The sequence below is a fragment of the Trachypithecus francoisi genome, unplaced genomic scaffold, assembly GCF_009764315.1.
Source record: "Trachypithecus francoisi isolate TF-2019V2 unplaced genomic scaffold, Tfra_2.0 Contig00264, whole genome shotgun sequence".
In the NCBI taxonomy this organism is placed as follows: Eukaryota; Metazoa; Chordata; class Mammalia; order Primates; family Cercopithecidae; genus Trachypithecus; species Trachypithecus francoisi.
In genome coordinates, this window is record NW_022680533.1 from 1 (window position 1) to 72,089 (window position 72,089).

Genomic DNA, 72,089 nt, shown 5'->3' on the forward strand with positions numbered 1-72,089 from the left:
GGCACAGTTTGGGTACAGACATCTCTTGAGCTCTTGCCCACTGACTTGTCATTCACAGGCATTCAAACTGTGATGTTTGAAACTGTCCACCTCCGCGGATCCAGGGACAGTCCCTCCAGTCCAAAGGCTCACTGCAACTGGCCCTCAGCCCCCTTCAAACTGGACTTCTGGTTGCTTCTTTCCTTCTGCCCCTGAATTCGGAAGAGCTTCTTCCTGAGGTCCTTCTGCCGCTTCAGCTTCTCCTCCTCCTCCTTCTGCTTGGCTCTGAAGTGCTCCTTATTGTGCAGGTGCCGCTGCTCCTTGGCCTTCTTCATCTTCTGACTGTGCACCGTACTCAGAGCATCCAGCAGCGCGAGGATCTGACAACGACAAAAGCCAGTGAGTATCAGAATGCTCTCAGTCACCTGACACACTCGCATCCTAAGCACTAAGACTAGAGGCAACCCACGATCCAAATGAATATTAACTGCATGAAAATGCATCCTGCGCTAGGAAGTCATTGTTGGCATGGAGACACAGGTGTGATCACATTTTACCTTTACCACCTGTGTTCATCATTCTGTGGACACTGTGTGCAGCTAACCAAGACAGAGGAGTTTCCCAGCCATGTGCCTGTTATCCCCATCAAAAGCACAGGGCAGAGCAGGACCAGGCAAAGGAAGGGAAACGAACTCTGGCTCTTCCTCTGACTTTAGTTCCAGTGCCCTGAATAACTGAGACTGCAGTAGAAACAGGAAGTGTGCTGCCGAGAGCATTCTTTCCTATCTAAATGCAGTGTGCAGTACGGCATGCGCGACAGTACCTTTCTTTCATGAGGCTCGCGTATGACGGCCGGTCTCCGCCTGTCCTTTGGCACCTTGCCTGCCTTTGCTTGGGTCTTGGGCTTGTTCTTAAATGGCAGGGCCTTCTGCAAGGCTTTTGGAATGTGCAGTGAATTAAAGTGTTTCTTTTGCCTCAGGATTGGCTGAAAAGAAAAATAAAGACTGTGACATATTCAAATTATGATCAATGTGCATTTAAAACTTCTGCATACAATCTTCTCACTGGGTTAACTTTTCCACAAGATCAGTAACACCAGAGTCCACTGGCCCTGAGAAATCAGGACTCAATCATCCGCCAAATATGAACTGCCTCAGTGGACACCCACAATTCTCAGTATACAGAGTAACAGAGAGCTTACACTTACAACTCTCCCCTCAAAGCCCTCTGTGCCCATTTCTATGGTATGGAACTATGGGATCTCAACAGAACAGATGAATAGATCCCAGTTTCTTTTAATGGAAATTTCAGGCCTTATTTTTGGGGCACTGAGGTGCTTATTTCCCAGCCTAACAAAAATAATCTAGCTTTTCATCTTGACTATCAACCACTCTGGATTTACCTTTTTTTTTGAGATGGAGTCTCGCCCTGTTGCTCAGGCTAGAGTGCAGTGGCAAGATGCCAGCTCACGCAACCTCCACCTCCTGGGTTCAAGCAATTCTCCTGTCTCAGCCTCCCAAGTATCTGGGACTACAGGCGCACACCACCACACCCAGCTAATTTTTGTATTTTCAGTAGAGATGGGGTTTCACCATGTTGGTCATGCTGGTCTTGAACTCCTGACCTCAGGTGATCCACCTGCCTTGGCCTCCCAAAGTGCTAGGATTATAGGCATGAGCCACCATGCCCGGCCCACTCTGGATTTAAGGATAGTTCTTCCTTCAATCAGCAGCCAGAGTCCTGATTCCTGATTCTAATTAAGAAGTTTAACTTTATACTATTTCTGATGGAAGGCTGGCTGAAAGAAGGGAGACTCAAAAAACAATGAAGGCAAAATACTCTGTACTGAATTTTCAAGGTAATCTTAAATTCTATGTTTAATTGAGATGACCCAAATTCTTTTTCTTTTCTTTTTTTTTTTTTTTTGAAACAGTGTCTTGCTCTGTTGCCCAGGATAGAGTGCAGGGGCACGATCTCAGCTCACTGCAACCTCCACCTCCCGGGTTCACACCATTCTCCTGCCTCAGCCTCCCAAGAAGCTGGGACTACAGGTGCCCACCACCATGCCTGGCTAATTTTTGTATTTTTAGTGGAGATGGAGATGACCCAGATTCTTAACTGCCTCATAAATACTGTTAATAAATTGAAAGTTTTGCCCTAGGCTTTTATTAAAGTCATCTATATAGAACAAGTTTCTGCTATCTTGAAATGTATTATTAAAGACATCATCCCCAATAATATTCCATATTCTCTGTTTAGGAACCCCAATTGTTTTTGAATTCAAGAATTCAGAGAAATCTGCTTCTTACAAAAGAGTAGAATGGATAATGGGCACCACATCCTGAAGTGTATTTTAATAAAAATTCATGTAAGACGGTTCAAAATTTCATTAACTACTCTATATAAAAAGAAATGCCTGGGAGACTTCTGTTTCTAGCAGCGTGGCAGACTGATGCCTTGAACAACCCTCTTATTACAAAACTGAATACTCCACATGAAAACACATCTTTTCAAATGCATTGTTAAGCTGTGAAGAGAATAACGAAAGTTCTAAGAAACCAAAATCTAAATGAAAACACAAGTCCAGGCAGGCACTGAAAACCTTAAAAAAACAAACAAACAAACCCTGAAGAGGCCAATTGTCGGCAAGCATATGGAATAGAAGGAACTCTTTAAGCTGTGCTGTTGGTGGAGGCCAAGCCGCTGTGCTCCCAGAACACGACACAGAAGCCTCCACACTGAAGCAGAGCACAGGTGCCCTGGAGTCTCCACCCCACTCAGGGATCCTCCAGCAGCAGTATGTGTGCCCCTGCATACCTGCAAGTCCCATATCCAGACGTTAGTGTTAAGGGCTGTGGGATAACGGCCAAAAACAGGAAATCATTTTACCCATCAATGGATAAATGGTGACACAGTCATATAATGGAACTCAACCATGACAATAAATCAATGTCTGCCATAGACAAGAACATGGATGTGTCCTGTAATACTGATCCAAAGAAGCCAGGCTAAATAGAATGTGCTGTATTTTATAAAAGTCAAAACCAGGCAGAACAAATCTACGTCAGGAACTGGGAAAGTAGCTATTTTGTGGGTTGGGGTGGCAGTGCCTGGGAAAGGCCACAGGGCGAGGCTACTGCTTGGTCCAGGGTGTGGCAGCCTGGTGTGCTACAGTTCATCTAGCTGCACACTTATGATTTGGGCACTCTTCTGTATGTACATTAACATTTCAATAAAAAGCTTATTAAAACATTAAAACTTTCAGAAAAATCCACATTGCTTCAACAGAAATGAGCACATTGATGCTTTAAAAATACATGTATATGGTGGGGGAAAAAGTGGTTCAAAAGAGTACCCAGTGAAAAGTTTAAGAGGGAGGGACACTAGCAAGGGGCCAATCAATAGTCCCTTGCGTTCGTCCTCTGACAAAGACAGCCAAAGCAGCAAACAACTATATTTTGATGAAAGTCACTAAAGGAGAGCCCCAGGGTGCATCAAGGAGTAGCAGAAATCCAGTGGAGTAGCAGAAATCCAGTAGAGCACAGAAAACCAGGACGGTCACATAAAGGAGAAAAGGAAACATCTGCCCCCCACCACCCATCCCCCAGAGGGATCAGCCTGAAGCAGAGGGGATGTCTCCCTGCAGGGATAATGAAGCAAGAGGGGCCCAGCAGCCCCAGCACTCCCCTCAGAGAAGGAACTGACGTTGCGCCCCACCCCCATGGACCAGCTGCTGCTGCAACGTGACCTCCTGGACCCAGAACCACTTCAGGAGCATGTCCCGCCCAGGGTGAGCAGCCACCACACCCTTCTTCCATCCTCAGGTTTTGTTGCGCTATATCACCCCCGCCTAGTGGCCCATCACCTCCGAGCTGCTGTTACACTGTCTTAGGCCATTTAATGTGGCTGTAACAGAATACCTGAGACTCGGTAACTTATTTTATAAAAAAGGTTTATTTGGCTCACCCTGCTTGTGTCTGAAAAGTCTGAGATAGGGCAGCACATCTGGTGAGGGTCTTGTGCTGCTTCATCTCATGGGGAAAGTGGAAGGGGAAACAGGTATATGCAAAGGGTTCACATGGCAAGAGAGGAAACACGAGAGTCTAGGAAGCTGAACTCACTCTGATAATCCACTGCTGGTAACTAATCCAGTCCCATGAAAAGGCATTGATCTATTCATAAAGGATCTGCCCCTGTGACCCAAATACCTCCCACTAGGCCCCACCTCCCACACCACCACATTTGGAATCAAATTTCAACATGAATGCTGGTGGGAACAAACGAAGTCCACATCACAGTATACACCCTACCCTGTGGGCCCAGGCTGCTGTGCCCCTCCCCTCCCAGCTGCAATTGCGCCCTGCCCCTTGGGGCCTGAGCTGACTTGGTGCCCTGCTTTCCAGGGAATCAGTGCCTTGGCTACCCAGAGCAGACAACCTCTCATTGCATGAGAGCTGAAGCACTGCCCCACTTCACAGGGAATCAGAGTCTTGGCTGAGCTGAGTAGCCACACCTGACAGGGATGAGACAACATGGCACCCCCACATCCCAGGAAAATAGCATTGGCTGAACTGGGGTACCTTGCCTTTCAGGACAAACAACTGTAGAACCCTGCTTTCTAGAAACTGGACTATCCCTGGAGAATCTGAGTTGCTCAGGCACCTGCCTCTCCAGGGAGAGAAGTAGTTGTTGCGCTGGTCCCTGCCCCCGAGGGCCCAAGCCACAGCAGTGCTCCACCATTCTGGGGTCCTTGCTGGTGCTGTACCTGGCCTCATGGAGACTGGGATGCTGCTATGTTCCACCACTCCAGGGTCCAGAGTCACTACCATGTAACTCCCATGTCCAGAGTCACTCCCATCCCATGGAATTTTACTTCTTAAACTCTTGGCAAAAACAGAGCGAGAGGAAATAATTCCAGACACATTTTACCAGGCCAGTATTACCTTAATACCTAAGCCAAACCAAAACACACACACACACAAACACACAAAAACTACAAGTCAACTTCTCCAATAAATTAAACACTGATGCAAAAATCCTAAAAAAATTTTAGCAAATAGAATTCAACAACACATCAAAAAGATTATACATAATGATTAAGTGGGATCTTTCCCTGGTGTGCAAGCCTGGTTTAACATATGCAAATCAATGTGATATATCACATTAACAAAATAAAATGTAAAACCACATGGTCACCTCAATTGATGCAGAAAAAGCATTTAACAAAGTTTAGCAACCTTTCTTCATAAAACCTCTTAATAGTTTATGTATAGAAGGAAAGTTTCTCAACATAATAAAGACCATTTATGAAAAACCCACAGCCTACATCATAGTTAGTGAGGAACAACTGAAAGCTTTTCCACTAAGATTGAGTACAAGATAGGGATGCCCAGCCTCATCACTTTTATTCAACAGAGTACTTGCAAGAGCAATTAGATGAGAAAAAAAGGCAACTAAATTAAAGAAGTAAAACTATCTCTATTTGCAGATGACAAGATCCTATATGTAAAAACTCCAAAGACTCCACAAAAAACTGTGAGAACTACTAAATCAATTCAGTTAAGCTGCAAGGTATAAACTCAACATATAAAAATCAGTCACATTTCTATATACAAATAACCTAGCCGACAAAGACATCAAGAAAATAATCTCACTTACAATAGCATCAAAGAAAAATGAAAACTTAGGAATAAATTTAACCAAGAAGGTGAGAGATGTGTACACTTGAAAACCATAAAACACTGATGAGAGAAATTTAGACATGAACAAATGGAAGAATTAATATTGTGTTTATGGATCAGAAGAATTAATATTGTTAAAATGTTCACACTACCCAAAGCAAATATACAGATTTTTTTTTTGTTTTTTTTTTTTTTGTTTTTGTTTTTTTTTTTTTTTTTTTTTTGAGGCAGAGTCTCGCTCTGTCGCCCGGACTGGAGTGCAGTGGCCAGATCTCAGCTCACTGCAAGCTCCGCCTCCCGGTTTACGCCATTCTCCTGCCTCAGCCTCCCGAGTAGCTGGGACTACAGGCGCCGGCCACCTCGCCCGGCTAGTTTTTGTATTTTTAGTAGAGACGGGGTTTCACCGTGTTAGTCGGGATGGTCTCGATCTCCTGACCTCGTGATCCGCCCGTCTCGGCCTCCCAAAGTGCTGGGATTACAGGCTTGAGCCACCGCGCCCGGCCAAATATACAGATTTAACACAATCCTCATCAAAGTTCTGATGTTTATGGATCAGAAGAATTAATATTGTTAAAATGTTCACACTACCCAAAGCAAATATACAGATTTAACACAATCCTCATCAAAGTTCTGATGGCATTCTTTACAGAACAGAAAAAAACAATCCAGGCGCAGTGACTCACGCCTATAATCCTAGCACTTTGGGAGACCGCAGTGGCTGATCACAAGGTCAGGAGTTGGAGACCAGCCTGGCCAACATAATGAAACCCTGTCTCTACTAAAACTACAAAAACTGGTCAGGCATAGTGGCATGTGCCTGTAATCCCAGCTACTTGGGAGACTGAGGCGGGAGAATTGCTTGAATCCAGAGGCAGAGGTTGCAGTGAGCCAAGATTATGCCACTGCACTCCAGCTTGGGTGACAGAGTGAAACTCTGTCTCAAAAAAAAAAAAAAAAAAAGAAAGAAAAGAAAAAACAATCCTGAAACTCATATGGAGCCACAAAAAACCCCAAATGGCCAACAGATTACTGTGAAAGAAGAAGTTGGAGGCATCACACCTCTTGATTTAAAATTGTATTACAAAACTATAGTAATCAAAACAGTATGGTACTGGCATATAAACAAACAAACAAAAAAATAGACCAATGGAACAGAATAGAGACCTTTGAAATAAAGGTCATATACTGTCAACTAATTTTTGACAAGGGCAAATAAGACAACACAATGGAAAAAAAGATATTCTCTTCAATAATAGTGCTGGGAAAACTGGATTTTCACATGCAAAAGAATAAAATTGGACCCTGATCATACACCACACACAAAAATTAATTCAAAACAGATACAAGACCTAAAGAAGACCTGAAACCATAAAACTCCTAGAAGGGAACATAGGGGGAAAGCCTCTTGATATTGGCCTTAGCAATAATTTTTGTATATCGCACCACAAGCCAGGCTACAAATGTAAACAAGGAGGACTGCATCAAACTAAAAAGCTTCTGCACAGCAAAAGAAACAACCAATGAAATGAAAAGGGAACCTACAGACTGGAAGAAATATTTGCAAACCGCATATCTGGTAAAGTGTTAATATCCAAAAATCAGTAAAGAACTCATAACATAATAGCAAAAAAAACTCAGTTGAAAAATGGGCCAAATAGGAAATGACCAATAGGAAATGGGGAGACGTACATTAAAATAATACAAAGTAGCAGACATGTAGGATGAACAAGTTAGAGATCTAGTGTACATCATGAGGGCTATAGTTAATAAAAATGTATTGTCTTTGGGATTTTTGTTAAATCAGTAGATTTTAGCTGTTCTTGTCACACACAAAAAAACTATGTGAGATGGTAGATATATTAATTTGCTTCACTATAGTAACCAGTTTAATATCTATATGTGTCCTTTAAGATCATGTGTTCAACCTCAAATATATAAAATAAAACTTATTTTAAAAAAGATAAGTTTGTCTTCAATCCAGAAAGAACCACTATTACCATTTTTTGGTGTTCCATTCCAAAATATTCCATGAATATACAGTTGTTCAATCAAATTTAACGTTAGACTTTACACTTGAACATTCAAAGCACGTACGAAATTATAGAAAAGTATCTGTGTTACTCCCTGTCTGGAGAGCACAGGCTTCATCTCCCCTAACACACACGCAACGAGTACCTTATACAGAGAGTCCTTGTTTGCCTTTAGTCTGACTCCATGGGCGAGCCTGAGTTGGCCTGTGGTCCGCATTCCTGACCAGGTGTCTTTCTCACCCACTGGTTTCAACAAAGATGTTACTGGGTTATAGAAGGCTGGGATGGAAACAGGATACCAAGTTCGCATGAAGACAATATCTGAAAAGAGAGGTAATTTACTTTAACATTTTCAAAAGAAGATTCATATCCATATTGCGAAGAAACAAAGAAAAAAACCTTCACTCCAAACTTCTCTGCCTGGCTGCAAAGTATTTGAAGGGAAAGCTTGCTAAGGAAACTATTCTCATAGATCACAGAACTGTTACTGGGTGTGGCCAGGGGACTGCAGACACAAGGTGAATGGGCACACCGCGTAAGACTGGGAGATCTAAGGCTGGAGCCGCTCAACTCTCTAAAGACCTGACTCTAGCCTCTAGAGACCTGACTCCAGCCTCTCATCACACCGGCTAGAGGTCAAGCATGAATGGTAACACTCTGCCCTGAACACTACTCAAGACACTCACCGCTCATCAGCAATTTATCCTCAAAGCTGGCCCGGAAAGCGCCTTCTGGAGCTCGGAGCGCTTTCTTGATCTGCCCCCTTATCCCACTGACAGTTCGAATCACAGCACCTTCAAATTTGGCCACTTCCAAGGCAGAATTAAACATTCCCTATAGGTATAGTAAGATAAACACACACACACACAAAATCATATACTTTATGCTTTACTTCTTACTTCAAAGATACATATTTGGTTAAAGGACAAAAACAACTCACTGAAGGGTGATACAATAATCAAAATGTATTTGCCCCTGAAAGTGGAATACCTCAAAAATACAACCCTTTCATTTCCCCCAAAATAATCATGTGGGTTCATGGGCATGCTCATCACTGCTGTCTGTGTGGAAGAGAAGATCGAAGAGGGATTTACTGGACTGAACTGGCCTAGGCAGCCTTTGCTGGTGTCTCTCAGACTGGACTGCAGCTCAGATCCTTTTACTCAGGTGCATGCACTTAGAACATGAAAACAGTAAGATACACGCCGGTGGTATTATTACCTTATATTGCAAGAACAATTTTATGATCTTCCTAACTCTGTGTTTCTAATGGAAACATCCACACTAATGAAACTGTCAATAAATGCTGCTCAAACCACCCTCCCCAAACACTGAAAAACAGTACATCCATTTCTCTGTACCCTTGCCAAGTTGTCTGCAAATGCTTTGTCGATTTTTCTGCTGAATGGTTAGACAAACTTGTGATTTTTTTTTTCCTTTGTTAACACAAATTTAAAAAGTCGGAAACAAAAGCCAGTGGATAAAATGACATATTTTCATTATGAGTTCTGTGGCAGTCTCACATGGAAGTCATGAGTAACAGCTTCAACTCCTAAATAGCTGTTTTACTACTGCTTTCTTTGGCATAGTTAAGTAACAGAATATAAAGGAGCAAACAAAATATGAAGTTTATAAAAGATTTCAAATACTTTTCTAAAAACATGAGGCCCATATTTTAGAGGTATTTCATTCCTTTTCTCAAACAATATGGATATTTATACATATGAGAATATATAGATATACAGACCTTAATAAATGAAGTGTTCTTGAAAATTTTATATGGAAAACCAGTTAGCTTTAATTTCTTCACAATTTTTATGGATTTATCCAGATCAAGGACAACTCCTGTGGCAGCTATCCGAAAATCAGGCTAACAGGAACCCCAAAATTTGAAATAGGAATAATGTCAGCAAGAGAAAAACTTCAATTCTATGTGACACAATACATTACCAAAGTGAATTTTACTTACAATTAGCTAAGAAAAACAGGAGAGACTATCTGAACTTGCAACCCAGTGGTCTGACAAAAGCAATCCAAAACTAAAGTTAGTAAGCCAAAATAACAAGGGTGACATGAGGCCGGGCACAGTGGCTCATACCTGTAATCCCAGCACTTTGGGATGCTGACGTGGGCGGATCACCTGAGGCCAGAAGTTCGAGACCAGTCTGGCCAACATGGCGAAATCCCGTCTCTACTAAAAACACAAAAATTAGCTTGGCATGGTGGTGCACACCTGTAATCCCAGCTACTTGGGAGGCTGAGGCAGGAGAACCGCTTAAACCCAGGAGGCAGAGGTTGCAGTTAGCCAAGATCGTGCCAGTGCACTCCAGTCTGGATGACAGACTGAGACTCTGTCTCAAAAAACAAAACAAAACAAAACAAACCAAACAAACAAACAAACAAAAAACCAAGGGCTACTTGAGTACTTTCCCGAGAGTGATTTCAGAGGAATGTTATTTCACTATAATGATTTATTTGGAATGAAATGGAAAAGAAAATACAGTTGCAATGTTTAGGAAATTAAAATTTGGACCTCCAGGGCAGATTCCATCTGCTCATTATTCTGCTTTCTTCTCTGTTAAATGGGACCGATAAACCCTGCCCTGCCTGACTGGTCAAATGAAAATGGTGTGAACAGACTGCTACCCCAGCACGCTGCAGGGAGTCTCGTGTCTGGCTGGTCTCTGATGGCTCCTCACAACCTCATATAGTGCTTGGCACATGGTGAGCACTGCTTAAGTACTTGCTTAGATAAATAAATCCAAAAGATGCACAAAAATAGGAAATGTACCATTATAATTCTTCCACCTCCCCTCCTTTAATCCCACACCCTACTGAAAAGGATGTAGGAAGAGTAAAAGCAAAGGGAAATTTACTTTATATTAATAAAAATGAGTACTTTTCAACTTAAAAGTCTCATGCATATAACCCACATTCAGGATATATTTCTCAAACCAATCTGTAAAAGAAGTCATCCAAGATAGTTACCATTACGCCACTGACAGACTGTATTGCCAAGAAACCAGTTCCCTGTGGAGTGATAGGGCCTTAAAGGAAAAGCAAAAAAAGAAATATAACAAACCACAAATTTTAGATTCTAGTTTAACATACTGGATATGGACATTTGGATTTGGATATAGATTTACATATATACTCCAAACCACCTCCCCGCTCCCAGAAAAGAGAAAAATCTTAGGAGTGAAATTTTATGAAAGGAAAAGCAAAAAGCTATAATAATGCAGCTTGTAAGGCTTAATCTCGGCAATAGGCAAGTTATTGTCATCATATTTTACCCCAAAAGGCTGCTCCGCAATGCATGTGCTGTGGGGTATACTTTAGAAGCCTTTGTCTTCCATTGTGGTCTTCGATATAATACAGTGGGATGGTCTGAAACCTCCTCCACCCTACAGAAAATATGATTGGATCTCGGGACTTGAGGATTTTCTTATACCAGCGATGTTTCTTCAGACGCATCTGAGGGGACACGAGGGTAAGATGATTGATGGAGGGGAAATCCACAGAGCCTCAGGCACCAAATACCCAGCAAAGGGACTCACCTGCACGTATCCAACATTTCCCTCACTGTTGCTCAAGCCACCCAGGATAATGGGGTAATGGGGGTCAGTTCTGCACAAATTCACAGGGAACATTTTCAGTCCCCACGCGGACGTACATCCCAGGTCGAAAACCCTCATACTGAACGCTGGCTTCATCATCTTGATCTTCAAATTCTGCGCGATTCAGCTACACATGACAGGAAAAAAAAACCCATATGCCGTTATCTGTAATAAACATAAGATTAACATGAACAAAGGAGCAATTTCTAAGTAAAGGAACTGTGGACAGAATTATGTAGTCTTTATCCTATTAAAAATACTACACATTTGGCAGGGCACGGTGGCCCACGCCTGTAATCCCAGCACTTTGGGAGGCTGAGGCAGGCAGATCATATGAGGTTAGGAGTTTGAGACCAACCTGGCCAACATGGTGAAACCCCGTCTCTAATAAAAATACAAAAATTAGCTGGGCATGGTGGTGTGTGCCTGTAGTCCCAGCTACTCAGGAGGCAGAGGTGAGAGAACTGCTTGAACCCGGGAGACGGAGGTTGCAGTAAGTTGCGATTGTGCCACTGCACTCCAGCCTGGGCAATAGAGCGAGATTCTGTCTCAAAAAACAAAAAGCAAGAAACAAAAAAAAAAAACCTACACATTTTACCTCTACAGTCTGCTCAGAATATGTCCCAACTGTTTTCTTCTCTGTTGATCCAAGGGACAGCAAATGTAGATAACTCTGTGGAGCCCTGCGTGCCTGAACACTGGAAATGTCTCCAGTCCACACCTTCTTTTCTTCCTCTCCAAACAATTCTTTCACACTTTTCCCATCTTCAAACACCCAACACCACCCTCACCTCCACTCAGCTGATGGCTGTTTCCTGATTCACTCCAAAACCAAAAGAACCTCCATGGTCAACCCTCTACCAGGGTTTCCTCCCATATCCAGCCTTATCAGAGCTCTGACCTGGCCCATAGGGGAGCTATGTGTGGCTGTTTAAATTAAAATTAATTACAATTAGGTAATATTCAAAATGCAGTTCCTCAATCATACTAGTCACACTGGAAGTGGTCCATATCAACCTGCGGCCAGGGTTACAATATTGGGAAGAACAGACATGCATCTCCATGATCACAGAAAGTTCTACGGGCAGCTCAGGAACAGATGATTTGTCCAGGCCTCTACTCAAGGCCACACATCACTGCCTCATTAGACACCATCCACTCTTCCTGGACTTTATTCCAATAGCTCTTCCCTCTGTTCCCTCTCTTATCTCAAAACCTTTTGATTCCACTTTTTCCACCACCAACTGCTCCATTTTTCTGCCTCTCTCTGCAGCAAAACCCCTCAAAAGTTTTCTGCAGTCGCAGCCTCCAATTCCTCTGTTCCCATTCTCCTACATCCATGAAAATTGGTGCTTGCTAAGATCACTGAAGGCCTCCATGCCCCTGCTCCAGTGGTCAACTCTGCCTTCACCGCAGTTAACATGGCAGCAGGAACTGAACAGCACGTCGTCTCCATGTACAGCTGGCCTCCCGCATGCGTGCATGCTCACACTGCTTCTCCCTCCTGGGCACTGCTCAGGCCTCATGACCACAGTCGTCCTCTCTCGCCCACACCAGTGCTGCTCCTCCAACTCACTCTACACTCACTCCCCGGCCACCTCACAGCTTTAAGTAGCATCTATATATTGAGGGCTGTATATCTAAGTCCCTGACCAGACCTCTCTCCAGACCTGACACTCCGCTAGTCTGCATGACACCCAGCCGAACCAAACATCATCTTCCCAAAGCTGCATCTGCAGAGGGTTTCCTGTCTAACTTACAACAACCCATCCTTCCAGGAACTTCCAGTCACCATCCTTATTTTCTCTCACACACCCCACATTCAGTCCACCAGGAAATCCTACTGACCCAGCTTCCAAATAAAGTCTATCCGGGTTTGACTCTGTCTCATTTCCACTGCCAGCTCTCTGGTTTGTGCCACCCGACTGATCTTTTGGCAGAGTGATCTGATTACCTGAATGTCTCTCCTCTGCTCAAAACCCTCCAAGGACTCCCATTTCAGAGTGAAACATTCAGTCTTTTCCAATGGCCCACAAGGCTCTAGGTAACTTTAAATTGTAAATGGTGTGAAGCAAAAACTTCAGAGTTAACCTAGTCATGCCTGTCAAAGGTCAACACAGACTTGCAACCACTAAGCTAATGTCTAATCAGGAGATAGTTCTTTGACTAAATGAAGACCTAGATCTGTTCCAGCTTACACAGGCACTCCTGGCCTCACTAACAAGGCGCAACTCAGATGCTCACCATCAACTGTACACATGTTTCTGTGTCTGTCTCCTTCAGAGTGAGATCACCGCCTCCAGCAACCTGCTCAGCACCCCCAGGCAGGAGGGCCACACCATCTCCCTTTATCTCTGCATCGGACCTTACACTCCACATGTCCTTCTGAACTCTGACCAGGATGAGTTTTCAGAGCACTCCTCCTGGGAGCTCTGGTGTGTCCATAAGCCGCACGGGCCACTGATCACCTGCCATTCAAATCAAGGAGCAGCGATCAGAATAGGCAGCCAATGCTTGCACCGAAATGAACACACAGTCTCAGATCACTACATTGTAAAAGTCTCAAAAGTAGAGACCATGCCTCAGTCATTTCTGTTTCCTAATTCTTGTTATAAAATAGGTATGGATCTTTTTCTGGTGACCTTCTGACTGCAGAAACAATGAGCTCACTGCATTAATAAACACACTCACATACATCTCTACCCAGGAGTCCAAATGAAAGGCACAGAAGCAGGATAGGAAGCAGAGACCCAAACAAAATCAGGGATTCCTGTGCTATGATAGTCTTGACAAGGGGCTGAGAGGAACTGAGGCTTCTCACCTGTGTTTGTTTCTGCATTTCTCCTTTAAGATCATCAAAATATGTGCTTTCTCCTTCATCATATTCTGCATCAAACATCTCCTTCAATTTTCTCTTCTTATCCAAATGCTTTTTCTTGGCACTTTCTTCTTCATCGGGGTCAATTTCTTCCTTAATTTCTTTCTCTACATCTTCAATCTTAAATTTCCAGAAGAAAAAATTTTGTGTACAGTTATGAAGGTCTTTTCTTTAAACATTAGACTTTTTAAAGTTGTATTTAAACAAAAATCTTAGCAAAAATCTGTTATCATTATCAATAAAACAAAACATAACATGACCTTTCTCTCTGAATAACATGGTACTGCTATAGGAAATGGTTACATCTGCATTACAATTAGCTGCCATTCCTTAAGCTGGCTGGGAACACAAACTAGAATAAAAATAACAGATGTGTCCCTCACTGAGATGCTCCCAGACCCTGTTCTAAAGAAATATTAGGGAGAACAGGGACTTCATTCTTTTAAATGACACTTAAATTTAAGAGGAGGAGAATGATGGCAATGGTCGAATGTAAGTCCAAGAAACTAAGACTTCTGTGAGTGAAAAATCACAGTGGACTTGGCAAATGACTATGGCAAAAAGCGGTAGTAACTGTCATCCAAAACTTAACAAGTAAACAAGAAAGCTTCTCTTTGGTCTCCACATCCCCACCCTTTACGAAGGAATCTATCCATCCAGTCTGCAGTCTTCACACATCACAAGTAAGATTTGCATTTCTCAATGTGGGCCTCTCTCAGAACACAATGACCAAGAACAGCCAGCCACAGCAAAGTCATACCTGAGTATCAGGACCTGATTTTCCCTTGTGCACATCCCCTGTTTCCAAGTCTTCAAAGTCACCGTAGAGCTCCTCTGGGAAAAGAACACCCAAGGGCTACTCCGTGAGCCAGGCATGCAGGTGCTGCTGGCCCCACCCACCACAGGCCCACAGCGCACTCCACGTTCCAAGCCTCATTCTCACTGTTCCCGTCACCACACACACAGGCAAAACTGCACTAGGGAATGTTTCGTAAAACAATTAGTATTTCATCATCTGTTTAGGTAAACTAAATGGACTCAATCCACATTCATGTCAACTTCATGTCAAAATCAGTTTCAATTTTTCCAGTATAGATAATGGATACTCTTTTTTTTTTTTTTGAAACAGAGTCTCTCTCTGTCACTCAGGCTGGAGTGCACAGGAACGATCTTGGCTCACTGCAACCTCCGCATCCCAGGTTCAAGCAATTCTCCTCCCTCAGCCTCCCGAGTAGCTGGGATTATAGGTGCCCACCACCAGGCCTGGCTAATTTTTATATTTTTAGTAGAGATGGGATTTCACCATATTGGCCAGGCTGGTCTCGAACTCCTGACCTCGTGATCCTCCTGTTGCAGTCTCCCAAAGCTCTGGGATTACAGGCATGAGCCAAAACATCCAGCCAATGGATACTCTTTATGAGAGACATAGAGGTCTATCTATGTCCCCCAAACGAACACTTCAAAGAGTGAATAGAAAAGCCCCACGCTGATAGCAGCACATGTGAAAAGGAGTCTCAATGTAAGTTCAACACAACACAATCATGTAACACACCTAGGGGAAATCTTAGATTATATAAAACACAGCATTTAGATTAAGAGTAGAGCCCCAAACCACACCAAACCCATGGGAAGAGCTTATTCACTCATTCATTCTTTCATTTGTTTTTTGAGCTCTGGGCTCAATTATAGTTCTCACTCTTAAAAGAAATAGACAAGTAAGGCTGCGTGCAGTGGCTCATGACTGTAAACCCAGCACTTTGGGGGCCTGAGAGGCAGAGGTTGCAGTGAGCCATAATTGCGTCACTGAATTCTGGCCTGGGTGACGGAGTGAGACCCTGTGTCAAAAAAAAAAAAAAAAAAGGGGAAAGAAAAAACAATGAAAGACATAGACAAGTTAAAACTCATTTGGGAGAGCAACTTTTTTTTTAGTTGTAATATTCTGTATTCTCTTCAAGATACAAGTTTTTAAAATTTTAAATCACACAAATAACTGCTGATACCAAATTCCAGTTATCTAAAAATCAATCAACCAACCACCAAAAAAATGCATCAGGGAAGTGTGTTTTGCCCACAGGCAGGCAGTTAATAACCTTTCCAGACGTTAGACCAATTGTTTCCAGTAGAACTTTTGTGCTGGTGGAAATGCTATATATCTGCTTTGCCCAACTCGATAGCAAATTACAATATTTCAAGTGGCTATTAAGCATTTGAAATGTGGCTAGCAAGACTGAAGATTAAATTTTAAATTAAAATTTAAAATTTTATCTTATTTTAAATAGGTTTAAATTTACTTACAGGTGGCTAATGCCCACCATATTAGATGGCACAGTTCTAGGTCGTTGTAAGAATTTTGGGTTTACTTGAGTGAGATGAGAAGTTGAGGAGGATTTTGAGCAAGGCAGTGGAATGATCTGACTTACTCTTCTTATTTTAAGAGATGGTAGAGTTTTTGCTCTGTTGACCAGGTTGGAGGGCAGTGGCTATCATAGTGCATTACAGCCTTGACCTCCTGGGCTCAAGCAACCCTCCTGCCTCAGCCTGGGAGAGCAACATTTAGAAGGCTATTAGAACATTTTCACATAAGGACCAAAGAACCAGGTAGAAGTTATAATAGATAGGAAGCTCCTATTTGTAATAAAAGCAAAAAAGGATAAAACAGGAATAAACCTAACAAGAAATGCACTGGAAATTTATATTAAAAAAAGAAGAAAAGCTTTAATATGCTACCAAAGGACAAAAGAAATGGCATCACCACCAGCACTCGTAAGTGTTCTCCACACCAGGCACTGCGTTAAGTACTTTCCTTGCCTTAACCACATTCTTCAACCCAAGGAAGTAAGTGTTGTAAATATCATCTACTGAATGATGATATGTCCTCATTTGAAAAGAAAGACTCGACATCACAAATATGCCAATTCTTTCTTTATTTAGCACAGTTACAACCCAAAACTACCACTAAGGATTTCTGGTCTAGAGAAGATAACACATTATTCCCTCCTAAAAAGTGTAACCTAAACTCTAGAAATAATAGACAGGAGATGATCAATGGAGAATTCTGAAAGGTGGAAAGATAAAGGCTGCTGAGAGACTCTAGGACTAGGGAATGTATAGTGGCCAGGGGTTTCCTTGGACCTCATCCAACAGGAAGGTGACCCAGGCCCAGTGTCTCCCAACTCCCAACCTAGAATAGAAGGCAACCCAGGCAGGCTCAATCCCCCTAGATCAAAGGAGATCTTCCCCACAACAAGAAAACCAGCTCCATACACCAAGAAAACCACCATTCCCCACCCACCTAGCTGCAGCAGGTGGCCCAGCCTGAGGCAGCTCCCCTGTTCCCTCAGGTGGGCATCAGCAGGGACTGGTGGGAGAACCCCAGTGATACCAGATACACCAAACAGACCAAAATAACACCATGAAGGCTCTGAAATTAAATTGTCAATGGAATTACAGCCCACAAAGTAGACCAGGACTTACAGACTAAACCGAAACAGGAGGACTGCCTGCAAAAATAAAAAAATCACATAGGCAGATGTTGGAACCATCATCGCTTATAACGGTCAGTATCCATCACACACTGGGGCCTATCATGGGGAGGGGGGAGGGGGGAGGGATTGCATTGGGGAGTTATACATGATATAAATGATGACTTGATGGGTGCTGACGAGTTGATGGGTGCAGCACACCAACATGGCACAAGTATACATATGTAACAAACCTGCATGTTATGCACACGTACCCTAGAACTTAAAGTATAAAAAAAAAAAAAAAGCTTCAACAAGCAACTACAAATCCTATGGCAACAAACAAAGAACTGAAAACGTCAGCAAAGAAACTGAAGAAGAATCAAATGGAAATTACAGAAATATAAAATACAGTAATAGAATAAAAAAAAAATCTATCTGGATGGGCTCTATTGAGTAAAAGTGGAGACGACAGAGGAGAGAATCGGAGAAGCTGAAACCTGATCAACAGAATTCACCCAGTCTGAACAACAGAGAGAAAATAACCTGAAAACAAATGAACAGAGCTGCACGGACCTGTGGGACAATAACAAAAGACCCCGCATTTATGTTATCTGAGTCCCACAGGAGACCAGAGCTGCGAAAGCATGCAAATAACTGATTCCTGATGCTTCCACATTTGGTGAAAGATATAAACTTACAGATTCAAGAAGATGAGTAAACCTCAAAGTATACCAAAAGAAAGCAACACTGATTAAACTTTCAAAACTAAAAACAAAGATCAAAAAAGGCAGAATGCCAGCAGGGACACGCCAACTCAAATGCCAGTGTATTTCTCCTCTAAAATCATGGAGGCCAGAAGGAAGTGGCACAACATTTTCAAGTGCTTAAAAACAAAAAAAAACAAAAAAAAACAAACAAAAAAACCTGTTGGCTACAAATTCTATATCCCCTGAAACTATCCTTCAGAAATGAAGAGAGAAATAAAGACATTCTCAGAGGAAGAGAATATAGGAATTTGTCCCTGGTAAATTTAGAAATGCTAAAAAGTGGCTAGAGAAACATGTTCTGTCTTTTCCACTACACAAAAAATTAAAACAAAAAAATCAAAATAAAAAAAATGACTACAGAAAGTTCTTATGCAGAAGGGATGAATATGGGACTATGGGAGGAGGGACAAAGGAAAGACCAGAAATGTGGAAACCACACACTAGACAATCCACAGTTCTTAAAATCACATTTGACGACTCAAACAAAAACTATACCACCACCTAATGTTCAAGCCAGTGATTTATAAAAGTGGAAAAGGTAAAGAGACATAAATGCAAGGCAGGTTTCCACACTTTGAAGTGGTAAATACTGGTACCAGTGGACTACTATATTACAATATGCATATTGTAACATCCAGAGCAAACACTTTAAGACTATACAAAGAGATACACACAACAACATTATACAGAAATAGATGAAGATGGAGCTAAAGAAAAAGGAAACAAAAAAGTAAACAATAAAAACATCAGACATAAGCAATTATGTAACAATAAGCACCTTAAATGTAAATGGTCTAAATAAACCAAAAGACAGATTGATGGAGAGCCTATAATAAACACATGGCCCAACTAGATATTGTTCGTAAGAAACTTCAAACTCACTTAAGGACCTAAGTAGGCTGAAAGTAAAAGAATGGAGAAAGATATCTTATATAATCATTAATTTTTAAGGAAGCAGGAATGAATATATTAATATCTCATGAAGTAGACTTCAAGCAAAATAAGTTACCAGAGCTGGAGAGGGTCTTCGCTGAATTTTAAGATCTAAAATTTCCTATGCTGCCTTGGCATCTTTGAGCCTTACAGGGCCCCAAAGGCCTAGCCATGGGTTTTCCTGTTTCTGACAGACAGCTCCTACCCTGCCACCCAGCAGGAAAGGCTCCCCACCTGGCTAGTTCTTTTATCAGCCAGAGCTGCTGCACCTCAGCCTAAGAAGTTTCACTTCACCTGTCTGCCAGCCCATGAATTTATTCAAACAAGCCAATTGCATTCCCCCTCAGGAACCATTAGTCATTGTGCGCTCTTGTTACTACTACCAAGCCTGCCTGCCTCCTCAGCCCCCAGCCCTCACTCCGCTACAGAGTACGGTGCCCATCTGACCCTGGTTGGCATTCAGTGTTCTCCTCCGAGCTGTGGGTATATGTGACTAAAACACTGCTGTCAATCTCATCCATCTACACCAGGTGTCATGTTCAGCCATCTTCTAAACTTTAGGGCAGGGACCCCTCCTTCACCAATGGCGTGAAAAGGAAGTGACCATAACAACTGTTTAATGACAAAAGGATTAACCCACCAAGAAGACATCTACTTCAACATCCTCCTCTCAGCAACTGTTAAAACGAGGCAGAGGTTGGACGCAGTGGCTCATGCCTGTAATCCCAGCACTCTGGGAGGCCAAGACAAAGGATTGCTTGTGGCCAGGAGTTTGAGCCTGGGAAACATAGCAAGGCCCCGTCTCTCCAAAAAATTTTAAATTTAGCCAGGTATGGCGGCACACACCTACAGTACCAGCTACTCAGGAGGTTAAGCCAGGGGAGCTGCTTGAGCCTAGGAGGTCAAGGCTGCAGTGAGTCATGTTCGTGCCACTGCACTCTAGCATAAGTGACAGAGTGAAACTAGGCAGCAAAGGAGCAAGGATTTACAAAAGATCTGAACAGTCAACCAGCAAAATCTGACATCTGTACAACAGCCCACTCCCCAATAGCAAAATACACACATTTTTAAAGCCAATAGAAATCTACAAAGATGAAGTATATTTGGGGCAATAAAAGAAATCACAGCAAATCTAAAAGAATTCAAATCATAAGAATATGTTCTCAGAACATAATGTAATCAAGCTAGAAATCTGTAACAGAAAGACAGGAAACTCTCTAAATACTTGATAATTAAAACAACATATTTATAAATAATGCATGGGCCAAAAAGAAGTCCCAAAGGAAATATGAATGAAAATACAACACATGAACATTTGTGGGGTACAGCACAGCAGTACTGAGAAGGAAATTTAAGCACTAAATGCTCACAATAGAAATGAGAAAAGATAAACCAATAACCTAAGAAACTTCAAGATGAACAAAATAAACCCCAAACAGAAGAATAGAAATAATAAGGGCAGAAATCGGCCGGGCGCAGTGGCTCATGCCTGTAATCCCAGCACTTTGGGAGGCCAAGGCGGGTGGATCACCTGAGGTAGGGAGTTTGAGACCAGCCTGACCAACATGGAGAAACCCGTCTCTACAAAAAATAACAAAAAATTAGCTGTGCGTGGTGGTGCATGTTTGTAATCCCAGCTACTCGGGAAGCTGAGGCAGGAGAATCACTTGAACCAAGAGGTGGAGGTTGCGGGGAGCCAAGATCGTGCCACTGCACTCCAGACTGGGCAACAAGAGTGAAACTAAGTCTCAAAAAAATAAAAAAATAAAAAAATAAAAAATAAAGGGCAGAAATCAATAAAACTGAAAACAGAAAAACAGAGAAAATCAATGAAACAAAAAGCTGGTTATTTGAATAGAATCAACAAAACTAATAAATTTTACGACAAAGATAAAAACAGAGAAGACACAACCCAACAACATCACGAATAAAACAGGGGTTATCAAAAAGGCTCCCACAGCCATTAAAGAGTGTTAAGCAAATACTCTAAACATCACCCTCAGACTACTCAAGCTGGTCTCTTCAAGAAGGCACTCAGTGCAACTTCCACTTCCCTAACAGGACTTGAAATACCTTGAAAATCATAAACTACCAAAATTCAGGCAAGATGAAATAGGTAATCTGAATCGTCTTATAACCATTAAAGACATAAAATTTGTAATTAAGAACTTCTGGAACAAGAAATCTCCAGGCACAGATGGTTTCACTGGAGAATTACACCAAATATTTAAAGAATTCATCCCAATTCTATGCAAACTCTTCCAGAAAACAGAATAGGGAACACTTTGCAACTCTTTTTATGAGGCTAGTATTATCCCAATGCCAAAATCAGATGAAGACAGAACACCACAAAAAGAAAACAAAACAAAACAAAAAAACCCACAGACCAATATCTCTCATGAATGAAAAAGTCCTCAACAAAATACTATCAAATGGAATCCAACAACACATAAAAAGATTTCTATAAAAATTTTCACATGGAGATCTTTTCATAGTTCATAAGTGTCATGACTGGGTATTCATGCATGTATGTGGGATATGCCACCCTTGACCCTTGTTACAACATTAGCACATTAACCATCTGACATGAAAAGAAAAAACAAAAAACACACACACATTTCCATATGTTGTATTTTTATTTTTATTCATGACCAAGTGAGAGTTATTCCAGGAATGCAAATCTGGTTCATCATTCAAAAAATGAATTGGGCCAGGTGCAGTGACTCCTGTCCCTAAACCTAACACTGGGAAGCCAAAGTGGGAGGATAGCTTGAAGCCAGGAGTTGAAGACCAGCCTGCGCAATACAGTAAGACCTGGCTCTACAAAACAAACAAACAACAACAACAAAAAATTAGCCAAGTATGATGGCACACATTTGTAGTCCCAACTACTCAGGAGGCTGAGGCAGGAGGATCACTGGAGCACAGGAGGTCAAGGCTGCAGTGAGCCATGATCGCACCACTGCACTCCAGCCCAGGTGACAGAGGAAGACTGTGTCTCAAAAAATAAAAGGATCAGTGTAATCTATATCAAAAGAGTAAAGAATGAAACCCATATCCAGATGATCATATCAAGTGACACCAAAAGGCATTAGACAAAATTCAACATCTAATCATGACAATAAATAAATAACAGCGAAAAGATTGGGAACAACATAGGAAGTCCACTCCCAGCACTCTTACTCCACATTGTACTAAAAGTCCAGTCACTGAATTAAGGCAGAAAAATTTAAAACAGAAAGAAGGCCGGGAGAGGTCGCTCAAACCTGTAATCTCAGCACTCTGGGAGGCTGAGGCAGGCAGATCACTGCAGCTCAGGAATTTGAGACCAGCCTGGGCAACATAGCAAGACCCCATCTCTATCCCCAAACAATTTAATTAAAAAAAAAAAAAAAAAGAAATACAGATTGAAAAGAAATAACACTGTCTCTATGTTTTCTACACAACTGTCTTTGTAGACAATAGCAGGCAATCTACAAAGACAAAACAAAACAAAATCCTCCTACAACTAACAAATGAGTTTAGCAGGATAAAAGATAAACAAATGAAAATCAATCAAAATGAAATACTTAGGTCTAAACTTATCAAAACATATTCCCAGCCAGGATGCTGAAAATCGTAATACTGATGAAAGAAATAAAAAACTAAAATGAATAAATATACTGTGTTCATATATTTTAATACTCAAAATAGAAAAAGATTCTCCCCCCAAACTGATCTATAGGTTTAATGCAATCCCTATCAAAATCCCAGCTAAGTTGTTGTAGACATAAACAAGTTTATTCTAAAATTTATATGGAAAGTCACAAGCCTTGGGATAGCTTAACCAATCTTGAAAAATAAGAATAAAGTAAGACGAGTCACTCTACTCAACATTAACACTGACTATAAAGCTACAGGAACCTACACAGCAAGGGTGGTACTGGCCAAGGGATTGACACATGAAGTCAATGGAACACAAGAGAACCCAGAAACAGATCCACATAAAGCTCCTCAACTATATTTTTACAAAAGTCAAAAACAATTCAATGGAACAAATGGTGCTAGAAAAATTATACACCCACATGCAAAAATATAAACCTTGACCTAAGCCTCATATCTCATAAAATCAAAATAGATCATGGGTGTAAAGACAAAATGAAAAATACTACAAAACTTTTAGGGTCAGGCACAGTGGCTCACACCTGTAATCCCAGCACCTTGGGAGGCAGAAGTGGGCAGATCACGAGGTCAAGAGATAGAGACCATCCTGGCTAACACGGTGAAACCCCATCTCCACTAAAAATACAAAAAATTAGCCAGATGTGGTGGCATGCGCCTGTAGTCCCAGCTACTCAGGAGGCTGAGGCAGGAGAATCCCTTGAACCCAGGAGGCAGAGGTTGCAGTGGGCTGAGATGACGCCACTGTACTCCAGCCTGGGCAACAGAGCAAGACTCCATCTCAAAAAAAAAAACTTTTAGAAAACAACATAGGAGAAAAGCTTCAGGATCAAAGAATAGGAAATAGTTCCTCCACTTGAAACAAATTTGATATTCCCTATAACAAACAAACAAACAAAAACTGGTAAATTGGATTTCATCAAAAATAAAAACTTTTGCTCTGTGAAAGGCCCTGTTAAGAAAGTGAAAACTACAGACTAGGAAAAAATATCTGCAAATCACACATCTGACCATGGAGTTAAATATGTAATGAACTCACAGTACCCAACCCAACTCAATTTTTAAAAGTGCAAAAAAAAAAAAAACCAAAGGCATCCCCAGATATTTTATATCTGTATATAAGATATAAAAATGCAAATAAACACATGAAAAAATGCTCACCATTATTAGTCATCAGGGAAGTAAAATATCACATACCTATTAGAATAGCTAGAATAAACAACAGTGAGAACACCACACACTGGCAAGGATGTAAAGAAATTGGATCACTCACATAATTGCTGGTAGAAACATCAAATGGCCCAACTACTCTGGCAGTCGCCTATGAAACTGTGCCATTATCATATGACCCAGCAATTGCAGTATTGGGCATTTATTTCCCAGAAAAGTGGGAAGTGCATATTTACACAAAAACTTGTATACAAGTGTTCATAGTAGCTCAATTCTAATAGTCAAAAATTGAAAATAGGCCAGGAGTTCAAGACCAGCCTGAGCAACACAGTAAGATCCTATCTCTACAAAAAATATGAATATTAGCCAGGTGCAGTAGTCCATGCCTGTGGTCCCAGATCCTTGGCAGGCTGATGTGGGAAGATTACTTAAGCCTAGGAGGTCGAGGCTGCAGGGAGCCAAGATCGCACCATTGCACCCCAGACTGGGCATCAGAGCAAGACTCTTTCTTTAAAAAACACAGAACAAAACAAACTGAAAACAACCCAGCTTGATCTCAGATGAATGGTTAAACAAAACAGTACATCTATACAATGCAGCACTATTCAGCAATAAAAAGGAATGAACTATGGTACATACACTAACATGAATGGATCTCCAGGAAATTATGCTGAGTGAAAAAAAGCCCCTCCCAAAAGGTTATAGACTGTATAATTCTGTTTATTTAACATTCTTGAGGATGACAAAATTGTAGAAACAGAAGACACATTATGGTTCATAAGGGAAGGAACTGGGGGCTGGGGAACAGCAAGGGCGTGGGTGTGTTTATAAAACAGCAATACAAGCAATCCTTGTGATGGAACTGCTCTGTATCTTAACTGTTGGTAGACACACAAACCTACACATGTGATAAAAGAGCACAGAAGTATATACGCACACATGTAAAACACACACACACACACACACAGGTAAAACTGGAAAAATCTACATAGGATCAGCAGATTGTATCAATGTTGGCATCCAGGCTGTGACCTTGTATTACAGTACACATAGTATACACAGTGCATATATATAGATAGTGCTATAGTACAAGATACAGGAGATCTCTCTGTATTCGTTCTTTCAAGTGCGTGTCAATCTACAATTACCTCAAACTTAAAAGTTTAATTAGGAAAAAACGTACCACAAACTTTTCTTTTGGAAATAGAAAAGGTGTTTCTTTTTTTTTTTTCTGAGATGGAGTCTCGCACTGTCGCCCAGGCTGGAGTGCAGTGGCGTGATCTCAGCTCACTGCAACCTCTGCCTCCTGGGTTCAAGCAATTCTCCTGCCTCAGCCTCCTGAGTAGCTAGGATTACGGGCATGTGCCACCATGCTCAGCTAATTTTTGTATTTTTAGTAGAGACGGGGTTTCACCAGGCCAGGCTGATCTCAAACTCCTGACCTCGTGATCTGCCCGCCTCGGCCTCCCAAAGTACTAGGATTATAGGCGTGAGTCACTGCGACCAGCCAGAAAAGGTGATTCTTAAATTCACGTGGAAAACAAGCAAAATCAGGACAAAGCAAGGATGTTTACTTTGACTTCTAATCCACACTGTCCTGGAAGTTTAGGCCAGGGCAGTAAGACAAGAAAAATTAAGTCATCCAGAAAGGAAAGAAAGAAAGTAAAACCACTGGGATCTATCTCAGCCTTTCTGTAGATAGAGAGAATCCTGCTTGGCTCCCAGAACCATCCCGCACAGAAACTGGGGGAACCATATGAGATTGGACCAGGGTGAAAGGTCAAAGCAGAACTTGGAAGCCCACGCAGAACAGGAGAAAAAGCAGCATAAAAGAAAAGAATCCTTGGGGTAGTAAGAAGTATTTACTTAGAAAACCATGAATATTGTTTAGTCAAAGTTTACCCCTCCCCTCCAAACACACACTTGAGGTCAGGAGTTTGAGACTAGCCTGGCCAACGTGGTGAAACCGCATCTCTACTAAAAATAAAAAAACTAGCCGGGCGTGGTAGTGGCTGCCTGTAATCTCAACTACTCGCAAGGCTGGGGTACGACAATTGCTTGAACCTGGAAGGCAGAGGCTGCGGTGAGCTGAGATCATGCCACTGCACTCCAGCCTGGGTGACAGAACGAGACTCTGTCTCAAAAAAAAAAAAGAACAAACAAGTAATTTAGCAAGATTGCAGGATACAAGATCAATATAAAAAAATCAACTGCATTTCTTATATATTAGCTATACATAAATACAAGTTGATATGAAAATAAATTGCTGAGAGTGATATAAGACCTGTATCCTGAAAACCTTGCTGAGAGAAAGTAAAGAACAAGATAAATGGAGAGTTACTATGTTCATAGATCAGAAAACTCAATGTGGTTAAGATGTCAATTTTCCCAAATTGTTTACAAGTTCCATGAACTCCCAATCAAAATTGCAGTGGGCTTTTTTATAGCAATTGACATGTTCATCTTAAAATGTATATGAAAATGCAAAGAACCTAGATTAACCAAAACAACTTTGAAAAGGAGACTAAAGTTTGAAAAACTACCTAAAGTTAAAAACTACCCAATTCCAAGACTAATTGTAAAGCTGTAAGTAACACAGACAGTGTTGGTATTGGTACAAAAATAAACAAATACATCAATGGAACAAAACAGAGAGCCCAGAAATATGCACTCATAATATGGCCAACCAATACAGCGCAATTCAACAGGGAAAAAAATAGTTTTCCAGCAGATGGTGCTGGGAAAAGTGGGTATCAATAAGTCAAAAGGAACCTAAACCCATACCCAACACCCTATAAAAAATTAACTCAAAAAGAATTATAGACCTAAATGTAAACCTGAAACTGTAAGACTTATAGAATATATGAGACAATTTGTGACGTTGGGTGAGGCAACGATTTCTTACATACACTATCAAAAGCACAGTCCATAAGAGAAAATTTTGGGCAGGGCATAGTGGCTCATGCCTGTAATCCCAGCACTTTGGGAGGCTGAGGCGGGTGGATCACCTGAGGTCAGGAGTTCAAGACCAACCTGACCAACATGGCGAAACCCCATCTCTACTAAAAATACAAAAATTAGGCAGGCATGGTGGCAGGTGCCTGTAATCCCAGCTACTTGGGAGGCTGAGGCAGGAGGATGGCTTGAACCCAGCGGGCAGAGGTTGCAGTGAGCCGAGATCGCATCACACTCTGGGAGACAGAGCAAGACTCCATTCCCCCTGAAAAAAAATTTTTTTAATAAATTGACCTACACCAAAATTAAATACTTTGCTCTGTGAAAAACACTATTAAAAATAGAAAAGACAAGGCACACACTAGGCAAAAATAATTGCATATCACATGTCATACAGAATTTGTATCAAAAATACATAAAATGTCTTAGAATGTAACCAAATTAGAATAATGTGCAAAAAATTTGGACAGATATTTCATCAAAGAAGACACAGATGGAAATAAGCACATGAAAAAATGCCCGAAACCATTAGTCACTAAAACTTCAAGATATCACTCTACGCCTAAAAGAACGCCTACAATTTAAAAAGACTGATACTACCAGGTACTGGAAAAGATGTAGAGTGAAGCAACCGGAAGTCACATAAAATTATGGTGGCAATGGAAAATGGTGTAAACACTTTGGAAAACAGTTGGGTAATTTCTTAAAAAATTAAATGTGTACCTATCATATGACCCATTTAGTCCATTCTGAACTACTTATTTACCCAAAAGAAATAAAAGTGGTGGTTCATATAAAGACTTCTACAAAAATGTTCATAGCAACCTTACTCATAATAGCCAAAACCTGGAAATAATTGTTTATCAACAGGTTAACAGATAAATAAATTGCTACACATCATACAATGGACTACCCACTAGCCAACAAAAACAAATGAAGATGCAACAGCATGGATGAATCTTGAAATAATCATGCTGAGTAAAAGAAGTTAGACAGAACTAAGAGCACATATTGTAGGATCCCATTTCGATTAAATTCTAAAGGGCACAACCTACTGAATAGTGACACAAGGCAGCTGAATGTACCTCGCGATGGAAGAGGACAGGATGGAGGGTTACACAGTGGCGTAAGAAAACTGTGAGGGTGATAAATGTGTTCATTATTTTGATTGTGGCGACGGTATATTCACATATTAAAGCTTATCAAATTGTACACTTTAAACACTGTAGTTTACCATCAATTATACCTCACTAAAGTGATTAAAAAAGAAACCCACCACACTTTCTTTTGAAAACAAAAGACGGTTCTTAAGTTCCTATGGAAAAAACAATAAGCAAGTGAGAATAGTCAGGAGAACACTTAAAAAAGCCCCCAGCAGAACATAAAGAGAAAGAAACTGTTGAGACACAGTTTTAATAACTGGGGTCTTAATAACGTGATAAAGCTACATAGGATTCTAATTTATAGAAATAATAAATGAACCAACAGAGATCAATGATATAAACTAGAAAGTCCAGAAAAAAAATTGTATGTATGTAAAGAATACATTAAAATACTACAGACTAGGCACAGTGGCTCATGCCTATAATCCCAGCACTTTAGAAGGCTAAGACGGGAGGATTGCTTAAGCCCATGAATTCAAGACCAGCCTAGGCAACATGGCAAGACCCCCATCTGTACAAAAATATTTTAAAAAATTAGCCAGGCATGGTGGTATACATTTGTGGTCCAAGCTACTCGGGAGGCTGAGGCAGGAGGATCTCTTAAGCCTAGGAGTTTGAGACCAGCCTGGGCAACAGAAAATGACTGTTGGTACAAAAAAATTTAAAATTAGCTGGGTATAGTGATGCAAGCCTGTGGTCCTAGCTACTCAGGAGACTTGGGTCTGCGAGGCTGAGGCTGCAGTGGGCCATGACCACACCAAAGCACTCCAGCCTGGGTAACAAAGCGAAAAAAGTGTGAGCCAATAATTTTTTCAAAGTTGTTCAGTGTGGAGTTCTTTACAAAATGAGCAAAGTACAAAACTACTTAGATATTGAAAAAATTATGACTTCAATAATGGTATGATATTTAAATAATAAAAATGAAATCTTTGAAAAAATTTAATGACAAAATTTATATAAAGTACATCACTTAAGCAACCCTCCTGTCAAAAATTATATAAAGTACAACTAAAAAGGTTTCTACACATGATTTTTAACTGACTAGAAGTAAATACTTCAAGAAGTTAACAAAGTTTTCCTTATAGGTTGGTAGAATTCCGGTATGTTCTGTATTTTTCATTCTAAATTTTCCACAATGCATACTATCTTTATTATCAAAAGAAAATTATAAATGCTATTTGTGTATATTTTTCACATCACACGAAATCTGTTTTTAACAAACACATGATAAAATTTATGGAAAGTTTCTCACTTTTAAGGTCCATATGTAGTAAATCAGTTGGCCAACTGAGAAAATAAGATCATCATAAAAGGAAAAACCAGAATATTACCTGGCTCATTACTCCTGTCCGAATTCCCCAAAGCATTTCACAAGTGACTATTATTTTCAATTTCACTATTGTCTAAGATACAGAAGAAAATAAAGTTTGAGAAGCCAGTGTTCCTGAAGAACCCAGCTCTTTACTTACCATCTTCTGCTAAGACCTTGGCTGCATCTTTATCGTCTTCCCACTTTCCAGCCACGAAACAATCTCTGAGACTGTTCATAGCCTTATGCAGAAAGGTGAGTACTTAGGTGAGATGTTCCAATCACTCAGCAAAACAACTCTAAGAAATGGCAGTAGGCAACAACTTGCCTTTAAATATTTCCCACCTTCATGGATATTCTCATTCCAAATGAGTCTAGGAAATAACTTTACCTTTGATGGAGACAGTGTAACTGCAGAGATAAAACACATTAAGCAGCAGATAGGGAAAGTATTAAATACTACTAGTCTACTAACCTCATAAGTAAACAAACAGATAATTACTAATTCAACTAATTTTCAATTTTATTAAGGTTTCTAAGGCAATGCAATGAAACAGTAGTTTACAAAGTTGGTCTTGATACTTGTTAATCTAAACCCATCCGTTTGAAAACTTAATTTCTATAAAATGGGAGAAGATATTTGAGAATTACGTATGTGATAAGGGACTTATATCCAGGATATATAAACAACACATACAACTAAATAATCCAATTTTTGAAATGGGCAAACAATATGAAGAATATATACAAATAGTCAATAAGCACATGAAAAGATGTTCAACATCATTATCTATCAGGGAAATGCAAGTCAATACTGCAATGAGATATAACTTCATCCCCTCTAGGATGGCTATAATCAAAAAGACAGATAATAACAAGTGCTGGTGAAGAAGTGGTGAAACTGGAACCCACATACAGTGCCAGTGAGTAAGTAAAATGGCACAGTCACTTTTGAAAAGAGAAATGAGAGAGTATAAAGCAAATGAATAATTATGCGATTCTCTAATTTCATCATCTTCTGATTCAACCAAGGAATAATTCTCTAGTGGAAGAATGAATAAGATGTAGTCCTGAATGTGAACTGGAAATATCTGTATGGACTCTCCTAGTTCGGGTCACTGAGAAGGCCTAGAAGTAATGACCAACTCATGGCAGTAAGCATTCCTATACCTAGGCTGTCATGTTGAAATACCATTTTGTACTAAAATAAATCAGGACTTCTTATGGGTGATTCCAAGTGCTCTCTCATATCACAGAGCAAGAATTGATCCAGAACGACTACGATTGTAACACAAGGTCTCAGGAGCTGGTGTGCACAGACTCTCACAGGCCACAGGTGGGATAAAGAGGAGCTTCAATAACGGATAACAGGTGCAGGAGCACAAGGCACATTAACTACATTTATATCCATGACATCACAGTGATACTTACAAACAAGTATCCTTTGGAGAATCACTCCAAAAACTGATTAAAAAATCAAGCACGGGCCGGGCGCAGTGGCTCACTCTTGTAATCCCAGCACTTTGGGAGACCGAGGCAGGTGGATCACAAAGTCAGGAGTTTGAGACCAGCCTGACCAACATGGTGAAACGCCATCTCTACTAAATACACACAAAAAATTAGCTGGGCATGGTGGCGGGAGCCTGTAGTGCCAGCTACTTGGGAGGCTGAGGCAGAAGAATGGCATGAACCTAGGAGGCAGAGCTTGCAGTGAGCCAAGATCGTGTCACTGCACTCCAGCCTGGGTGACAGAGCGAAACTCCGTCTCAAAAGAAAAAAGAATCAAGCATTTACCCTACATACATGGAAGTGAATAGTAGAAGAGGAAAAGTTTCTCTTTAAAGTATTACAGCTAATATATAAAGAGAAATGATTGAATAGAACACCACCACTCTACGTTCTTAAGAAATTGATGGTTCTAGGCATTGAGCACCAACAACTGATAACATCTAACATCATTAAAAGGACACAACCAGTCTGTATGCGCCTCCTAATGAGAAAACACCACCACTTAGGAAGCAGTTTTGCTGAAAAATAAAAATCAAATTTAAATCCTGTCCAACTGCTAGATGTTTTGTCTACAGGGTAACTACAAATACATGGCTATTTAAATTAATCTTAACAAAGATTAAATAAAATTTAAAATTTAGTTCTCCAGTCTCATTAGCCACATTTAAAGAGCTTAGTAGCCACAACCCACAGCTCAGATACACATTCTGCTCATCACAGAAGTTCTATTAGTATTGCTCAGTACCCATTCACAGGAAATACAGGAGGGCCTGTGAAACTGCAGAGGGATGCAAAGCAATCCACAAAGTCCAGAATACAAGAAACTCTACAGACCAAAGACTTGGTTTATTAAATAAAACGTAACCAAAAAAAGAAATGGGAAGGTAAGATTGTTCACTAAAAATGTTAAAAGATAGACTGAAAAACAGTAAGGAAAATCAGGTAAAAGTAAACAGTGATGCTTACAGAAGCATGGAGGAAGAAACCAGGAAGAAAAGGAAAGCATCACCTTAAGAGGCTGGACAATACCTCCTTCTACAGGGAGGAAGGGGACTGTGGCTGGTGTCACAATTGAGCAGCAATGCTTGATTTCCCAGCCTGAGTGTTGAGTACAGGGATATTCACCTTCTGGCAACCCATTAAGCTAAACAATTGTTTTTACGTGGTTTTCTATATCTGTATTAAATTTCACCATAAAAAATGGTTAAATAAAATCTCATAAAGCGCACTAAGTGTTATCTGGCGAATTACAATAGGCAGTATGATAGCAGGGCCTCTGTGAGAAGTGACATCTAAGCCAAACTGAATTGACAAAAAAGAAGGCAGCCTTTGGAAGATCAGAATATTCTAGAAGGGAATACAGAGAAAGGGGCTGGCATGATGGTTCACTCCTGTAATCCCAGCACTCTGGGAGGTTCCAAGGCAGGAAGATCACGCGAACCCAGAGTTCGAAAGTAGCTCAACATGGTGAAACATTATCTCTACAAAAAATGTAAAAATTAGTCAGGCCTGATGGCTCATGCCTATAGTCCCAGCTACTGTGGAGGCTGAGATGGGAAGATCTCTTGAGCCCAGGAGGTTGCGGCTGCATTGAATCATACACTTGTGCCACTACACTCCAGCCTGGGCTGCAGAACAAGACCATATCTCAAAGAGAGAGAGAGAGAAAGAGAAGAGGTCTCAGAGGAGGTTGAGCTGTGGTGAGTTTGAGTACTGAATGAATTCCAGTGTGATTACAAAGTGGTGAGCTGCAGGAAGAACATTTAGAGGTATCACAGATTTCTCTATGCTTACAAAACAGTAGAAACTATAAATGTTAACTCAGGGGTGCTACATATATCCCAGTGATAAGACAAAAAATACATCTGATGTATAAAAACTTATGTGCAATGCTTCAAAATAAAGATGCACACTACTGTCCACACTGCAAGCTGAACCTGTCCTCCGTGGGCCACGTACATGGTCTAACTAAACTCAGAACATGTTACTGTTTAGGATGCATGAAGTGCCCACTGCAATATCTGGGAGAATGACCTGTAATCTTGTAAAAAGAAGAAGCCAACAACAGGTAAGCAATATTGACATCAGATAATCTTATTCTAAAACAATTCTCTAATTCTCTATTAAATCAAATCTACTACCCAGCCTTACCTCCTCTAAATCCCAGTCATGCGGGGCCTCCACAAGAAATCTGGAACAGTCCAAAGAGTCAGCCTTATGCTTACACTCTCTGTCAGGCTGGTTGACACGAAACAACCCTCCAAGCTCTTCTCGGGTATCTCCATCTTCTTCTTCATTATCTTCTGTCACTAAAGAGGACACCATGGTAGAAAAGTGAGAACAAAAACTACAGCCCTGGAGCACTCATTGTTTTCGACAAGTTAGGCCATGAGTCTTCGAACTCAGGAACTGAGGGCCTCTGTCTGTGGTGGGTATGGCAATGGCCACATATGAGTTAGGCACTGAGAGGGCAGGGCAGTCACAGGTTAAGAGAGCAAGGAAGCTATTGCTCTACATGTGTGGGGCTCCTGCACTCCTGCATGGCAGCAGCTAAGAGGACGAGGAATGAGAATACTAGGGGTCAAGGGAGGGAAGGGACATTTAAAAGCAGAGCTTTAGATGATTAAAGAAGAGCTCTAAAGAGTGTTGAGCCTCTCATCACTAAGTGTACTTAGACAAAACCTGAATGAAAATCAGTTCACAACATCCCTCCCAATGCAGTGTGCTGAGCCCTAATGTCTCACCATGTGGCCTTGATCTTATCGTGCAGTAACCAGGGAGCACAATGTAAAAGTTCACCACTATCTATTTACTTTTGCATTAATTCTACCAGAAAGAACATATAGGTAAGTTTAATAAAGCATGAAATCAGAAGACAAGGGCAAAAGGGAGAACAAACTGTGTTATACAGGGTTCTCATTCTCAGAAAGGAAAAAATAAATATTTTTATGGTCAGAAATATTTTTCTAGCACTAAATTCTCAAAAAGTTTCTCATGAAGGACTTTTAAATAGGGGACATAACATGATGCAATGGACAGTATTTGCATCAAGTTTTACAACAAACCCATAAGTCTACTTCATAAGACCAAAGTGTGGTCCTCATAAGTTGATGATTAATCTGCCAAATATGAAATGTGATGGCCAGCAATTATGGATGTCAACAATACCAGCCCAATCAACCAATTCCCTCATCTAAACAATCAGAGAAACTAAAACGTTTCTAGCTCTGAACCAGAATTCTTTACCTGTCCTATGAATAAGCTTTCAGAGGTTTGGAGCTGCTTGCCGCTGCCTCAGAAAGGCCTCAGCTGCCTTTCTGGAAAGGTCTTCCTTCCACCTGAGGGCACCTGAAATGACCAATGCCAACCTCCAGTTAGGCTTGTTTACATGCCTCCCCTCCCTCAAGATCCATCCACAAGGCAGCATTTCAACAGTTAACAAAATCACAGAATCAACAGACCCCCAAATGGAGACATTCCATTGGGCACCATTTCGAGAGCCAAGTTCATAGCAGCAACCAACTAAATTTAAGCTTACCTGAGGTTTCTTTGGAATCATTATTTTCTTCCTTGTAATCTTCTTCCTCTTTGAGTAAATCTTCTATATCACTGGTCTCATCAATTAAGTTCCTTGGCCCCAGTTTCTGACCACTGCTCACTTGAGAAGGCTTTGAAAGCTTTTTTCTAATAGCCTTTTCATTTTCTGAGTCCTCTTCCTCTGCACCAAGTGAGGAGCTTTCTTCAGATTCATCTTCAGATGCAAATACCTCTTCAGCTGTGCAATGCCCAGAATCGGAAGTGAGGAGAACTGCTTTCTTCATCAGCAAAGACTTCTCCAGATTCACATGGTCACTCTGGCGATTAGCTGGCGACAGCCCTGCTTTACTACCTTCTCCAACAGCCTTTGATTCTGAAATGCCCCTCTCTCCTGCAGTGCAGTCCTCTTCTTCACTGCTTTCATCAGCCTCCTCTGCTTCCCCTTCTTCCGCTGAGCTCCTCTCAAGGTCATCGTCACTATCAGCAAATGCTGGCAAATCCATTTCACTGTCTTCTTCCAACTCTCCAAGTTTCCGTCGTTTGACGCCCTTATCAGCCATATACTGATCAGTCATCTCAGCATCTTCCTCCTCTTCTGCTTCCTCATCACTAGAGCCGTTTTCCAACTCGTCATCTTCGGACATTTCATCATCTTCTTCATCACTATCTCCAGATTCATCTTCATCTCCAAAAATGGCTTTCCGACGCATTCGCCCAGTTTTTAAGTCCATTTGTTTTTCCTCCTTTGGCATCAATAGCCTGTATTACCAAGGAAATACAAAATAATTCAATTTGTACATTAATCAGCTAATCTAGAAATGGCAATACGGTCAATGAAAAATACAAAGAAACAGAAAATGTCAAGGAATTGTTTAAGATGACATAGCATAGGGAAAAAATGATTTGATAAACAATGGAAGAATTAATAAGCAAACTCGGGCATGGTTCCCTAATACCACACTTCAAAAAAACTTAGAGAGAGAATAAAGGAATAACCCTTAAAAAACAAAAATCTAACTTTAGAAAAAAATTGCTCAAAAGGGAAGTGAGTGTTTTGTAGATTTTTTTTGAAAGCTGATTAATTTCTAAGCTAAAAATACATGATCTTTAAGAGAAATGGCTGAGTCCAGGCCCAAGGCAGAAAGAAGGCAAAATGAGCCTGGATCCTCTTGTTCTGTCAGAAAGTAAGAAATGCTCAAAGACTAACAGAGACAGTTGAAAGGACACAGGAGACAGGCTGAAGGCTCCTGCGGCCAAATCTGGGACAGCATAGGCATCAGGAAGAATAATGAGAGTGATGGAAAATAACCTATGGAACAAAACGCAAGTGCATTAGTCAGCAGTGATATGGAAATAAAGGGGAGAAGTGAAAGCTCTTTGTTAAAAATGCCAGCTAACAAATGTAGGAGGAATGACAGAGGAAGAACATACATTTTAAGTCACCAGTGTCATAACTGATAGAGAAGAATCATCAGGAGGCTAAAATCACAGTATAAAAGAAAACTGTATGAAGCTATTTAATGTAGCAAGATATATAAAATTATGAAAACATAAATTTGAAAAAACTGAAAATCACACCAAAAGAGAAGGATAAGTTAGAATACAGCAATAATAGGCCAGGCATAGTGGCTCACATCTGTAATCCCAGGACTTTGGGAAGCCAAGGCAGGAGGATTGCTTGGGCCCAGGAGTTCGAGACCAGCCTGGGAAACACAGTGAGACCTAATCTCCAGGAAAAAAAAAAAAAAAATTAGCTGGGAGTGGTGGCGCACTCCTGTAGTCCCAGCTACTTGGGGGGCTGAAGCGGGAGGACCACTTGAGCCTGGGAGTTCAAGGCTGAAGTGAGCCCAGATCATACCACTGCACTCTAGCCTGGGAGACAGAGCAAGATCTTGTCACACACACAAAAAAGAATACACCAATAATAACAAAATGGTGACTACATAAAGACTGTATAGAAAAAGGAAATGCTCAGAATATAGAAATAAAATTATATGTTATTTTAGACTATTAGAACAGAGTATTCTTGTAGACAAAGATGACTAGAAGGATATACAAAAATGAAAATTGCTAGTAACCTCATTATAAAGGAGTGATCTTTCGGTGAACACTTCGTATCTGTCAGGCATTCTGCTAGGTAGTTTATGCACATTGTAACAAATTACAAACTAGATAACCTCAAAATTTTCAGATAAATTTTACTGGGAGTCATCAATCAATACAACAAAACCAATGTTTTGCAAACATTGACCATGTATAAAGGTATACAGATTCCCAACCCAGACTGAAAAATAATTCACATAAGACATACATCCATGGAAACCTACCCACGGGAGATAATACAGCATAATCTAAATAAAACTTTCAGAGACAAGGCATGTGGCTTCTGGACAGGCACAAACTCCTTGACTCTGCTCTAGTGTTTTGGCCACCAAAAGAAAGCCAAGTGGCCTCACGTCTCTTAAAACACAAAAGGCAACCTATGGAAGATGGCGTGGTATTTGAGGAATATTTGGGGTCTGTTGAAAAATGCATCCATGGCCGGGCGCGGTGACTCAAGCCTGTAATCCCAGCACTTTGGGAGGCTGAGACGGGCGGATCACGAGGTCAGGAGATCGAGACCACCCTGGCTAACACGGTGAAACCCCGTCTCTACTAAAAATACAAAAAAACTAGCCGGGCGAGGTGGCGGCGCCTGTAGTCCCAGCTACTCGGGAGGCTGAGGCAGGAGAATGGCGTGAACCCAGGAGGCGGAGCTTGCAGTGAGCTGAGATCCGGCCACTGCACTCCAGCCTGGGTGACAGAGCGAGACTCTGTCTCAAAAAAAAAAAAAAAAAGAAAGAAAGAAAAAAAAAGAAAAATGCATCCTGTATTTTATTTCAAGAAAAGACTCCCCTGTAATGTCAGGTAAGTGAAGAGCCCTCAGAGACACATGCACACACAAAGAAAAACAAAACAACATAGAATGAATCCCACCAAAATGTGTTATGATGGCTGAATTATGGGTGATATGATCTTCTGTAATACATCTTTTTATTAAAAATAGAAAAAAAGCAGACTTACCCTTGATTATCTATATCCTCTGACCCAAGTGGCTTGGAATCAGAAAACAGTGTCACTCGACTTGAAGCCATCTTGGCATCAATGGTGGAGTAGGTAGAGATGAGACTCTGGACCAATTCATGGGTGGGCCCCACCTCGTCCTGTCAAGATCACCAAGAAAGAGCACGTGAGAAAAGCACAAACATCCTGGAGAGACACTGGTTTCACTCAGTTTCTCAAAATTATCTTAGACACATTTCCTAAGAACCTTTCTTAATGCCTCAAAAAGCAGAGAAGAAAATCCTTACAACAAAGCTTGAAATGGATCCCCATCTTCATTAAACTTTTCCAAAGTTCAGGGAGTATATAACCTGATAACCTAAACACTTAGCTAAAAAAACCTCAGCTCCAATGCTACAACAATGCTAGCTTTTCTAACATTTTAAAATAACCCTGATTTTAACCCAATAAAATTCCACTTCAGAACTAAGAAATAAATATTTGAAATCCACTTTAAAATACAGAATGAGGAGACCATTGTGAATGAGAAAAAGACCAATGAGAGCTGAAAAGCACACTGATTTTGTACAAACAGGGATGGGCCGTGCAGGCACCACATGGCAGCAATGCCTGCGCTGGGGCCATGGATCAAGGAGGAATGGACAGGACTCTTCTGCTTGGTACAATGAAAAAAAAGCATTCTTTTTATCCTATATATTTACAATATGCATTTGGGCCTTTGTTATAAGTACAAGAGAAAAATCTTCAATAAATAAAAGCTGACTATATTATTTTTTGTGATTAAAAAATAGATTCAGAAAGAATAATGAGAGTTCAGAGAAATGACTCCCATCTCACTGATACCTGAAAACCGTGGCTGCCACCAAGGTCAACATAGACAGCGTCTTTGTCATACAGCACACCCCCAACTCCAGAAAGAGGCGCATAAACCAGCTTCTCCTTCTCATTTAAACAGCGCTTCTTTTGTTGTTCAGGAAGAGCACAAGGGTCTGGGAGGAAACTGATGTCACTCACAGCAAAATCTCCTACCCCTGGAAGACAGGACCAAAAGCAGGCTTCAGCTGACAAGAAGTCAGAAGTATCTACTGTTGACTGGGGGGTTAAAAACGAGCCATAGTCCAAGGGCTTAACCCATGACCCTAAAGAAGGGCATTGTGCCACACTGGAACAGTGGCCCTCTAGCTACAAGACAAGAGGTCAGAGAAGAGGGGATTTGGTAACACCTCTGCAGGCCTACACATAGCTGGGTTACTTTAAAAACCTCCAGCGAGGCCATCTTCCCTTGTTTAGTCATTTCAGTTTTCCTGAGAAATGAAGTCATCCCAAGAATCCTATGTGTAATTCTAGTATGTTCTACAACAAGAGAATACCTGGCATGTGAATTTGGCTTTTATTTTTCAAGTGTGCTCCTCTTAAATAACCATAAAGTGACACCTTCCGGTCACATTTGATGTTTGTTCGGATATCCTCTGGGTTTGTCAAATCTTCCATCCTAGAAAAATAAACTCAATCATGCAGCAGAAATGAATGCCAAAGTTCCTATACCTCCTTTCAGGTGTCAATGACTCATCACACTATTGTCCACTAAGCACATCATTTAGAAAACTAGAAAATGCAGAAATAAGGAAGCACCGTTCACCATCCAGCAGCGGAAAAGGGGTAGGCACACATTGTGTCTCTAGGCTGAAAGTGACATTTTCATTCCAGAAGACACCAGACAGAGAGATGATGTCCACCTGGGGTGGTGGGAGAGTGAAGAACATATTTAGAAAATCCCTTTCTGGAAGATGGGAAGCCTGTGCTTTGGGATTTTTACTGTGGCTTGGATTCTGGCAGGTGGAAAAAGGGTATTCCAGGCTGAGAAAACCACATGAGGAAGAGCACAAAGGAAGGAAACTGAAGGCACACACGAAGGACTCAAGCACCCGGGCACGAAGGCGGCATCACTCAAAACTGAGGCTGAATGTAGGATGGGGCCACACTCTGTAGCCTTAAATGCTTCCAAGTCCTCCCATTTTCCTAAACATCTTATAATTAATTTACTCCCAAAGGCACAGCATCTTTGAGCAACGATATAAGTAGACATTTTCCATCAACTACACTTCTACCTCCACTATTCAAATCAGCACAAAATGAATCCTATCACTGTTCTTTTTCTAGCCTTTTTAGTTTTGAAATATATGGCCCAGGAAGCAACAGTTTACAGTCATGTTTTACCTGTCTGCCAAGATATAAGGGTGAGAAGTTTGCCATGTGAGAGGCCTAAACTTCATAACTGTAATAAAACGGCCCAGATTGTGGATTTCTTGGTTTTGATATTCTCCATGCACCATTCCAGAAAGGTAAAACAGCTTGGCACCCTAAACATTAGAGCAAAATTAAAAATTAAATTTCAATTAAATTCTCATCAATACAGCAACAAAATAAAAGTTCTAAACAAGAAGCAATCCTAAGAGGGGAGACTTCCAGCAAAGCCACCATCCTGAGGCTTCCAGGGCCTTGCTGGCTTCTTTCAGGACTTATTAGAACCCCACAGAGGCAGACTGCTCTGCAGTTGAGCCGGGGCATCCATCTAAGTAATGGTGAGGAGAGGGAGGTGAGGTGTCTGAGCACAGAAACGGTTTTGTGGCCAATGGACCAGAATAGTACAGAAAGGAAGGGGCAGTGCCTGGTCCTGTAACTAGGAGAAATTTCTGATGTATTCTATTATATAAAATCCTGACCCCAAAACAGCCAGACACTGCCTGGCGCAGCAGGTACAGAGACAAATGAGATACACCAAGAAGCCCAGAACAAGCACTCTCTTGAGGGAAACCTTCCAGAAGACTGAACACACACACAAAGGAATTCAGCAGGCCAGAGACTAAACACATACACAAAGGAATTCAGCAGGCCATAGACTGTGAACACGCATACACAAAAGAATTCAGCAGGCCAGAGGCTGAACACACACACAAAGGAATTCAGCAGGCCATAGACTGTGAACACACACACAAACAAAGGAATTCAGGAGGCCAGGGACTGTGAATATACACAAACGGAATTCAGGAGGCGAATCCTAGAGAGACGTTTAATAATGTCTCTTCAGTAATTTTACTTTCTTTTTTTGAGACAAGAGTCTCACTCTGTTACCGAGGCTGGAGTGCAGTGGCGTGATATCAGCTCACTGCACCCTTTGCCTCCTAGGTTCAAGCAATTCTCACTTCTCAGCCTCCTGAGTAGCCGGGATTACAGGTGCGCGCCACCACACCCGGCTAATTTTTGCATTTTTAGTACAGATGGGGCTTGGTCATGTTGCCCTGAGCTCAAAACTCTAGGCTCAAGTGATCCGACTGCCTCTGCCTTACAAAGTGCTGAGATTACAAGTGTTAGCCACTGCGCCCGGCCTCTTCAGTCTATTTTAAAAGGATTATACTGCTAGTATCCAACAATCATTTCTCCTCTTACCGGGTAAACTTCTGTCCAGAACCTGTGTTTTAATCGCTTCTTTGTCTTCTTCAGTTGCTTATTATGCTTGAAGGAGTCGAGGTGGGTGAGAACTCCCATAATTTTAGGAAAGCCATGTACTTGACAGATGTTTAGAAACTCAAATGTTTCCATTTCAAACCCAAAGCTGGCATCTATAAGCATCAGTACCTAAAAGCAGAACACATCATTTTTCAAAGAAACTACCAAAACAGACCACTTTACACTAGGGGTTGGCAATTGGCCATGGGCAAAATCCCGCCCATCACCTGTGTTTGTAACTAAAGTTTTATTGCAACATAGCCACATTAATTCACTTACATCTTGTCTATGGCTGCCTGTGCACTACAACTGCAGAGCTAAGTAACTGCAAGAGACATGGCCCACAAAGCCAAAAATATTTACAATCTGGCCCTCAACAGAAAAGTCACACTCCAGACTAAATCAAATAACTACATAGGCATCACCCAGACAGAGAAACCACCACCCTCTGACTTGCTCTAAAAGCCAACCATAAGATGATGTCCACTAGGATGCAAACTTCAGTTACAAGAATTTTAATGTATGAGAAGTAACTCAGAAAAGGCTGGGTCTCACCTGGCCCTTACCTAAGAAATTCTAATTTAAAGAAATCAAGTTTTCTGTGAGGTATTTTAAAGCCAAATAACAGGTCTCTGACATCCAAAGAATGGGAAGAAAGTGATAATCAATGAAATATATTAAATATGTACAGAAAACCAATCTCTTCTTTCAATCTCCTCATAGAAAAAATAAATCTGTTTTTCGCTGAGAAGTATGCAGTGGAAACCTCTATCTTATATGTTAATTTGGATAACTCAATTTCTAAGAAATTTTTTTTAAATAGCTGCCATTTTAGAATTAGGTCAAAAAAACAGTAAGATTATGATGAATGGTAGTCTATAAGAAAATATAAGCAGCTGAGACCAATTTTTAACTTTTAAGATGCTTCAAAGATGCAAAATAATTTCAGAATTGATTCCTGGAAACTTCTAGTTTTAAGTATTAAAAACATTTCTGTTCTTATCTTTGCATAGATAACTAAAAATAACAACAACAAAAAAAATGGAAACAGAAAGGCCCATCTTTGATTAAACTAGGAAACATTCAAAATCCGAAAGCACAGAATATATGAAGGTGGGCTTGTGAGAAAGCACAGCTGCCACTGTGGACTGAGGCAGCAAGCACAGCTTTCCAGCAACACTGGACCAGCTCAAAGGACAGGTGGAATATCCTCACACTACATTTAAAGCCACACAATGCCAGGGGGCAAGCAGCTGGTTGTAGGGTCAGGAATAACGGGGAACAAACACTCCCTCAGCTGCCAGTCTTTGTCATCTAAGCCAGGGTTACTCTCCTAATCCACACATGCACGTACACACCCAAATTCACGTATTGTGTGTGCCTTTGCTGTACACAGGAGGCTTTGACAACCCACAGCAGAGCAATCAACATAAGCTAGGCTAAATAAATTATGGTGCCTCCATAAGATGGAATATTATATTAAAAAGGAGGCAGAGTTACAGTACGTACTTATTATATACCTCCAAGATACATTATACGAAAAAAGCAAAGCATAGAACAGTGTGTAAAATAAGCTACCATTTGTGTTTTTAAAGGGTGGTATGTGTGTTTATATGTATCTAGAAGGATACTGCTCTGCAGGGATCTGAGAGACCAGCCGTTGGTTATACCAAGGAAAAAGAAAAATGCACATTGTGTGTATCCTGCATTACAGTTAGAGTACTTTACCAAATGTGTGTGTTCCTTTTGAAAAATCTTTAAAAGATTTACATAAAAGGCATCTCTCTCAATGATGGATAAGGGGCTGGGAAGGCGAGCAGGGAGGGAGGGACAAAGAGGGAAAGGTTAGCAGGTACAAAAATACAGTTAGACAGAATAAATTCTGGTGTCCAACAGCACAATAGGGTGGACTATAATTTACCATATAATTCAGAATAACTACAAGAATGAAATTGAAATGTTCCTAACACAAATAAATGATAAATGTTTGAGGTGATGGATATCCTAATTACCCTGATTTGATCATCACACACTGTATGCTTCTATCAAATACCACATGTACCCCATAAATATGTATAACTATTATGTATCCATAATAATTAAAATAAAATTAAAGGCATCCTTAATATGTATGTCTTTAATATTAGAAACTTGCTACATTTTACATAAAAGAGAAACAAATGACTTCTATGAACTATTTTGATCATTTCAAGTACATAAGATTCAGTAAACTTACACTACATTAATAATAACACTTATTTTTACTAATAGTAGCATTACATGTTCAAAATTTGAATGTTATTTAGTTTTCCGACATTACAATGGCACAACTTTAAAATCTGTATTACTTTTTACTTTATATTTTAAGAGTATTCCTGGGCCAAAGTATAAAATCTGTAGCTCTTTGTCACCAAACAGCTGTCTAAAAAAACCCAAGGTATCTCTCACCCCACACTTCCTAATCAATATGGCTTACTTTTTTGCTAATTTGTTTTTATTTTTGCTAATTTAAAACATAAGTTAATAGAATACCAGAATAGTGAACATTATCATTTCCATAAATGCAAGAGTGTGTACATTTTCCATACACTGAGTACTGTCTAGATTTTTTATTGCTAAACTCTGACCACTTCTTCAGGGCAATTCATGTACTTACTTTAGCATTATCATTAAGGATGAAGGTTCTGGAACCATCAGGAACAAGGGTCCCATCTTCACACAAGTTATTTAACTGCTGGGAGGTTCTATTTCATCTTATGTAAACTACAGATAATAACTACTTAACTCAAGGGTGCATCAAGGATTTATGTAAGCTACATTTGTAGAAAGCAGTTAGCATAGTGCCAGGAAGAGTCCAAGAAAAAATGGTACTTACTATGATATATTTGTACATATATATGTATACATATTAATGAGCTCTTATTAGTTGTGTTCATTAAAGGTTTTCTCCATCCTGTGATTTGCTTTTAGATTTTGGAATACATTTCATTGTGCACATTCCATTTTTATTATTAATATAACAACATTTATTACCATAATTATTATCATCAATTCAATCATATCTACTGTATCACTGATGATGACCATGATTCCTTTAATAATCATAGGACTCTCTTCCCTTCATCATGGGATAAATAACCTATCACGATGCTGTAAGTCTCCATCAGCACCCCAGGCTGCCCCTGTTGACTTACCAGATCTGCTACTTTAGCCAGATCAATCATCATGTTAATATCACACCCGCATTCAATAATGGTGAGTCTGCGCTTTTTACCTATAAGTAAAAAGATGAAAATTTTACTTTAAAAAGATCCTGAAAAAACTCTAACCATCAACTCTAATTTTCATTTTTTAACTGCATCCAGTAAAACATCATATAAGTTTATAGGAGTGTACCAGAAGTTCGTTTTTATAGGCAAAAACTGGTAAAATAAAATAAATTCCATTCTGTTTTTCTTACTGTGTTCTAAATTTAAATAATACTAAAAGTCTACCCAGATGAATAAAAGTGCTCAAACGGGGAAAATTCTGACTGCACAGGCTCCATGATAACCATGATCCTGCTGTTCAGCTGCAGGCCAAAGTCTTTACCTCTATCAAAACTTCCCGTATTCCCACTGTAGCTACAAACATCTTCAAACATAATGCAACAGAATATTCATAACAATAATTATTTCTAAATTAAGGTAAAAAGAAAATGGTCAAGAAAATATGGGCTGGGTGCAGTGGGAGGCCAAGGCAGGCGGATCCCTTGAGCCCAGGAGTTTTGAGACCAGCCTGGGCCACATGGGGAAACCCCATCTCTCCAAAAAAAAAAAGGGAAAAAAAAAGAAAAATTAGCCAGGCGTGGTGGCATACACTACTCAGGAGGCTAAGGTAGGAGGATTGCTTGAACTTGGGAGGCTGAGGCTGCAGTGAGCTGTAATCATGTAATCACACCACTGCACTCCAGCCTGTGCCACAGAGTAAGACTCTGTCTCAAAAAAGGGAAAAGAAAATATGGATGTTCCAAAGATAAAGAAAAGCCTCAATCCAACTATACTATTGCAATGACAAGAGATTTCGGACTGCATCTTCCCATTCTACCACTGGAAGTTTGTTTCATTTTCCCTCAAACTTGGAAAGGTCACCATCTCCCAAAGCAGACAATTCTCATAGGAAAAAGAGAACACTCGCACTTCCACCAGAATGTGGCTTCATAAGGCAAGCATGTGCACATTTTCAGTGTGAACATTATTACATACTTATCTCCGGGAACTTACCCATTTCTGAAGCTATAGCCAACTTAGTAAAAGTATAAGAGAGGTAACACGATATGACAATATTTAACATGTTCCACTCAAGAAAACAACAAACGCATGCATGTCCCTCAGATGACAACAGCCACGCCAACTCTGCGTCTGTGGCGGCATCCCCTACCTGACACAATCGTCACAGGGCCTCTGATCTCGGTCAGCTTCTGCCGGGTGAAGTTCCGAATGAGGCATTGTATCAAAGTGCTCTTTCCAACTTTTGGAGGCCCCATCACCACTACCACTATTGGTGGGGGCTCCAGTGGAGTTCGATCAACCACTGGAATATGATGCTTTTTTGTCTTCAAATCCTGAGTCCTATTCATTAAAAATAAAATAAATAAATAGTAAACTCACTTTCAAAATAGAGTAAAAGGTATCAACTTTATAAGTAGACTTTTTTAGTACATTCATATATATGAGTACTTTAGCACATTTTATTGAGAGGACAACAGACAATACATAATTAACTTGTCAGTTATTAACTTGTTAACTTCTGGCCCCATCCAAATAACTGCTGTTCAATAAAGATGTAACAAGACGACTTCAATAGCATAGAGAGCTGAAAATTAAACACTCCTTAAATTATCTGTTTTAAGAGTGATTTTAATAGTTTTTTAAAAAACCAAAAGGTAAATACCGAGGCAGTGCATCATAACAGAGCAGAGGCTCTGGAGTTAAATTTGGCTCTCCTACTTAATGGTTACATGATTGGAGGTAACTTGTTCTCTTGACCTCAGTTTTCTTACCCATAAAATGAGGGCAAGAATGATTCCTACTCTGGTAAGGCTGCTGGAAGCATTTAATTGAATAATGTTTAAAGTATACCGCTAGGCATATCACAAGGACACACTAAATAAAGCTATGTTAGTATTAAATACTGTAATTTTTGTATTTTATATTACAACTATATAAAACATACCTGGGGGGAAAAAGCACACTTATCACCATAGAAACAGTTTAAAATTTAGGAACAAACAAATTCTATAAATTCTTGCATCTTGGGCAATAAACACCAACCAGTGTGCAGATGCTGGAGGCAAGGCAGCTTCTATGGGAAAGCTTCTCACGTTTTAGTGAAAGCCACACACCACGCATCTCCATGTCCTTTGGAGCTGGACTAGACTCATGAATCCAAATGTCACCTGTGAGAGGCTCCTACTATTTAAAAAGAATCAATGGAGGAACGACCAGACTGTACCCTAACATACCTGTGAAAGGATCGAGCCATCCGCACAGCAGACTGAACTGCAAAAGCTTTGGGATTTCTCTTCCGGGCATCTTCTTCGTCTCCTAGCTGGAGATCCTGCAGATGCCGCTTCTTTTTCCTTTCAGCTTTGGGCCCACTGTTTTTCTTTCTGTGTTTTTTCTGGTCCTTAGTCTCCATTGTGGCTATTTACCAATAACAAGTAACTCTAACCTACAAGGAAGAAGGTTGGGGTAAAGAGGTGGGAGAAGCATTTTACAATCCAGGCAATACCCAGGGAAAAACAGTAAATTTCATTTATTTCTTTATGAAGAGATGATGTATTTATTTACTGAACAAGGGTAGAAATTGCTTAACCATTGCCAATTTCATTTCTCTCTGTTATGCTATAAATTAGATGAGTTACCTCTCCTAAAGTTACATTTTATTGTTGTTACTTTTTATTCATCTTAAGTGTCAACATCAGCAGTATCTATTTCTGCAAGGATAGAAATATTCTATATCTGTATTTTTCAGCCATTTAGCCATCAGCCACATGTGGTTACTTACAATATACTTAGGGAAACTGAAAAACTGAATTTTTAATTAATTTCACTCTAACTCTAAAGTCACATGTGGCTACCACACCGGACAGCTCAGACCTAGGTATCAACTGGAGTAATGAAGTGGTTTCCCAACTTAAACTAAAACTCAAATTTTAATAAAAAATGTAAAACGTTTTTATGAACTTCCAATATGATCGCAGTATTACTTTTAGTACCTGTTGGCTCTGTGAAACTCCTAAATTACCACTTACTTACATACATTTGAGAAATAGCAATATCTTAGCACATTTTATAGAGTACAACAGACAATATATAATTAACTTGTCAATTATTAACTTGTGAGATAGGACTGGTTCTAGATGATACCTGGAGACCCCATGAACTTACAGAGACCCTTCCAGTGATTTCTGAGTTACCTGGGAATCTGTGGCTAATAAATTGGTAATCACTGAATTAGTGAGTTTTTTTAAGGAAATCGGGCTGCATAAAATCTGACAGCTTGATTAAAAAAAAGGGGGGAGCAGGATGCCATTTCATTCAATTAAGGTACTGTATTCATTCTGTTTAATAAATATTTTGTCTGTCTATGATGTGCTAGGCACTGTGCCAGTAAATGGATACAGCTATGGTCTGACTTGCAGAGGAAATCCAAACTAGTATCTTCCGCGCCATGCAATAAGGGCGACACTGGAAGGCTGCACAGGGTGCTACTGGAGCACGGAGGTGAGTCAGAGGCTTCCCACAGACCCACACACCAGCGGAAACAGAAAGTCTTTATATATCACCATAATGTCAAGAACACTGGCCGGGAGTTAGGAGAGCTAGGCGGTAGGAACGCTTTGAATCTGAAGAGCTGTGTGATTTCAGTGATTATGTTTCTTCTCCGCTATATTTTAGTTCGGAACTTGTACTAATGTTTCTTTCCCTGTCCTTCTTCGGTGGGAAAAGCACAATTTCGGGTCAACAGATCCGGCTCAGGTCTAAGTCGCCTGCCGAGACCACGTCGCCAGGAAACTACGTCTCCCAGCCACCTTCCCTCCCTGTCCGGGCTCTCTGCAGGGATTCATCCGGTCACTCTCCCAACTACCACAGGACACCTCCTGCAGATGAGAAATATGCCGCTCCTCGGGAGCAAAAATGACCCAGAGGACCAGGGAAGGACCTTCCCACGCGCACGACTCGTGATCTTCCCAGTGCCCCAGAACCAGCGACCCCACCGCCGCCTACCCTAGCCCGCTGTACTGAACCTGCTGGCAACTGCGACTCCTCAACTCAGCATGGACATCGCCGGAAACGGAAATTCACCGTCGCGCCGACTCGCCGGAGGGAAACAAGAAGGCAGAAAAAAGAGACCGGCGTGGGGACGGCTTTCAGGGCCTGAAGAAAGACTGCTGAAAAGCTGAGTGCGGACGCAGGCGCAGTCCACGCAGTGCGTTTCACCGGGTCCGGGTACCTACCGAAGCCGCTCCACCACGCCCTGGGAATCCGCGGCCTCAACTTCCGCAGTGGGACTCTGGAGCGGCGTGCACCGCGCTCGCCCAAGTCCTCGCCGAAGGCCAGGGCGGCTCTGCGGCCTGGCGCCGGTAAGTTAGTGTGGTGCAAAAGCCGGAAGGAGATACATTTGGTCTTGGCCTCCCGGCAGTCACCGTGCCAGGGACGAATGGACTATTGCTCGATTTGGAGTCCACTTCCTCCTCTTTAAAAATGACAGATGAGGGGGATCTCGCGTTCTGGAGTGCCCTAAAGCCCTCTTTTGGCAGGGCGCGGGGTCTCAGGCCTGTAATCCCTACACTTTGGGAGGCCGAGGCGGGAGGATCGCTTGAGCCCCGGAGTTCAAGACAAGCCTGGGCAACATAGGGAGACTATCTCTCTCTCTCTAAAAAAAAAAAAAAAAAAATTAGCCGGCGTCGTGCCGGGCACCTGTGGTGCTTGTGGTCCCAGCTACTCTGGTGGCTGAGGTGGAGGATCGCTTGATCCCAGGAGATGGAGTTTACAGTGAGCTGAGATGAGCCACTGCATTCCAGCCTGGGCGACAGAACAAGACACTGTCTCTAAGAAAAATAAATAAAATAAGGCCCTCTTGCCAGGACCAACAAACCCTGAGGGCAGGGACAAACTGACCAAGCCCAAACTGCCTCGCCTTCCCTGCTCCCAGGAAAGGGCTTTCCCTGAGGGAACAGAGCATCTTGCCATTTTTTTCCTGCACAGCTTTGCCTTCCCAGGGATCCGCTCATTGCCACCTGAGGAAATGCCTTGGAGTCCATCTAATCCCCAGCCCAGGTACTTGGGACGCCTACAGAGCATACATTGTCAGAGGATGTATCTTCCTGTAGTCTTAGAGGGTTTCTTTTCAATATGATCCCGCTGGTGCATTCAAGGCTCAATTCTACACCAAAAACTAGGCCCACTCCTGTCACGAGAACCCCAGGTGTCAGGTCCTCTCACGGGCACCTTGTTCTTGCCCTCAGCAGCCCCCAGGTATTCACTCCGCATATACTATATACTGGGTGCTGGACTAGGGAGGCTACCTACTTGGCACATGCTTCTCTTTCTGTGAAGAGCTTAGAATATTGTAACTTCTTCACACTACACCGCTTACTTCTTGAAGATTTCAGTATCCAGGTAGATAATCCTTCCAATGTCATTTTGGTCTCATGAAGCCCACTCCGGTCCTCTGCCCTACCTTAGCTTCCCCCTCCCTCCATGATCAGACCTTAGACCTTGTCAGGTCCAAGGACTGCAACCCCCACAGTATCCCACTCTGACCACCACCTCCTGTCTATCCAGGTCACTCCCTATACTGCCCTGAAACAAAACTCCTGCAACCTTACCAGCACCTCCAATCCAGATCTTACTACCTGTTTACTGTTTCTTCCTTCCTTTATGGCCCTCTCTAGTGAGCCAGCTTAAACTCCATGGCCAACCATTCTCATTGATCCCTTGCACACCTCCTTAAACTCATGCACCTTCCTGTCACCTTCTATCTGCTTGGTAAGATGGGAGCCCTGGATAAACCCAGCTCTCCATCTATTCCATGCCACAACAATGCAACTAAACAAGGCTGGAGGAAAACAGGACCATGCCAGCAGTCCTCACTTTAATCATTCTTTGCCTGGTCTATTCAATCTCCCATTGTTCCAAGTGAGTATTTCACACTTCCTTCTCTCTGTTCAATCCTTCCCACTGCCTCTCCCTTCCTTGCCCCCTGCTTTGCTAAGAGAATAGAAGTGGTCAAAGTCTTCCACAGACTCCCACCTCCACCTCCACTCATCTACCTCCTATTGCCTGCCTGTGACTTTGGATGAACAACCGCTATGTCCAGCCAAAGAATCCTGCACTGGACTGCTGAATCCCATCATCTCTTACTGCTCCAGGGTGTCACTCCAGCCAGCCTATCCTTTCTCTAACATCAACAGTATTTCCCTTTCTACTGGACTCTTCTCATCATCACACAACATGCGGCTATTTCTATCATCTTCAAAACAAAGAAATTACTCGACCCTATTTCCTATATCAGGACCTGCACCTTTTCTACGTTCCCTTTTGCAGCAAAACTTACAAAAGAACAGTCAATACATACTCTGGCTCCTCTCCTATTCTCTTTGATTCACTTGTCTCACAGGACTCCACCTGCAGCCCTGGATGCTCTTTCTCAGCTGCCTTTGCTGGTTCCCCTGCTCTCACCTATTTAAATTAGAGCAAGGCCATAGGTTTCGGGCTTCAGTTTTCTTTTCTTCTGTGTCTATACTTATTTCCTGGATGATCTCATTCTGTCTCAGTTTTATATTCCATCTGTATCAGTAATTGTTATGTTTTGGGTCTGTCCCTGCCCAAATTTCATGTGGAATTGTAATTCCCAGTGTTAGAGGTGGGGCCTGGTGGGAGGTGATTGGATCATAGGAGCAGAGTCTTCATGAATGGTTTAGCACCATTCCTCTAGTGCTGTTCTCGTGATAGAGTTCTCACAAGATCTGGTTGTTCAAAAGTGTGTAGCACCTCCCCGCCCCCCACTTCCTCCTGCTCCAGCCATGTGAGATATGCCTACTTCTCCTTCAGCTTCCACCACGATTGAAAGTTTCCTGAGGCCTCTGCGGAAGCTGTTATGCTTCCTGTGCAGCCTGCAGAATAGTGAGCCAATTAAACCTCTTTTCTTATAAATTGCCTAGTCTCAGGTACTTCTTCATGGCAGTGAGAGAATGGACTAATACAGTTATCAATTTATTGCATCTCTGCTATAAACTCATTCTTCATTGCCTGCTCTGCAAAAACGGAACTGGGCCATTTAAGTATTTCCTTCAGACATGATGTTAGGTTTTGTCAGTAGAGAGCAATGGAGAGACCTTGCAGGCGAAAGCAGACTTTGTTCCTGGTTCTCCTATGCTCCTGGCCTGGCTCCTGGAGGTGGGTGTCTTCTCCAGAAACCCAGTGGCCAGTGCCCAGCAGGTCCCACTCCTCCCACCAGCTCCAGGCAGTTTTGTTATAGAGTAACTCTTCTGAGACACCGTTCCTTTCCCCAGCACCTAAAGAAGTATTTCTAGTAAGTTCCAGTGACATAGCACCAGTGACTCTCCTGACATGCAGAGGGCCATGACTGGGTTCCTGTGATGAGGTGCAGGGGAAGTGCACTAAGAGGATAGGACTCTCCTGGGCTCTCTACCTCAGCCCTAGACTAGTGGTTGCTCCTTCTATACTTCCTACTAGTCTGTGCCTGTTTACTCCACTTCCCTGTTGCAATTAACACTTCTTTATGTACACGTTTCCTGTTCAAATGACTGTGGGGCTTCTCTTTCCTAATTAGACTCTGACCAATACACTATCATTTGCCAACGACTCCCAAAGTTTTATCAGTGACTCAGACCTCTAACCTGAACTCCAGCTGCCTCCATGACATATCCATTTGGATATTTAATAGACATTTCCAAAGTGATATGCCAAACAGAACTCAGGATCTTCCCTCTCAAACCAACTGCTCAGCAGTCTTATGATCTCAGTTGATGGCAATTCCATCCATAAAGATGATTAGTCAAAATGCCTCCCACACACCTTTGTGCGCTTTTTCTATCCTCAATTTCCAATCCATCAGAAAATTCCTGTTGACTCTACCTTTGAAGTATAACCAGAATCCAACCACTTGTCACTACTTCCACTGCTACCCCTTTGGGCTGTGCCCCATGCAATCACACAAGGATGACTGTGAAACCTTTCTCTTGGCCTCCCTGCTCCCACCTTTGCCCTTGAACAGTCAGTTCTCAATGAAGCAGCCAGAGGGCTCCTGTTAAAACATAAGGCACTATTGGTAATTTAAATTGGTATAAATGCTTTGGAAATGATTCAGCATGTCTATTATTACTGAGCATGCACTTACCCAGTGAGCCAGCAACAGAAGTAGATACAGAAAGGCACATAAGAATGTTTGGCCGGGCGTGGTGGCTCATTCCTGTAATCACAGCACTTTGGGTGACCGAGGAGGGTGGATCATGAGGTCAAGAGATCGAGATCATCCTGGCCAACATGATGAAACCCCGTCTCTACTAAACATACAAAAAATTAGCTGGGCTTGGTGGCACGCACCTGTAGTCCCAGCTACTTGGGAGGCCAAGGCAGGAGGATCACTTGAACCTGGGAGGTGGAGGTTGCAGTGAGCCGAGATTGCACCACTGCACTCCAGCCTGGCAACAGAATGAGATTCCTTCTATAAAAAAAAAAAAAAAAAAAAAAAAAAAAAAAAAAAAGAAATGTTCATAGCATTATCCAAACTGGGAAAAACCCAGACATCCACCAGCAAAAACCTAAAGACAAAACTGTAATATATATTTGCAATGGAACTGTATAGAACAATGAAAATAACCACCACATGCACCAACCCAGAGGATACTTAGCGAAACAAGCCAGACACAAAGAAAAACATATCAGTTGATCCATTCAAAGCTTGAACCCAGGCAAAATTAACATGTGGCAACAGAAGTAAAGATAATTGTGACTTTTGTGGAGGAGGGAATGTACAACTGTTCCCTGGGTGAGGGCTGTTCTGTTGCTGGTGCTAGCTGATGAGTGTGTTTACTTTGTAACTATTTACTGAGCTTTAATATGGCAAACTGTACTCCTAGCTATTTAGCCAACTGACTTGAAACTTATGTTCCCACAAAAATATGTATAGCAGCTTTATGCATAACTACCCCAAAGTGAAGTCACCAAGATGTCTTTCAACAGATGAATGGATGAACACACTGTGGTATCCATACAATGAAAATCATTTGGCACGGTGGCTCAAGCCTGTAATCCCAGCACTTTGGGAGGCCGAGACGGGCGGATCACGAGGTCAGGAGATCGAGACCATCCTGGCTAATACGGTGAAACCCCGTCTCTACTAAAAATACAAAAACTAGCCGGGCAAGGTGGCGGGCGCCTGTAGTCCCAGCTACTTGGGAGGCTGAGGCAGGAGAATGGCGGAAACTCAGGAGGCGGAGCTTGCAGTGAGCTGAGATCTGGCCACTGCACTCCAGTCCGGGCGACAGAGCGAGACTCCGCCTCAAAAAAAAAAAAAAAAAAAGAAAATCATTTGGCAATAAAAAGAAGTGAGCTATTGATTCACACTATAACATGGATGGATTTTAAATGCATTTTGCTAAGCAAAAAGTCATCCCCAAAAGATTCTGTTTATATTACATTCCAGAAAATGAAAAACTGTAGGGATGGAAAACAGATTGGCAGTTGCCAGGGGCTGAGGAAAAGGAAAGATTAACTACATAGAGGATGCACAGGAGAATTTTAAGGGGATGGAACTGTTCTGTATCATACTGAGGAGGTACTTACATGACTGTATTTTGATCAAACCCATGGAACCATGCATGATGAAGGGGGAACTTTAATGTATGCAAAATTTAAAAATTAGCCAAGATGTCTGGAGCATCCCAGGATGGAATGCAGCTTGTAACAAATGACCTGACTTAACTATAAATGTATGATATAATGTCACTGGAGCAGGTGGAGAAAAAAGAAACTGGCCTAAGTAACTTGGGAAAGTAACATTATGACTAGAAACTGAAAGACTAAGGATAAAAGGAATTGTCCACAAACATTGTACTCTAGTTGGTGAATTTGTTTTTCCAAGGGGTATGCACTAACAAGTCAGAGATGGCTTTACTTGCGTATTAAGTTTGAATAAATGAGTCAGGGATAGTGAGAGCCAGATTTCTCACTGTTGGAAAGAAAAGTCACAGTGAGCAAGGTGGGGAAGCTAGAATGAACACTGTAGTGCTGGATTAGAGTCAAAATGTGTGTGTGTGTGTGTGTGTGCATGTGTGTGTCTTAGCTCTGCCTAGTATGCCCCAAAACAATGACATCCCAGTATTAGTGTGCACACTGAGCTCCCAGATCTTAGTTTCTAAAACCATTCTCCGATAAAAGGAACCAGAGCTCCTTGGAGAAATGGCTGAGTCTAGGGCTAGGGTAGCAAATACATAAGAGGAGCCTGAAGCATCTTGTAGTGCCAGAAAGTAAGGAAACTGCTACAAACTGAAGGATGTTGGTGTGTCAAAAAAGTCAGAAGCCAACTTAATGAGCTCCCAATGGCTGAGCTGGAGCAGGGTGAGCTGGTAGGAGGCAGGGTCTGGGTGAGAGGGCTGGTGGGAGCTTAGGGCATCACGTAACTAACCAGGGAAATCCTTGGAATGGGAATCAGCCTGGCAGAAACAAGAAATTGGCAGAATGTTTAGGAGAAGCATGCATTGAGTGGACATTCGTGTTGAGAAAAAGAATGACGGGGCAAGGGTATAATCAGAGGTGGCAGAAATGGAGTCAGAGGATGGGAGGTTTTTCTGACAGCAAGTTGCAGGGGGCAGAGCATCAGGGAGAAGTAGCCCATGGAAACCAGGGCTGAACAACAGTCCCAGAAGGGGAGTTTGGTAGCAGGTGGGGTTTGTGAGAGATCAATAAAGGAGACTGCTGGGCAAAGTGTAGGGGTTCCCATGGTCTCTGGGAGTTAGAAAGGACCAAGGGATCTTACAAAAGGGAACTTTGGTTAGTGAGTGAATGTGGGGCCCTTTGACAATAGGTGGGAGCTCTGCATAGCATGGGTGACACTGGCAGACTGCTCAGTGGGCTCTGTTGAGACCCGTCAAAGGCCCTGCTCTCCTGCAGTTTGGTTTTGAAAGGAAAGGGTTCATCAGAGCCAGGTCAGGGATTTCTGCAGGATGGGAGCCTCACTTGGGGGCTGATTGGAGGTATCAGGTAAAATGTCCTCCTTAAGGAGGGATTGATTCAAGTGGGAGGGGCAGGAGCCCTCATCCAGAGGCAGTGTCTGGAGGTAGGTGAACCCAAACTCCACCCACCTTGTCTCTTAGTCCAGTGGGGCTGCTTTAACAAAATACCATAAATTTCTATGGCTTATAAACAACAGACATTTATTTTTCACATTTCTGGAGGCTAGAAGTCCAAGATCAAGGCACTGGCAGATTCCACATCTCCTAAGGCCTGCTTCCTTATAGATGGCAGCTTCTAGCTTTTTCTTCTCATGGTAGATAGGGAAGCCCTTTTCTCTTCAGCCCATTATGAGAGTACTAATCCCATTCATGAAGACTCTACCCTTATGACCTAATCACCTCCCACAGGTCCCACCTCATAATACCATCTCATTAAGCTTTAGCATATGAATAGGTTGGCGGTGGTTCACAAACAGTCCAGAGTACCTTGTGACATCCTGAAGGCCAGAGTCAGGGTGAGAGGGCCCCTTCCCTCTTCCTCTTGGAGAGTGAAGCAGGGAATATGAAGGGAAATCAGAGTCTGTTTCAAAGGATACTGCATGTTAGTCAAACACCCATATTACAGATAGAAAGCCTGATGCCAAGAGAGCAGGGAGAATGGCCCAAGGCCATACAGCAATCCATTGGTAAAGGGGCCAGCCCATATCTCTGTGGCAGGAAATAGAAGCTTTGAAAGCATCCTTGCAATGACTTTAATGATACAAGTGACCACTACTACGTGCATTCTTCCATTTCTCACAACCACCTGTGAGGTCAGTTTTGTGTAGCCCGTTTGACAATGAGGTCCAAAAGGAACACAGTGTGTTGTGATGTTGTCAAAGTCAAAACACCTGCCATCAGTGCAGCCACTGGCTAAATTTCAGGTGTGCACACAAGGATTTCATTAAACTTCATGAGTGGTTCTCGGAGCCAGACCAGGCACTGAGGAGCGAGGCAGCTTTGAGGAGGAAGTGGCACTGATGCTGGAAACTTACGTTCCGATGGGGACAGACCTAGGAGAAAGAGGACTAAGAGTGACAGGTGGGAGACAGAGTGAAATCATTCAGTGGAGGGAGAGGCAGCTTTTCTCTGAAGGCTGAGTGGGTGGAAGAGAACTTCACGGATGAAAGGGGGCTCAGAGTCTAAACATCTCCGAGAGCTGAGAAGCTATTTATCTGGCCTCTGGATGTGTATCTAAATGTATATATATTTTTGGTCAAAATGAAGTCACTTACAGACTGTATTTTAAGTGAAAAGATTCTGCAATTTACCACCTGCTGGCTCTGACCCAGGATGGCCCAGCCCTTCCTTAGTTTGCACTTCTTTCCTCATGAAGTTAAATTGTTTTCATGTTTTTAAGGTATGCATTTTGTAGTCAGTGAGCTGTCATTTTACATTCTTTGCCCACATCTCCTTCCCTTTAATAATTATGGATTATGATCTCCCATTTACATCCAGGAAACTTCAAGAGGTTGCTGAGGGTTGCCTTCAAGAAAGGGTTTGTAGCCTATCTGAACTTGTAGATTTCTTGGATAATTTGATGCATGTGCAGAAAAATGAATTTTTTTTTGCTTTCACACACATTAATATTAGTCTGTTCTCACACTGTTAATAAAGACATACCTGAGACTGGGTAATTATAAAGGAAAGAGGCTTAATTGACTCACAGTTCCACATGGCTGGGGAAGCCTCATAATCATGGCAGAAGGCAAGGAGGAGCAAGTCACATCTTACATGGTGACAAGGAAAAGAGAATGAGAGCCAAGCAAAAGAGGTTTCCCCTTATAAAACCATCAGATCTTGTGAAACTTGTTCGCTACCATGAGAACTGTATGGTGGGAAACCACCCCCATGATTTAATTATCTCCCACCAGGTCCCTGCCACAACACATGGGAATTATGGGAGCTACAATTCAAGATGAGATTTGGGTGGGGACACAGCCAAACTATATCAGATTCAATTTCACATATTTTTGGACCCAGGAAACCCCACTAAGGCCAAGATTACATATGCTTTTCTGGAGTCTGCTTCTGAAGTCTTCAGGAGGCTCCTGTGGAGAAAGGAGCTGGTGTCCAAGCCAGCGGGCCTGTGGGTGGGATGGGCAGCTTCCTCCACAGTCCCTGTTTCCCAGGCTCAGGGGGGCAGCCACTGGGAAACAGGATGCAGTCGGGTCACCTGCAGGCCATTCACCTACCAGAGAAGCCACTGGGGTGGGAAATGGCTCAATAGGATGAAAGCTGGACCAGGTCTGGTCAGTGTGACCACCTTGTCCTGAGCTTATGATGATGAAGCTGCAGTTGGTCAGGGGCACCCAGAGCAGAGTGCAGCAGTCTGTGTGGTCTCACTCCCCACAGTGGCATCTAGATGCTCTGCATGAAGGGCAAGAGTGTCTCCATATCTCAGGGCTTCCATGGCAGGAAAAGAACTGATGAGGAGCAATTCCAGGGATGGGAGAAGATGGTAGGACAAGCCTCGCTGTAAACTCAGGACAAGCCTCTTGGAAACAGTTTCAGAAACAGGCTGGAGGTGGATATGAGGAGGTTGGAGTAGAGGGACTGATGGCCCCAGTCAATCAGTGGATGGTACTCCCAAGGCTCAGGAAAGCTACCCAGGGTGTCTAGGCACCCCTTAGGTCTCAAACGCTGGTATGAATCAATTCTCCTGGAAGGCTCATTAAAACATAGATTGCCGGCCAGGCACGGTGGCTCACGCCTGTAATCCCAGCACGTTGGGAGGCCGAGGTGGGTGGATCATGAGGTCAAGAGATCGAGACCATCCTGGCTAACATGGTGAGACTCCATCTCTACGAAAATACAAAAAATTAGCTGGGCATGGTGGCGGGCACCTGTAGTCCCAGCTACTCAGGAGGCTGAGGCAGGAGAATGGTGTGAACCTGGGAGGTGGAGCATGCAGTGAGCTGAGATCGCACCACTGCACTCCAGCCTGGGCGATGAGCGAGACTACATCTCAAAAAAAAAAAAAAAGCATAGATTGCCAGCTCTGCTCAGGTTTCTGATTCAGAGTGCTTGACGTGGTGCTGGGAATTTGTATTTCAACAAGTTCCCCAGTGAGGCTGTTGCTCCTGGTGCTGGGATCCCTCTCTGAGAACCAATAATGTTGCAGGATCCTTGGGGTGTCACTTTTCCGGCCAGATACCTCTGTGGAGGGTGGAGCCATTGCCCAAGATTTGTTTGGGACCACTGGGCTTATTCCACTCACTGAGCGAATCATTCCACTCACTTGGTTTGGCAGGCTGCACTCAGCTCATGCCACCAGCCTGGATTCCATGCCTGCCAAGGGTGAGCCAGGTGTGGAGTAGTGAGGGGTGTGTGAGCAAGTGAGCAGGGGGGTCTGGCCACTGCACAGTCAGGCATGCCAGATGCTGCAGTAGGATGGGCAGTACTAAGTGCAGGCATGGGCACCAGCTCTCTGTGAAGCTGTGGCTGAACTAAGGACACTGCAAGCAACTTCCACAGCTGCCACCAGGGAACACAGTGGTGCCCAGAAGCTTGAAGACTCCAGGAACCACAAGGCCTCAAAGAGGGAGTCAAAGCCCTGGCCTGGGGATCTCCCAGGTCTGGGATCCCTGAATGGCTGAAGATTTTCTCTCCTTCTATTCATCTGCAACATGGGGGGCAAGGGACATGTATCAGCCTTGTTTGTGTTACAACTCTTTCAGCCCTGCCATTCAGCAAGTACTGAGTTCTTGTCCCGCATCCAGGAAGAATGAGGTACACAGACAAGTGAAGAATGAGCAAGGTGAAGAGGAGCTTTATTGAGTGACAGAATAGCTCGGGGAAGTCCCGGAATGGGTAGCTCCTCCCTGCAGCAGGCCATCATGTTGAGTGTTCAGCAGAGAGGAGGCTCTGAAGTGGGTGGCTCCTCTCTGTAGCTGGTTATCCTGATGTCTACTCAGCTCTGGCTGAGCCTGGGGCTTTTATGGGCCTCAGAGGGGAGGAAGTGCCACCCTGATTGGTCCATCGATGGCCACAGGTGGGCTGGAAAAGGAATCACAAGTTCCCACTATGGTCCACGGGACTGTCATCCTGGCCACCAGCCTTCAGGACATCCCTGGCCTGAAGGTGGGGCCTCACCAGGGACCCACCCCCTTCTACCCCATAACCTGTCTCCTGCTGTCTCTCATGGCACCAAGGCTGTAGATGCCAAGGGGTGCCTGCAGGCCAGTGCTAAGCTGTCCTCAGGCCCCCATCAGCTTCCCTCCTATGCTCATCAGGGCCCAAAGTCTGGAGGGTGCTGAGGTAGCAGGGGGCTGGCGTGTCAGCACTGCCCCAAGCAGGTGCACACCCGGCTGGGTTGTGACAGCACCTAGGCTTAGCTGGACTTTGCTCCGAGGTTGGAGGGCGTGCCAACAGCAAGGAGAAGCCAGGTAGTGGGAGCAGGCATTTTCAAGCCTGCAAGGGGAGGCCTTCCCTGGCCCCCAAGGGTGCAAGGATGCCTGGGTCTGCAGTCACAGCTTGGGCAGCTACAGCTGTGCCCAGAGTGGGTGGGGCTCCTGCTTGCTCCATGGAGCAGGAGGCCTGGCTCTATAGCCAAGAGTTGGGTGGCTGTAGCTACATCCAGGGAACTCCTGCACCACCAACTCTGAATGAGCAGGGTTCCCACTTGTCCCTAGCTCCTGCTGGCTCCACAGAGTATGCAGCCCTGGCTGTACCTCCTTGCCACAGCCAGTGTGATGGCAGCAGCCACTTCAGACAGGCCACCACTGCCATCAATAAGAGGTATACAGGTTCCTGGTTTCCAGGGTCCTGGCTGCTATGAACATAGTACCCATGTGGTTCATCCTGGAGACATGGCTTTTGCCTATAACTGTCGCTCACCAAATCCTTCTGTATGACACAGACCATGACCAAGAGCCAGTAAGAGCCACTCCTTGTATGTAACAGAAACCAGCTTAATGCTGCTTGCAGGACAGTTCTCTGGGTGGCTTGAACCAATGCAGTTCTCCCCACCTTTTTAAAAATTTTGAACAGAATCTCACTCTGTTGCCCAGGCTGGAGTGCAGTGGTGTGATCTCAGTTCACTGCAACCTCCACCCCCAGGGTTCTCGCAATTTTCCTACCTCAGTCTCTGGAGTAGCTGGGATTACAGGCACCTGCCACCATGCCCAGCTAATTTATTTTTGTATTTGTAGTAAAGATAGGGTTTAGCCATGTTGTCCAGGTTGGTCTCAAACTCCTGACCTCAGGTGATCCACCCGCCTCGGCCTCCCAAAATGCTGGGATTACAGGTGTGAGCCACCATGCTCGGCTCCCACTTTTTTACTTATAGTTCTCTAGAATAACTATAGGATGTGCTGAAAATGCAACATCCTGAGATAAGGAGGAACTGACCAAAACAACCCAGGCTCTGTTCTTGTTTCCCCTAGAATCAGAGTGTTCTTCAATGCTTTAGCCCAGCAATTCCCACTACCTTGGAGCATAACACCCAGCACCAGCTGCTCTGCAGGGTCTCTTAGTTGTGGTACAAGTGGAGCAAACAGATGAGAGTCCATCCACTCTGGACAGCTTTCCTGAGGCTTGGAGGACTGGCTTGTCCTGAAACCTAGGCTTCTATTGTCCCTCACAGCCAGTCTGTAAGTAATAAACCCACTTCAGGTCACATGTTTATGGAGTGGGCAGTGTGTGAGGTCCTGGGGTGATTCAGTGAATCACATCAAGTGAGCATGAGGGGCTGCCTGGGAGAGGGGAAAGGCCATGTCAGGAAGGAAGGCCAGGAGAGGGGACCTGGTGTGACAGAGGGCACTGTCCCTGGGGGAGTGGTGAGAGCCCTTAAGAGAGGAGGTTTGGATCCCAAAATTAGCAGGGAAGCCTGCAAAGATTAGCTGCAGAGGAGCAGACAGGGGTTCCAACCTAATGCCTTGCTGGATGAAGAACTGCTTGGGTCAAATTTGCCTTTGAATCCCAGAACCCGGTGCCTGGTTTTCCCTCTGCATGTTGCCCTGTTTCTCAGCCACCTGGGTGTGCCTGTCCTGAGGTGGGGTCATCATGGCACACTTGAGGAGGGGCTCCATGTGGGACCCCAGGGATTCACAGTTCAGAGCTGGTTCCTCAGGGAGTAACAAAAGGGGTGGGGAGGAACCCAGTCCTGGGTCTAGGAATGGATACAGCAGAAAGTGAAAGTCAAAAGTGCAAGCAAAGAAGAAAACAGTAAAACAGTGCCAACACTGCACATGTTCAATGGAGGGCAAGGCACACCTTGCATTTGCAGTCACTAAGTCAGACCACCTTCTCAAAAACCCTGGGGAGTAGGTGCTGACTTCCCAAGGCCAAGGAACCAGCAGTTGCAGAGCAGGATTTGCACTTTCCTCAGCCAGGCTGTTCCGCTCTGCCACGCCCATGCCAGGAGGCCACACCCCCACAGCTTGCAAGGCTGGACTGCAGGCGGGTGAAGGACTTGGTGTCCTGTCTCGTAATTCGGCTTTTTTTTTTTTTTTTGAGGTGGAGTCTCACTCTGTCGCCCAGACTGGAGTGCAGTGGCGTGATCTTGGCTCACTGCCAGCTCTGCCTCCCAGGTTCTTGCCATTCTCCTGTCTCAACCTCCCCAGTAGCTGGGACTACAGGCACCCACCACTATGCCCAGCTAATTTTTTATTTTTTTAGTAGACATGGCATTTCACCATGTTAGCCAGGATGGTCTTGATCTCCTGACCTTGTGATCCGCCTGCCTCAGCCTCCCAAAGTGCTGGGATTACAGGCATAAGCCACCACACCCAGCCTGTAATTCGTCTCTTAAGTGTGATGCAAACACACACACACACACCATGTTTGAAATTTGCTCCATGACACTCAAGTTCAGAAATCTCATGCAACTTTCATGTTCAAAATCCATGTCAACCCCAGTCATGTTTGTGGGGTTTCTATGGGGTCTTAAATGAGGAATAGCTAGCTGGATTCCAGTCCACAATGGGCACCCTCATTGTTCAGCAGCATCCCAGGCCACAGTCCTCACGACTGGCTGGGCCAAAGAGACCCAGGATGCTGCAGATTCAAGGCCAAGACACTGGCCAGCCCTATGCCCTTGAGCTGGACCCAGCCCAGTCCTTGTTCATCCTCAGCTCCGCCCCCACCACAGGGAAGTCACATCCTGGTCAGGAGTGAGAGGTGACAATGTGCTAGCAGCCCTTGCTCACTCTCGGAGCCTTCTTGGCCTTGGTGCCCACTTTGGCCATGCTTGAGGAGCCCTTCAGTCTGCTGCTGCACTGTGGGAGCCCCCCTCTGGGCTGGCCGAATGAGGAGCTGGCTCCCTCTGCTTGTGGGGAGGTGTGGAGGGAGAGGCACAGGCGGGAACCAGGGCTGCAAAGTGATTGCCCGCCAGCGCAAGTTCTGGGTGGGTGCGGGTTCACCATGCCCTACACTCAGAGTGGCTGGCTGACACTGCCGGCCCCGGGCAGTTAGGGGCTTAGCATCTGAGCCAACAGCTGTGGAGGGTACGCCAGGTCCCCCAGCACTGCTGGCCCACCTGTGCCAGGCTCGAATTCTCACTGGGCCTCAGTCACCTCCCCTCCCCGGTGGGGCAGGGCTTGGGACCCGCAGCCCGCCATGTCCAAGCCCCACCCCCACCCCGTGGACTCTGGCGTGGCACAAGCCTCCCCAACGGGTGCCGCCCCCTGCTATGTGGCGCCCAGTCCCACTGACCGCCCAAGGGCTGAGGAGTGCAGGTGCCCCACTGGGAACTGGCAGGCAGCTCCGCCCATGGCCCCTGCCCATGATCCACTAGGCAAAGCCATCTGGACTCCTGAGTCTGGTGGGGACTTGGAGAACATTTATGTCTCACTGGAGAATTGTATATGCACCAATCAGCACTCTGTGTCTAGCTCAGGGTTTGTAAATGCACCAATCAGCAGCTCTGTGTCTAGCTAATCTAGTGGGGACTTGGAGCACTTCTGTGTCTAGCTAAAGGATTGTAAACGCACCAATCAGCACTCTGTGTCTAGCTAAAGGTTTGTAAACACACCAATCAGCACCCTGTCAAAACGGACCAATCAGGTCTCTGTAAAATGAACCAATCAGCAGGATGTGGGTGGGGTCAGATAACAGAATAAAAGCAGGCTACTGGAGCCAGGAGTGGCAACCCACTCGGGTCACCTTCCAGGCTGTGGAAGCTTTGTGATTTCGCTCTTTGTGATAAATCTTGCTGCTGCTCACTCTTTGGGTCCATGCCACCTTTATGAGCTGTAACACTCACCACGGAGGTCTGCAGCTTCACTCCTGAGGCCAACAAGACCACTAACCCACGGGAAGGAACAAACAACTCCAGGTGCACCACCCTTGAGAGATGTAACACTCACCGCGAAGGTCTGCGGCTTCACTCCTGACATCAGTGAGACCATGAATCTACCAGAAGGAAGAAACTCCGGACACATCTGAACATCTGAAGGGAAAATCTCTGGACACACCATCTTTAAGAACTGTAACACTCACCGCGAGTTTCCATGGCTTCATTCTTGAAGTCAGTGAGACCAAGAACCCACCAATTCCAGACACATTTTGGTGACCAGGAAGGGACTTTCACCTATCGCCACGCAGTGAGACTTTCACCTATTGCCAAGCAGTGAGACTCACCTATTGCCAAGTGGTGAGTACCATTGGAACCCTTTCACTTGCTATTCTGTCCTATTTTTCCTTAGAATTTGGAGACTAAGTACTGGGCACCTGCTGGCCAGTTAAAAGCGACTAGTGCGGCTGCCGGACTAAAGACACAGTGTCAAGCTTTCTGGGAAAGGGCTCTCTAACAACCCCCGACTCTTTGGAGTTTGGAGCGTTGGTTTGCCTGGAACCAGTTTCCACTTTTCCTGTACTTCTGGGCTGAGCCAAGCATCAACAGAGAGGAAAGTCATTCAGCTCTGGGGTCCTGAAAACAAGTTGGTTGATCCTGCGGCCATGAGCGGAACTCTCAAAGGCATGTCGCCCAAGGGAGACTCACCCATCTATCCTATCTATCCTGACCTTTGTCTCCTGGATCCTAATGACTATCAGACAAACTTCCTGTCACCTCTTTTCTCCGAGGCTAGTCCCACTTCTAAAAACCACTCCCTGTCTCTGGTGCTTTTCTAGTTTCTCCTATACGAATGATTTCTAGTACAAACTCCAGGACTCTGTTACCTTCTTTAGGCACCTGGGCTCACCCATCAGAAAGACATAATTTTTGCCCAAAGCCCTGTCATAGAGGAGATTATCTGGAATTTTAGGATCCCTCCTCAGACAAGCAGGCCTAACTTAAGCTAGGGTATGGGGAGCCTCAGAAATTCTGTCCTTCCTATTCAAGTGAGGACAAAAGGTGTCACTCTTCCAACCCTGGAGGTCCCTTCCCTCCCTCAGGGTATAGCCCTCCCCTTCATTTTGGGGCATAACATCTTTATAGGAGATGGATAAGGTCCCAATACTAACAGGAGAATGCTTAGGACTCTAACAGGTTTTCGAGAATGCATCGTTAAGGACCACTAAATCCGATTTTTCTCAGTCCTCTTTGTGGTCTAGTGGGACAGGCAAGGGTGCAGGTTTTTGAGAATGTGTCAGTAAGGGCCACTAAATCCAACCTTCCTCAGTCCTCCTTGTGGTCTGGGAGGAAAACTAGTGTTTCTGCTGCTGCATCGGTGAGCACAACTATTCCGATCAGCATGGTCCAGGGACCATTGTGGGTTCTTGGGCAGGGATAGAAACAAACAAATCAAAACTGTGGGTGGTTTTGTCTTTCAGATGGGAAACACTCAGGCATCAACAGGCTCACCCTTGAAATGCATCCTAAGCCATTGGGTCCTATTTGACCCGCAAACCCTGAAAAAGAGGTGGCTCATTTTTTTCTGTACTATGGCCTGGCCCCAATATTCTCTCTCTGATGAGGAAAAATGGCCACCTGAGAGAAATACAAATTACAATACTATCCTGCAGCTTGACCTTTTCTGTAAGAGGGAAGGCAAATGGAGTGAAATACCTTTGTCCAAGCTTCTTTTCATTGAAGGAGAATACACAGCTATGCAAAGCTTGCAATTTACATCCCACATGAGGACCTCTCAGCTTATCCCTATATCCTAGCCTCCCTATAGCTCTCCTTCCTATTAATGATAATCCTTCTCTAATCTCCTCTGCCCACAAGGAAATAAGCAAAGAAATCTCCAAAGGACCACAAAACCCCCCAGGCTATCGGTTAAGTCCCCTTCAAGCTGTAGGGGGAGGGGAATTTGGGCCAACCCAGGTATATGTGCCCTTCTCCCTGATTTAAAGCAGATCAAGCAGACCTGGGGAAATTTTTAGAAGCTCCTGATAGGTACCTAGATGTCCTACAGGGTCTAGGGCAAACCTTCAATCTCACTTGGAGAGATGTCTTGCTATTGTTAGATCAAACCCTGGCCTTTAATGAAAAGAATGCGGCTTTAGCTGTAGCCCGAGAGTTTGGAGATGCCTGGTATCTTAGTCAAGTAAATGATAGAATGACAGCTGAAGGAAGGGACAAATTCCCTACTCGTCAGCAAGCCATCCCTAATATGGATCCCCACTGGGACCTTGATTCAGATGGTGGGGACTGGAGTTGTGAACATCTGTTGACCTATGTTCTAGAAGGACTAAAGAGAATTAGGAAAAACCCCATGAATTATTCAATGATGTCCACCATAACTCAGGGAAAGGAAGAAAATCCTTCTGCCTTCCTTGAGTGGCTATGGGAGGCCTTAAGAAAATATAATCCCACCGGGCGCGGTGGCTCAAGCCTGTAATCCCAGCACTTTGGGAGGCCGAGGTGGATGGATCACGAGGTCAGGAGATTGAGACCATCCTGGCTAACATGGTGAAACCCCGTCTCTACAAAAAATACAAGAAAATTAGCCGGGCGTGGTGGTGGGCGCCTGTAGTTCCAGCTACTTGGGAGGCTGAGGCAGGAGAATGGCGTGAACCTGGGGGGGCGGAGCTTGCAGTGAGCCGAGATCACGCCACTGCACTCCAGCCTGGGGCACAGAGCAAGACTCCGTCTCAAAAAAAAAAAAAAAGAAAGAAAATATAATCCCCTGTCACCCAAATCACTCAGGGGTCAATTGATTCTAAAAGATAAGTTTATTACCCAATCCAGCCGCAGATATCAGGAGAAAGCTCCAAAAGCAAGCCCTGGGCCCTGAACAAAATTTAAAGGCATTATTAAACCTGGCAACCTTGGTGTTCTATAATAGGGACCAAGATGAACAGGCCCAAAAGAAAAAGTGAGATCAGAGAAAGGCCGCTGCCTTAGTCGTGGCCTTCAAACAAACAAACCTTGGTGGTTCAGACAGGACAGAAAATGGAGCAGGCCAATAACCCGGTAGGGCTTCTTATCAGTGTGGTTTATTAGAACACTTTAAAAAAGATTGTCCAATGAGAAACAAGCTGTCCCCTCATCCATGTCCACTATGCCGAGGCAATCACTGGAAGGTGCACTGGCCCAGAGGACAAAGGTTCTCTGGGTCAGAAGCCCCCAACCAGATGACCCAACAACAGGACTGAGGGTGCCTGGGGCAAGCGCCAGCTCATGTCATCACCCTCACTGAGCCCCAGGTATGCTTAACCACTGAGGGCCAGGAAATTGACTTCCTCTTGGACACTGGCACAGCCTTCTCAGTGTTAATCTCCTGTCCTGGATGACTGTTACCATCCGAGGGATCCTGGGGCAGCCTGTAACCAGGTATTTCTCCCACATCCTCAGTTGTAATTGGGAGACTTTGCTCTTTTCACATGCCTTTCTTGTTATGCCTGAAAGTCCCACACCCTTATTAGGGAGGGATGTGTTTGCCAAAACTGGAGCTATTATGTACATTAATATGGGGAGCAAGTTACCCATTTGTTGCCCCCTACATGAGGAGGGAATCAATCCTGACATCTAGGCATTGGAAGGACAATTTGGAAGGGCAAAAAATGCCCGCCCAGTCCAATTCAGGCTAAAAGACCCCACCACTTTTCCTTATCAAAGGCCATATCCCTTAAGGCCTGAAGCTCATAAAGGTTTACAGGATATTGTTAAACATTTAAAAGCTCAAGGCTTAGTAAGGAAATGCAGCAGTCCCTGCAACACCCCAATTCTAGGAGTACAAAAACCAAATGGTCAGTGGAGATTAGTGCAAGATCTTAGACTCATCAATGAGGCAGTAATTCCTCTATATCCAATTGCACCCAACCCCTATAGCCTGCTCTCTCAAATACCAGAGCAAGCAGAATGGGTCATGGTTCTGGACCTCAAGGATGCCTTCTTCTGTATTCCCCTGCACTCTGACTCCTAGTTTCTATTTGGCTTTGAGGATCCCACAGACCACACATCCCAACTTACATGGATGGTCTTGCCCCAAGCGTTTAGGGATAGCCCTCACCTGTTTGGTCAGCCACTGGCCCAAGATCTAGGCCACTTCTCAAGTCCAGGCACTCTGGTCCTTCAGTATGTGGATGATTTACTTTTGGCTACCAGTTCGGAAGCCTCGTGCCAGCAGGCTAGTCTAGATCTCTTGAACTTTCTAGCTAATCAAGGGTAGAAGGTGTCTAGGTCAAAGGCCCAGCTTTGCCTACAGCAGGTCAAATATGTAGGCCTAATCTTAGCCAGAGGGACCAGGGCCCTCAGCAAGGAATGAATACAGCCTATACTGGCTTATCCTCCCCCTAAGACATTAAAACAGTTGCTGGGGTTCCTTGGAATCACCGGCTTTGGCTGACTATGGATCCCTGGATACAGTGATGTGGGGAAAAGAAAGAGAGATCAACCTGTTACTGTGTCTATATAGAAAGAAGTAGACATAAGAGACTCCATTTTGTTCTGTATTTGGATGCTGTTAATCTGTGACCCTACCCCCAACCTTGTCCTTGCAAGAGACATGTGCTGTGGTGACTCAAGCTTTAATGGATTTTAGGCTGTGCAGGATGTGCTTTGTTAAACAAGTGCCTGAAGGCAGCTTGCTGGTTAAAAATCCTGCCCATCCCTGGGCAATGGAACATCTCGGTGTAAAACCCGATTGTATGCTCTGTTTACTGAGATAGGAGAAAGCCACCTTATGGCATAAGGTGGGACTTGCTGGCGGGACTTGCTGGTGCAAGGCTGCTAAGAGGTTTATGGAGATGTTTGCATATGCATATCAAGGCACAGCATTTTCCTTTGAACTTACCCATGTCACAGAGATCTTTATCCATATGTCTTACTGCTAATTTTCTCCCTAAAATGATCCTATTGTCCTGCCACTCCCTTATCTTTAAGATGGTAAAGATAATTATCAATAAATACTAAGGGAACTCAGAGACCGGTGCTGGCGTGGGTCCTCTGTATGCTGAGCACCAGTCCCCTGGGCCCACTTTTTCTTTCTCTATGCTTTGTCTCTGTGTCTCATTTCTTTTCTCAAGTCTCTCGTTCCACCTAACGAGAAATGCCCACAGGTGTGGAGGGGTAGGCCACCCCTTCAAGCGAGATAGCCAGGCCCCTCTATATTCTAATCAAGAAAACCCAGAGGGCAAATACTCATCTAGTAGAATGGGAACCACAGGCAGAGACAGCCTTCAAAACCTTAAAGCATGCCCTAGTACAAGGTCCAGCTTTAAGCCTTCCAACAGGACAAAACTTCTTTTTATACATCACAGAGAGAGCAGGGATAGTTCTTGGAGTCCTTACTCAGACTCATGGGACAACCCCATAACCAGTGGCATACCTAAGTAAGGAAATTGATGTAGTAGCAGAAGGCTGGCCTCACTGTTTACGGGTAGTTGCAGCGGTGGCTGTCTCAGTGTCAGAGGCTATCAAAATAATACAAGGAAAGGATCTCACTGTCAGGACTACTCATGATGTAAATGGCACACTAGGTGCCAAAGGAAGTTTATGGCTAGCAGACAACTGCCTACTTAGGTACCAGGTGCTACTCCTTGAGGGACTGGTGCTTCAAATACATATGTGTGTGGCCCTCAGCCCAGCCACTTTTCTCCCAGAGGATGGGGAACCAATCGAGCATGGCTGCCAACAACTTATAGTCCAGACTTACACCACCCAAAATGATCTCTTAGAAGTCCCCTTAGCTAATCTTGACCTTAACCTATATAATGATGGAAGTTCATTTGTGGAGAATGGGATATGAAGGGCAGGTTATGCCATAGTTAATGATGTAACCATACTTGAAAGTAAGTCTTTTCCCCCAGGGGCCAGTGCCCAGTTAGCAGAACTAGTGGCACTTACTCAAGACTTAGAACTCAGAAAGGGAAAAAGAATAAATGTGTATACAGATAGCAAGTATGCTTATCTAATCCTATATGCCCCTGCTGCAATATGGAAAGAAAGAGAGTTCCTAACTTCTGGGGGAACTCCCACTAAATACCACAGGGAAACCATGGAGTTATTGCACTCAGTGCAAAAAGCCAAGGAGGTGGCAGTCTTACACTGCCAAAGCCATCAAAGAGGGGAAGGAGAAGGGAGAACAGCAGCATAAGTGGCTGGCAGAGGCAGGGAAAGACCAGCAGAGAGAGAAGGAGACAGAGAGACAGAGACAGGAAGAGAGAGACAAAGAGGGAGTCAGAAGCAGAAAGTCAGAGAGAGAAAGACAAAGAGAGAGATAAAGAAGAAGTCAAAGAGAGAGAAAGAAGGAGATAGAAATAGTAAAGAAAAAACAGTGTACGCTATTCCTTTAAAAGCCAGGGTAAAGTTCTGTCTACCCGGCCAAGGTATATTCTTCTTATGTGGAATGTTGACCTATATCTGCCTCCTCACTAACTGGACCGGCACCTGCACCTTAGTCTTTTGAGGTCCCAACATTAACATTGCCCCAGGAAATCAGACCCTATCAGTACCCCTCAACGCTCAAGTCCATCAGTGCAGAACCATACAACTAATACCCCTACTTACAGGGTTAGGAAAGGCTACTGCTACAGGAACCAGAATAGCCAGTTTATTTACTTCATTATCATGCTACCACACACTGTCAAAGACTTTCTCAGACAGTTTTCGAGAGATAACAAAATTTATCCTTACTCTACAATCCCAAATAGATTCTTTGGCAGCAGTGACTCTCCAAAACCGCTGAGGCCTAGACCTCCTCACTGCTGAGAAAGGAGGACTCTGAACCTTCTTAGGAGAACAGTGTTATTTTTACTCTGACAAGTCAGTGATGGTATTAGATGTCACCCAAAATTTACAGGAAAAGGCTTCTGAAATCAGGCAACGCCTTTCAAATTCTTATACCAACCTCTGGAGTTGGGCAACATGGCTTCTCCCCTTTCTAGGTCCCATGGCAGCCATCTTGCTGTTACGCACCTTTGGACCCTGTATTTTTAACCTTTTTGTCAAATTTGTTTCCTCTAGAATTGAGGCCATCAAGCTACAGATGGTCTTACAAATGGAACCCCAAATGAGTTCAACTAACAACTTCTACTGAGGACCCCTGGACCATTGCTGGCACTTTCACTGGCCTAAAGAGTTCCCCTCTGGAGGACACTACAACTGCAAGGCCCCTTCTTTGCCCCTATCCAGCAGGAGGAAGCTAGAGTGTTCATTGGCCAAATTCCCAACAGCAGTTGGGGTGTCCTATTTAGAGGGGGGATTCAGAGGTGACAACATGTTAGCAGCCCTTGCTCACTCTCGGCACCTCCTTGGCCTTGGCATCCACTCTGGTTGCACTTGAGGAGCCCTTCAACCTGCCACTGCACTGTGGGAGCCCCTCTCTGGGCTGTCTGAGGCTGAAGCTGGCTCCCTCTGCTTGCGGGGAGGTGTGGAGGGAGAGGTAATGGTGGGAACTGGGGCTGTGCAGCACTCATGGGCCAGCGTGAGTTCTGGGTGGGCACGGGTTTGGCATGCCCCGCACTTGGAGTAGCCAGCTGGCGCCGCTGGCCCCAGGCAATGAGGGGCTTAGCACCCGGGCCAGCAGCTGTGGAAGGTGTGCCATGTCCCCCAGCACCACCAGCCCACCCATGCTGTTCTTGAATTCTTGCCAGGCCTCAGCCACCTCCCCATGGGGCAGGACTCAGGACCTGCAGCCCGCCATGCCCAAGGCCCCCCCCGCCGTGGGCTCCCACGTGACCCCAGCCTCAACTGATGGGCGCCGCCACCTGCTCCATGGTACCCAGTCCCATCAACTGCCCAAGGGCTGAGGAGTGTGGGCGTGTGGCGCAGAACTGGCAGGCAGCTCCACCTGTGGCCCTGGCATGTGATCTACTAGGCAAAACCAGCTGGGCTCCTGAGTCAGGTGGGGACTTGGAGAACTTTTATGTCTAGCTGGAGGATTGTGTATGCATCAATCAGCACTCTTTGTCTAGCTTGGGGTTTGTGGATGCACCAATCAGCACTCTGTATCTAGCTAATCTGGTGAGGATTTGGAGAACTTTTATGTCTAGCTAGAGGATTGTAAATCAGTCAGCATTCTGTATCTATCTCGGGGTTTGTGGATGCACCAATCAGCACTCTGCATCTAGCTAATCTGGTAGGGACTTGGAGACCTTTTATGTCTAGCTAGAGGATTGTAAATGCACCAATCAGCACACTGTGTCTAGCTCAAGGTTTGTAAACCCACCAATCAGCGCTCTGTGTTTAGCTAATCTAGTGGGGACTTGGAGAAATTCTGTGTCTAACTAAAGCATTGTAAATGCACCAA

The 72,089-nt window shown here is 43.4% G+C and overlaps 1 protein-coding gene and 1 non-coding gene across 2 annotated transcripts; one reads left to right on the forward strand and one right to left on the reverse strand.

Moving 5' to 3' along the window:
* On the reverse strand, positions 1–47,700 carry LOC117082755 (ribosome biogenesis protein BMS1 homolog). The gene is given in 24 exon segments (XM_033209772.1): positions 1–359; positions 803–964; positions 7,836–8,011; positions 8,377–8,524; positions 9,438–9,560; positions 10,679–10,737; positions 10,984–11,164; positions 11,248–11,314; positions 11,316–11,434; positions 14,129–14,305; positions 14,946–15,019; positions 29,767–29,848; positions 33,267–33,424; positions 34,362–34,463; positions 34,654–35,411; positions 37,716–37,855; positions 38,559–38,746; positions 39,086–39,207; positions 39,933–40,075; positions 41,163–41,351; positions 44,417–44,496; positions 45,642–45,832; positions 46,726–46,934; positions 47,683–47,700. Coding segments are annotated over 23 exon segments (3,846 nt in total). The 5' UTR covers positions 46,902–46,934; positions 47,683–47,700; the 3' UTR covers positions 1–128.
* Positions 21,833–21,936, forward strand: LOC117082862. The gene has a single exon (XR_004436807.1). It is a non-coding gene; the product is annotated as a small nucleolar RNA U13 (small nucleolar RNA).
* Positions 47,701–72,089: the final 24,389 nt, after the last annotated feature.